The following is a 72,089-nucleotide window of genomic DNA, read 5'->3' on the forward strand; positions in this document are numbered from 1 at the left end:
GATCAAATTTGCTCTGAGTCTCTACAAAACGCTGGAGCTGCAGCACATCCAACACAATGTTGTGCCTCTAATTCTGACACCCACAGCTGCTTTGGGGAGGCCAGAGGGGCCTATTCTTTAATCACATGATCATGGCTTTTTTATATTTCAATTTAGCATGGCAGCAAGGTTTTTAAGCTTACTTTAGACTGTGAAGAATAAGACCTTTTTTAAAATGTGTATTAAAATTGCTTCACCCTTCATTGGGTACTCCCAATTCTAGTGGCTGCCAAAAGTGTTTTCCCAATGGCCGCTTAATTAATGAGATTATTAAAATAATGGTCTCTCACTGCTTCATCTTCCTAGATAGAATGTTCCCAAAGCATGTTCCTTAGAACACTAGTTCTTCAGGATATTGGTGGACAGTCCGTGAAAAAAAGGATTTGGATTTCAGACAGATTTCTGTTTAAATATACAAATGCTCATGTGACTTTCACAAGGGGCTCTATCGTGCATCAGCTCTCATGCTTACTACTTACCTTGGGATCATTTTTTGGAAGACCATTTCAAGGTATTAGTATTGCACAGGACATATTTTGAGACAAACTTTTCTAGGCAGATGAAGCCTCATATTTTTACGTTTTCCATATATAGCAATTTCTGTATTCCATAGGGAAGCAAAATGACTGTTTTAGAGTCAGGCAGAACTGGGTCCAAATCATGCTTCTTCTACATGTTAACTATATGAACGTGGGAGAGTTCTTTAATCTCTGCAAGCTTCAGTTTCCCCTTTTGTGAAATGGTGGAAATTTTAACATATTCACAGGATTGAGTGAAATAATGAACATGATTCATCTTCTTCCAATCATTTTACCTGCTGAGTTGCTAGCTCTGCTAGTTGCAACCTATATAGACCATTGGAAGGTAATGCTTTTTTGTTATTGAAGCTGCCATGTTCCTTTCTTGGGTGGTAACAAGTTCTTCTAAGCCTGTTAACTAAGTAGTTTGGATCATTGTTTTATCCGATGCTGTGGACACATCCACTGGGCCTGAGGAATCATATTCACTGAGGTCAGCTGTCGGGTCTGACACACAACCAGGACAAGAGAAGGCTGTCCAGTATGTCCATCCAGATGCTGCACAGAGTCACAGAAGTTCATTGCTTTGCCTCCTCATCAGTCACTGCTAGTTCGTGTCTGGCATTGACTGATGAAGTATGACTCTTGCACTTGCTCTGAGGAGATCTGATGTTTCTTGCTGTGTAGACCTGGTATCTAATCTTACCCCTGCAGCCTTCCATCCCCAAATGGCTTCACTGACTATGTTCCTGATTTCTCTCTCTTTCTGTACTCACTTGGAATCTTTCTTCAGGTCCACTGGCCCTCCGTTAGTGCTGGCAGCCCATGGAGATCTTGCCTCCCTATGTAGATAACCTAGGACATATCCTGTTACTTGCTCCCTTTTCCTTCTGCATTTATGCCTTTGTAAATCTCTCCTGCCTTCACTCAGCAAATATTTACTGTGTGCTTTATATGATAGATAGCCTCCAACAATTTCTGCTCTCTCTGTACGTCCGTGTTGCTCCTTCCAACCCAGAGACCTCTTTCCTTTCATCTTGACTGACTTGTGACTTGCTCTGACCAATAAAAGGCAATGGAAGGGATACTGTGTAGATTTTGGGCCTGCATCTTAAGAGGCTTGGTAGCTTCTGCTTTTGCTCTCTCTCTTGGAAGTTTCAACCAAGGAACTTGGGATGGACTAATGAATGATGAGAGACCAGAGAGGGAAGCTGCATGGAAGAGAATCAAGATGCCACAGCCAACGGGACTAAGGCTCCAGACATGTGAATAGACCAACCTGGATGTTCTGGCACGAGCCAGTTTCTCAGATGAATGCAGCCTCATCAGTGACAATGTAGAGGGAAAAAACCTGCTCGGCTGAGCCCAGCCAACCACAGAATTGGGAGAAATAATAAGTCATTGTTGTGTTAAGCCAGCTTGACTAAGCTGCACAGCTTGTCGGATCTTAGTTCCCTGACCAGGGATTGAATCTGGGTCCTCAGCAGTGAGAGCGTGGTATCCTAACCATTGGACCACCAGGGAACTCCCAAACTTTCTGTAAAGGATAGGATAGTAAATATTTTAGGTTTTGCAGGAAGGCTGTATAGTCTCTGTTGCAGCTACTCAGCTCTGCTGCTGCAGAGTGAAAGCAGCTGTAGACAATATATAAATGAATGATTGTGGCTGTGTTCCCACTAAACTTTATTTACAGAAAGAGCTGGCAGGCTGGATTTGCCTGTGGATGATAATTTGCCAACCCCTGTGTTAAGCCACTAAGTTTTGGGATAAGTAACTAGAGAGGTAACTGAAATCGCCTACTCATGTGCTCCTGGCACTGTGGCGAGTGTTGAGATATAATTTTCTATATGAAAAACTCATTCCTGCCTTCAGGGAGCTTGCAGCTTGTCCTAGCTCTATGAAAAAAGAGATTAGAGCCAATAACTCCTATCTAAATAACCTCCAAGGCTCAAATGTCACTAGTAAGAATTCAGTAAAATGGATAGCTATTGAAAGAATGTGCTGGAGTTGGAGCTGGTGGCGTAAGACAACCATTTAATTATGCTCATGGACTCTGTGGGTCAGGAATCAGACAGGATCGCTTACCTCTGACCCTTGGTGTCTGGGTCTCAGCTGGAAAGATTCAGTAGCTGGGGGTGATTTGTCATCTGGAGGCTAGAGCCATACGGAGTCATCTTCACCCAAGGGTCTGGGGGTTGATGCTGGCTGTTGGCTGGGCTCTCAGCAGGGGTTGTCCCCTGCAGCATCTCCACACATGGCCTGAGCTTCCTCAGTCAGAGTGGCCCTAGGTGGTTCAGGGCTTAAAGTGAGCATCCCAGCGAGCAAGGTGGACACCTTGGAAGTCATGAAGTGACCTCAATGTGTTCTATTAGTTATGTCACTAAGGCCAGCCTAGATACAAAGGAAGGGATGGAGATACTGCCTCTCAATGGAAAGAGTGTCAAAGAATTTACAGACACGTTTTAAAACCACTGCAGTGCCTGATATTGGTATATGAAAAGGATTAAGTAATTCAGTTTTGAATAGTTTTGTGGGTTCTGAACATTTCTTGTCAAGGCAGATCTGAGTTCCTGTGGCTTTGGAGAATAAATAACACTGGAAATCATGCTCACTGATGGTCATAGTTTTTACCATGTAAGGCCTGTACTTTTCACATTTTTCACAGTAGCGCAGTGCAGTGGCTGAGAGCATGTACTGTAGAGTTACATAGTCCTAAACTATGGTCCCAGCTCTGCCATTTGCTTGCTGTCTGACCTTGGACCAATTTCTCAACATTTTTAAGTTTTAGTTGCCTCATTTAAAAATGCAGACAACAATATTATACTTCTAAGAATTGCTCTGCCATTCTAGTGAGACAGTTCATGTAACTAGCAACTGGTGGGTGCCCAATCAATAGTATTATCTTAAAGCAGACTGTTCTGTGAATTTTGAGCATTTAGTTATAAGGATAAGGATAGTGGTAAAAATAATAGGGGAAAGAGCTAAAAGAAAAGCAAAAAAAATCACTGAAAAATCCACTTATTCTGAAAGCAGTTTTAATTTTGGTAAATATACTTTCAAAATGGAAGAGGTCTCTACGTCCCTTTATACATAGAGACATAAAATTATACACACCCACACATACATAAACAAACACACACACACATATATACCTGTGTGCACACAATTTTATGCAAATGGAATAATATTCAAATAATATTCATGGTGTCATAGAACCTTTTTAAAAAATATAAATCATTCAACTTATTTAAACTGAAAAACAAAACAGTTCACCCATTTCTTCCACCCTCCCACCCTCTACCTCTGGCAACCACCAATCTGTTCTCTGTATCATGAGCTTGTTCTTTGTTTTTCCTTATAATCTTTTAAAATCAACACTATGTCATGAATATCTTCTGAGAAAAGTGTATAGCTCTCCACCACTATTTGAAAAGCCAACAGTAGTCCACTGTACAGACTTACTATAGTTTAACTTGTCCCCATTGATGGACATTTAGGTTGTTGTTTGTTTGTAGCCTGTAAGGTGGCAGTTGTGCCCTGAAGATGGTAATAATGATGTCCTTATAAAGTGAAATCTAAAAACTCGACTCAATAACAGCCTAGGGTGTCCAGTTGTGCCCTGCTCCCTTCAGCTGGACAACTCTGCCTTTAACCAGGGAGCAAGGATGCAGTATAAATAAGCCCTGAGGTACCTTGATTCATCCACAGGCTTTGTCATGAGCCCACTGAATTCATTCCACATTTCTGTCCAGTTCCAGCCTCTGTCTGATGTCCTTGGCTCCTGACTCCTTCCTCATTCTCTGTCTGGTGGTTCCCTTTCTCATGATAATATTCCTTTAGTAAACACATGGCCCTCTTTGGTGTCGACTTGCATAGGCTCCTGGCTTTCAGCAACTCCACATCCATCCAGCATGAGCTCACATGGCCAGTATTTCTATTAGGTTTGCCCAGCCTCAAAGAAAGGGAGCCACCAATAAGAAAACCATAAGCATTGTGGTAATGGTGGAATCATTCCATATCACTGAAGAAAATGTCCCAGACACTTTATGGCTAGCAGATTTTTCAGTGGACTCCTGGTCCAGTCTTTCTGCTATGAACAGCTACCAAAGGGAATGACCCTTAACACGAATATAATGATAAAAGGCAAAAAGGTGATATATATATATTTTTTGATGAATTATTATTTTAATATGTAAAATATTAAGCACAAATGAAAAACTGAAACATTATCCATCAAATACTTGTACCCAAAGTCTAGCAAAATATCATGAGAGATAGGTTCAATTGAAGTAATCTCCACCTCAAGGATGGTGTTCAAAGGTATCACTCCCCTAGGAGAGTTGCTCCACACTCCTGACCCTTGATCCCTGATTGGGATCCCTGGCTCCAGACACCCAACACTGCTTTACCTTATTTTATTGTCTCTCAGAATGCCCTGGAATGGCTCTCTTTGCTTCCTCAAGAATCTCTGTTATCAGCCCCTCCTATTCTCGGGGTCTCTGACTCTTGGATTTTGTTTATTTATTTATTCATTCATTCATTCATTCTGCACTGCGTGCGGCTTGTGGGATCTTAGTTCTCTGGCCAGGGATTGAACCTGGGCCCTCGGCAGTGAGAGCGCCGAGTCCTAACCACTGGACCACCAGGGAATTCCCTGGATTCTATTTAAACTTGCTATTATTATACTGTGTAGGCCCTTACTTAAAACTGTAGACTCTCAAATTGATATACTTCAAAAAAAATTTTTTAGGCATATATATATTTTTTTTTCACACACACACACTGTATTTTATTTTTACAAGAGATAAATAAACTGACACCAAGCATTGTAAATGGATGACCACAACAAAAGCAACAATGATTGCAATTACCGAACACGGAACACACTCATACTATGTCATAATATTGACATTCAGTCCAGTAATCCTCCACAAAAGGTGATATATTTTTAAAACTATAAAAAAGATGTATAGCTGATTCACTTTGATATACAGCACAAACTAACACACCATTGTAAAGCAATTATACTCCAATAAAGATGTTAAAAAAAAAAGTATAAAAAAGAGCTATTGGAATTTAGAACAGGAGAAATGTGCCGGTCTCTGATTCATAACAAGGGGCTGCCGAAGTCTCAACTGTTGTGGGAAAATGTTTCTAAAAGGATATCTTCCCTATAAAAATTAGATGAAAATATATCTTAACAAGAGATAGGACTGGAAGTTCTCCAAATTGTCTTCTACTCACTAGGTTGGTGATGCTGAATTCTCAGAGCTTATGTCTGCTGTAAAATGGGACTGGCAATATCTGGTTCATAGAGTATTCTTATGATAATAATGATTCCCTAAGATAATATCAAAGGGCTTTGTAAGAGATGGTCTTCTCACTACTGCTGTTATAAATATTCTTAAAAACTATTACCTCAGCGTAGCTTCCATTTTGTTTTGCACATTGTAGGTGTTCAATATTTATTGAATTACTATGCTAAACAATGTAAAAGTATCCAGTTATTCGGGAAATTCCTTTATTCAAAATTTCTTTACCCTCAGACTGGATGACAATTCTAATGTTCCCAATACAATTGTTCATAATAGCCAAAAGGTGGAAAAAACCCAAATCAACTGATCAACCGATAAATAAAATGTGGAATATCCATACAATGGAACATTATTCAGCAATAAAAAGGACTAGAGTGTTGCTATATGCTACAACACGAAGACCCTCAAAAACATTGTGCTAAGTGAAAGAGGCCAATCATAAAAGACCATATACTATGTGATTCCATTCATATGAAATATCCAGAACAGGGCCATCAGTAGAGACAGAAAGTAGATCAGTGTCTGCTTAGGATGTGATAGCTAAAAGGTACAGGGTTTCTTTTCAAGCTGGTGAAATGTTCTAAAATCAACTGCAATAATGGTTGTAGATAATCTGTGAACATACTAAGAACCATTGAATTGCACACTTTACATGGGTGAACTGTGTGGTATATGAATTAAACATCAATAAAGCTGTCCAAAAAAAAAAAAAAAAGGTTCTTTAAAGACCTAGCTAAGCCACTTACAAAGTTTAGGCAGAGAGAAGTCTATTTCAGCTCATATCCTAAAAAATAAACTGAAGGGAAACTCCTCCTGGAAAGAGGCAACCCTATGGTGTATGGGGCTGCCATGTCCTCTCCAATCCTGTCTGAACCAGCTGGGTACTAGGCAGCTGACCACCAATAAAACCAAGCCAGGAACACTCAACTCCATTTATCAGTGACCTGGGACACAATCCAATGACTACCTCACTTGCTCTCAATCTCTGGAATGTTCTAGGTCTGGCTTCTAGCTCCAATAGTGCATGGTTCTTATTGCATTCAGAAACTGAAAGTCAGGGGCTTCCCTGGTGGCACAGTGGTTGAGAGTCTGCCTGCCAATGCAGGGGACACGGGTTCGAGCCCTGGTCTGGGAAGATCCCACATGCCGCGGAGCGGCTGGGCCCGTGAGCCACAATTACTGAGCCTGCGCGTCTGGAGCCTGTGCTCCGCAACAAGAGAGGCTGCGATAGTGAGAGGCCCGCGCACTGCGATGAAGAGTGGCCCCCACTTGCCGCAACTAGAGAAAGCCCTCGCACAGAAACGAAGACCCAGCACAGCCATAAATAAATAAAGAAAAAATTAAAAAAAAAAAAAAAAAAAAGAAACTGAAAGTCTCTGACTCAGCCAACCTTGTACATTCCTGGGAGTTGCAACCTCTAGAGGGATGTTGAATGTTGGGGTGGGGCTGAGGCTGGGGCCAGTGGAGGGTGGGGTCTGATCTACCATCACCTCCAATAGTATTCATGTTGTCCACTTTTCTCATTGTTGCTTTTGCTATAGTTTCCTGAGATAGTCTCAGAAGGGTCTGTTGGCTTCCCGCTTTCTTTTAATGGTGCTTGAGTTTCTTTTTTTTTTTTTTTAACATCTTTATTGGAATATAATTGCTTTACAATGGTGTGTTAGTTTCTGCTTTATCACAAAGTGAATCAGCTATACATATACATATGTCCCCATATCTCCTCCCTCTTGCGTCTCCCTCCCTCCCACCCTCCCTATCCCACCCCTCTAGGTGGACACAAAGCACCAAGCTGATCTCCCTGTGCTATGTGGCTGCTTCCCACTAGCTATCTATTTTACATTTGGTAGTGTATATATGTCCATGCCACTCTCTCACTTCGTCCCAGCTTACCCTTCCCCCTCCCTGTGTCCTCAAGTCCATTCTCTGTGTCTGCCTCTTATCCTGTCCTGCCCCTAGGTTCTTCAGAACCTTTTTTTTTTTTTTTAAGATTCCATATATATGTGTTAGCATATGGCATTTGTTTTTCTCTTTCTAACTTACTTCACTCTGTGATGCTTGACTTTTTCTTTTTGTGAAATAGGGTATATGGAACCCACAGATTGCTTTTCTCTGTGCAGGTCTATTGACCCTACAGTTAGTGGAAATTTATCTCAGATTTCTATGACATCACATACATTTTGGAAGAAAACACAAAAAGGAGATATCAGAGGCTGCTGCCTGATGCTTCTTCATTGCATTTCTTAATATCAATATCAGTGTTCTGAAGTGTTCTGTAATTCTAAGGCAATGCTGTTCATTCATTTTTTATTTGCATTTGGACAGGGCTTAGAGAACAAATTTACACGTACGTTTAACTTTGGCTCTTTAAGATTTGGAATTCAAATGATCTGAACTCAATGCAATATTCGTATAATGCAACCACTGTACACTTTATATTTTTCAGAGGGCTTTACAAACATGATCTCATGAGAAAGAGAGCTGGACCAAGAATCAGGAGTCTTGGGTTCTGGGACTGGCTCTCCCGCCAACCAGAGGTGGCACCTTGGGAGATCCACATACTCTTCTTGGACCTTAATTTTCCAGTTTATAAAATGGGTGAGTGGACTTGATGATCTCTGAGATACCTTTTATATCAGATATTTTGTGATTCTGTGTTCATCACTGATGGTCATTTTGATCTAGCACAGAGAATTAGAGAATTAGTGTCAAAGTTTTATCATTGCTCTATATTTTTCGTTTTTCGAGATTAGAATTCCAAATATTCCTCTTAGGTGGTTTGCTTACAACTAAAATGGAGTGCTACAACTTGACATAGGGTACTTTGCTATGGCCCAGGTCAAAGCCAAGTTTAAAGCAGAGCGGTGGTTGTCATACTTGACTGTGTAACAGAATCACCTGAAGGGCTTGTTAAAACACAGGTTACCAGGCCTCATTCCCATAGTTTCTGGTGGTGCTGATGCTACTGGTCCAAGGACCACAGTTTGAGAACTACTGAGCTAGAGGTATGTTAGCCCAGTGAGATTGCTTTGTTTTGCCTCTGTTGCTGGAGAAAAGCTAAGAGTGTTCCCAAGTATTTAAAGAAAAGGGATTAGTTTGTCTTGGACACCTCCTCCTCTCCTTTTCATTTTCTCTGATTAATTTCTAGCATGATGTAAGTCTGCCTGGCCTGGGTATAGAGTTTGCATTATAGGGGCTGAGACTCGGATGAATGGACTATCTTGAGCAAAATAGCCAAGAACTAAGGAGACAGAGAAGTCATAGTATCGATAGTTGAATAAACGAGAGTTGTATCTTCCACAATCAAGAAAAGCAGTGTTGATAAGGAGGGAAGGCAGGGAAAATCTGTATAACCGTATGTACTAGTGATTCTGTTCTGAAAAATGTGGCAGACTTGTTCACCAAAATGTCTCCTTCTCTTTTTCTTGAATACATAGCTAGAACTGCATTTCCAGCTTTCCTCATAGCTAGATGTGGTCATGGATTAGTTGTGTTCAGTGACATGTGAATGGATGTGATTTGTGCAGCTCTAGAAAGTAGTCTGGAGATTTGTATAAGGGACTGTGCCTCTTCCCTGTTCCCTTTCTCTTCCTCCATCTTCTGGATGGAAATTCATGGAGTCTGAGTCCCTGAGTCACCACCTGGAGGAGAGCTGCCTGATGACATTCAGGAACTCTGGAATTTTTACATGAGTTAGAAATATATATCTACTGTATTTGAGCTCTTATAAACTTTTGGGTCTATTTTTTTTACTGCATCCACATTCTAATCAATAAGCATATATTCCATTATTTCTCAATATTAGAGGACCAAGCTGTGGGGATGGGAGAAAACAAAAGTTAGGACCAGATAAATGCATATCAGGTCCTAAATATGAGCTGAGAGGTATACTAACCAATGTTCCCATTAGAGTTAGATGAAGAAGGGGATCTCCTGGCACTTAGGGGGCTTGTGAGTAGAACCCACATAAATTCACACTAAAATCTATTGAGAGATCCCAATTATACTCTTCTATTTTCAAGATGAGAATATTATAAAAATTAACATAGGCTAGTTGGAAAATATGCCACAGAATAAGGAAAGGGGACCATCTCTCAGTGTACTCAGTGGAGAAATATAGTTCTGGAAATATTTACTGCAAGAACAAAAAGAACTTTTTAGAAACTTATTTGTTGACCACAATAGTTGCAAGAAAGCATGACCGTGATTAAAGAAGAAGCAAAACAGTAAGACAAAATGTAAGATGAGATTCAGATTTAACAAACTGAGGCAGAAAGGGAGAAAGAAGTACTAAAAGGAGAAATCAATGAAACTGATATGAGTGCCAAGATGAAAATTCCAAGGCAAACTTGAGAAGCTCTCTCAGAGCTCAGGGGAAAAGAACTAATAGATAAAAGCAAGAAGAATTTGACAGATTTGGAGGGCATGAAACAAAGATTAAACTTAAGAATTATAGAGATTTCTGAGGAAAGAAACAGAACAAATGGAATAAAATGTAAAGATCCAAAGTATGTTGAAGGAATCTATATGAATTTGAAAAAACATCTGAATTTAAAGATTGAAATGGCTTGCTATGTTCCAGGCAACACACACACACAAACACACACACACACACACACACACTCGCTCATATCCTGGCCATTAAAAAAAAATTCTAAGAATTAAAATCAGCCACTTGGGACTTCCCTGGTGGCGCAGTGGTTAAGAATCCACCTGCCAATTCAGAGGACACGGGTTTGAGCCCTGGTCTGGGAAAACCCCACCTGCCGCGGAGCAACTAAGCCCATGCACCACAACTACTGAGCCTGCGCTCTAGAGCCCGCGATCCACAACTACTGAGCCCGCGTGCCACAACTACTGAAGCCCGCACACCTAGAGCCCATGCTTTGCAACCTAGAGCCCGTGTTCTGCAACAAGAGAAGCCACCGCGATGAGAAGCCTGTGTACAGCAGTGAAGAGTAGCACCCGCTCACCGCAACTAGAGAAAGCTGCACACAGCAAGGAAGACCCAACACAGCCAAAAATAAAAAATACAAATAAATAAATAAATTTATATGAAAAAATAAAATCAGCCACTCAAAATTATTTACATATCCAGGCAGAAAAAAAAATCAGTTTTACCACAAGAGAACAAAATTCAGTCTGGCTTCAGACTTCTACTCTTTAACATTAAATGATAAAAGAGGATGGAATAACATCTACTGGTTTTATAGGGAGATTGATTAGATCCATGGATTTTGAACCAGGCTAAATTTTCATTTATGGTTGAAGGTAGAAGCAAATTATTCTAGGAACTGTAAGGATCTAGGAAATTTACCAACTATTTGCCCTTTGTGGGAAAACATTTTTTGGAAGACATTGTCTAATTGCCAGAGCTGAATCAATATTTTTTGTTTGTTTGTTTGTTTTTTGGGGTTGTTTTTTTTTTTTTTTGGTGGTATGCGGGCCTCTCACTGTTGTGGCCTCTCCCGTTGCGGAGCACAGGCTCCGGACGCGCAGGCCCAGCGGCCACGGCCCACGGGCCCAGCCGCTCCGCGGCATGTGGGATCCTCCCAGAACGGGGCACGAACCTGTGTCCCCTGCATCGGCAGGCAGACTCTCAACCACTGCGCCACCAGGGAAGCCCTGAATCAATATTATAAATTCAAAAAAGTCAGTGATCTGATAGCCTTTGTATAAAAAATGATCTTTGAGCTTCTACACTATCCTCTATTCAGCCTACTGGCCTGGAGGGGGTGCTGCGTCCTGGTGTCTATAGCAGACTCACCTTACTCAGCCGCATCCCTGGGCAGCCCGTCTAGCTCTCTACTCTGTATTCCTCCTATCCAGGAACCCAGAGCAGCTCAGGAGAGCCGCACCTCAAGGTGTCCTTCCTCCCTGATTGAAGCTCTGCAGCCAAATAGACATGACTGTGCCCCAAGATGGTGCAAGAGAAGCCTCAGAGGCATGTTTTGAAGTCCTAGATGAAGAATGAGACCTAGGGTCTCTGCTGTAGACTGAATATTTGCATCCCCCAAATTCATATTTTGAAACCTAATCCCTAGTGTGATGGTATTTGGAGGTGGGGCTTTGGGGAGATGATTGGGTCATGAGGGTGAATCCATCATGAATGGGATGAAAGCCCTTATAAAAGAGACCCCAGAGAGCTCCCTTGTCCCTTCTAGCATGGGGGCACCACCTGTCAGGGCCACCTGTGAACCAGGAAACAGGTTCTCATCAGACACGGAATCTGCCAGAGCATTCAACTAGACTTCCCAGTCTCCAGCACTGTGAGAAATAAAGTTTCTGTTGTTTATAAGCCACACAATCTATGGTATTTTTCTTACAGCAGCCTGAATGCACTAAGACAGTCTCCTTTGCTCTCCATAGTACCTTCATCCACCTAAATACCTGCCCCTCTCAGGCTGAAGAGGGGAAAATGGGCACACCTACATGGGAGGGTGGAATTTCCCCCCTCCTCTTTCTAGCTGGACCTCTCTTAAATACATACCTTTAATCTAGATCATAAAAACAGTTGGTTTGGGATGTTTGGGGCCAGGGAGATTAGAGAAATTTAGACAAAACTTTCTTTAGATAATGCCTGGGATTGCAAGGTATTATCTGCTACAAAATCCTAGTTTTGAATTCTAGAATCTGAACTTTACTTTAGTTTCCTTCTATGCGTTCTTTCTCTAATAAACCCCTCCAGGTAGCTGGGCATTAGGGGCTGATGAAGGCTGACTAGGATGAAGGCTATTCATAGAAAAAGACAACATGTTACTATGTTACCTTTATATCAGATGATCCCAATTTATATATTTTTGTATAATATGTAAATACATTATGTGTAAATACATAAAATTCAACAAGTTATGAACCATGATTATTTCTGAGTAGTAGTATAATAGGTAATTTTTTCTTTATATTAGCCTGAAATTTTATTTTTCTAAGCTCACTATAATGCTCATGGATTGCTTCTGTCACAAAAACAATAACTGTTGCTTTAAAATATTGTAAAAATAAGAACTGTAGGGACTTACAATAGCCAAAACAGACTACGTGACAACATTCAAAATCGTGATAATAAATTTTAGGACAGAAATGTAAGATTGAATATGGTAACAAGTCTGTATACTTAAGGGTCAAAATATAATTTAACTTAAAAAAAATCAAATGTGCTTATTTTTAATTAATCATAGTGTTTAGGTAGAAAAATCCACTCACTTGGTCATATGTTGCCGTGGCTGTTTATAGTACTTATCATACCAATATGTGAAATAATAGAAGTGACATATTTGATATAAATGGGCATTGTTTTGTCAATATGCATAGTCTTCCCTGAAATTGATCTGATAGTCAGCTTGCTTCTCCTTCTTACCAAGTGCTAATTCTGGCAGGAAAAAGCCAGAATTCTGTTCCAAAACCTGGCTTTCATCACCTATTTCTCTCTCTTCAAAGGAGAGAAATGGAAAGGGCGTTATAAAACAGGAACCATAGCTTGTTCACCAAGCTATGAATGAATCACCAAGTGATGAATCAAACCAGGGCCACTGATGGTGCCCTAAATCATGAGAGCAGCCTGTCAAGGGGAACCCCATAGGAGATTTAGAACTGGCGCCACTCATCCATCTCCTTCAGGGTGCATTCGTGGGCCCATGTGCTCATGTGACAAGTGATATTTTGGGATAAGGAACTCCTGGGGTTCTTATCATAAGCTTCTCTGACTAATTAGAAAGGAGTCAGTCCCCTGCCTTTCCCTGGAGCTGTGTTACTAGTGTGAGGTGCTAGAAATGGATGTCTACATTTATGTCATTCCAACTCCAGCCCAGCTGTTTAGAATAAGCAGCCAGCTCTCGGCAGACTTCTCTGCTCTTCTCCCAGAACTAACAAAAGGTCAGTTGAGCAGTACATCAAGAGCGCTCTTCCTGAAAACTTCTCGATTACGAAAATAGAAATGACGTTCCATGTAGAGTGCTGACATGTCCCTGAGTGATAATCCCACCTTGCCAAATCCCCATGCAGAGCCATCAGACTGCCTCCCTGGTTCCTTCTTCCTATTTTCTAGGGTTGCATCCTGACTCCTGTGATATGTGTTAGGATGGAATTTTCTAGAATCACCTGGCTTTCTCTCTGGCAGTTCCACTGTCTCAGTTCAGTGTCTCTCTTAAATTGGACTTAGCTGTCAACCAGCGGCCCTAGTTTGATGCTCTCCTCACTGCTGGACTTTCTGTTAACTCTCTTCTTCAACCAATTTTCTTAGCTCAGTTTGAACTTGAAGTTGTCATCCACCCCACCGTTTGAGCTTGGGCAGAGCAGTAAACAGAGCACCCAGCAAACTGGTTCAAGAGTGATGCTCTTAGGTAGAGTGTGGGCTGTGTGCAAAACAGACTGCCTGAATCCAGTCAAGCAACCAGCAACCAGGCAGTTACTAACTGGTGGGCTGTGATCCAGCCATCAGAAGTGTTGATATCTTTCAAAGCCGCCTGTGTGTATAGACGCAGCAGGAGTTCCTATCCACTGACATCCTTATGATCACGCCTCTTAATGGGCACGTCAGTACTGGGTACCCTTAGTTTTCTCATGCTTTGCTAGTATGTTTCCTTAAGGAATTAATTTATTCTAATTAATTTTAAGGCATGATATTCCTCCATTAAACCTGATTCCACTTAGAAAAAGATATGTTCTTTCAGCGTCATAGAATTATATAGGAGCAAGAAATTTCAATGACCTTCTGGGTCTGGGAACTGGAAATATAATTTGCAGTGAAATCCTTCTGTTCCTCCTCTTCTTCCTTCTTTTTCTTGTCATTCTCCTCCTTCTTCCATATCCCTCCAGGACCTCATATGTAACATTGTTAATCTAGATTCCAGAGGTGAAAGCCTTGCCTGGAATGGGGTAAGAAATACTCCTTCCCCCTTTTCTGCTTTAATTATAAACATGTGAATCACAGTCCTAGGAAAACACATGGGGAAAGAAAAGAAATATATAGAGAAGGAGGAAAAATGCCTGGCCAGATGTCCCCCAGCCTCCCAAGGCATCCACCAGACAAGTTAATAAGTTAAGACAATGTCTCACAGGTTGATATTTCCAGCTTGCATTCCTGAAAAATATTTTGGGGCCCAAAATATTGCAGTGCCTCCCTGCCGTGTGAAATTCTAAAAGGAGATTCAGAAAAGCAAAGAGGAATGCTTAGACAAAGGACTATTTCTGATTTTGTCAATACAGTTCAGGGGTCATAGAAGTTGTTGATTTAAAGAATATAAGACTTGCTCTGTGGGCTCAGTTCTCAGGGAGAAATTTGCTAGCTGGACTTAATCAGTACCTTCAACTTTAGTGACTTCCCACAGTGGACACTTGCTCCTTAATTTTAGTTCTCTCAAGACTCACTTGGCCCTTTATGTTCTTGTGGCCCTTTGATGGGTTGAGTTATGTTAACTCCTGTGGATTTGCTTCCTAGACCCCAACCCTGTGGGAGGAGATGTCATACCTCTGACCTCTATCTCACCCAGTGCTGGGACCCCTCGTCTTCTATATCCTCTTTTTCTCCCCTTGGCGCATCCTGGGTGGTTCAAGCACAGCACAACATCTTCTTCTTTTTTTTTTTTTTATTGAGGTAGAGTTGATTTACAATGTGTCAGTCTCTGCCATACAGCAAGGTGACTCAGTTACACACATATAGACACTCTTTTTTAAATATTCTCTTCCATTATGGTTTATCCCTGGAGACTGGATAATAGTTCCCTGTGCTATAGATAGGACCTTGTTGTTTATCCATTCTACATGTAATAGTTTGCATCTACCAACCCCAAACTCCCAGTCCATCCCTCCCCTCCTCCCAAACCTTGGCAACCACAAGTCTGATCTCTATGTCTGGGAGTCTGTTTCTGTTTTGTACATAGGTTCATTTGTGTCATATTTTAGATTACACATATAAGTGATATCATACGGTATTTGTCTTTCTCTTTCTGACTTACTTCACTTAGTATGATAATCTCCAGTTGCATCCATGTTGTTACAAATGGCATTATTTTGTTCTTTTTTAATGGCTGAGTAGTATTCCATTGTATATATATACCACATCTTCTTTATCCAATTATCTGTCAGTGAACATTTAGGTTGTTTCCATGTTTTGGCTATTGTGAATAACGCTGCTATGAACATAGGGGTGCATGTATCTTTTTGAATTATAGTTTTATCTGGGTATATGCCCAGGAGTGGGATTGCTGGATCATATGGTAATTCTATTTTTAGTTTTCTGAGGAACCTCCGTACTGTTTTCCACAGTGGCTGAACCAACTTACATTCCCACCAACAGTGTAGGAGGGTTCTCTTTTCTCCACATCCTCTCCAGCATTTGCTATTTGCAGACTTTTTGATGATGGCTCTTCTGACCGGCGTGAGGTAGTACCTCTTTTGATTTGCATTTAAGCATAGCATCTTCTTGGTAGCTATTAATGGGATCCTGAGTTGCCCACAGCAGCAGCTGCCATGGGTCCTCTATACACTGACCTTGATGTCAGCATTTGTTCCATGAGTGCTACAACTGTTCTGTTAGGGTCTTCACATAGTGGCCTGGGTCCTTTTGCTTTCTCATAGCCCCTACTCTCATGGAATACATTCCACTAGAGCTGTAGGACAGGGCTTACAGGGCCACCATCTGCCTCTTTGGAGCTCCAGGTCCTGCTGCTCCTGCTCTCCATCCAGGGAAGGAGCTCTGGTGTGGGTGAGAACACCTCCTCAGTCTTAGTTAAAGAGGCAGAATAACATCGATTCAGAGGAATGCTGGCTACCACTCAGAACGAGAAAGATGTGGAGACAGGGGACCAGGCAACCCAGAAGGGCCATTCCTTAGAGTGAGTTATGATGTGTATGCAGTTTTCAGTGACTTGCTGTGTTATTCGCCTGGATCTGAGAAACCCTATTCTCCAGAGGCTGATGATGGTGCTCCCAGGGCAGTGGTTTATTTTCCTACACAGCATCTGTTTTACATTCCTACTCTCCGTAAATGTGCGTAGTTGGCTGTTTGCCTGCACTTGTCTCTCTGTCTCCTCCCCCTCTTCCCGATAGCTTTTCTCTTTGGAAGAACCAGATCGTTTCTTTCCCTGAACAGGTCTTTCCAGGGAGGAAAACGCCGAACAATACCAAATGTGGCCTTTGGTTTGTGTATTTCCTGGTCCACCCCACCCTCCTCCCCCGCCACCCCGCACCGGGGAACCTGGGCAGAGCAGGGCCTCTGGAAGCTCTTCCCATTTTGTGGACACAGCCCTGAATTCCAGCCTTTCCAGAAGGGCTTCAAATCACCTTTGTGACAGTGGTTAGTGTTATGGTCAACTTGGGCAGCTTCAGGTGTGACTCCTAGAGCTGTGAGCTCCAGGTTTTTCCCTCCCTGCCTTCCCCAACCTCCCCAAAATCCCTTCTGCCTTCATTTCTAATTGGAAAAATAGGGGAGGGAGGTATGGTTAAAGCAGAGACACTAAAATAGGTCAGGCCATCACGCAGGCTCCAAAATAAACATCATTAATGCCAAGTCACTGAACCATACAGCCCAACCTGACAGTGCCTCGTTTGCCTGCTGCTTCCGACTTGGGATTTTAAAGAAACAGTGAAAGGACTTACAAAAGAGCCTTCCCAAAAGGGAGGCAGTTTTGGGGTGAGTTGGGGAGAAGATGGGATAAGAGAAATGAGGAAAGACCCTGCCATACCAAGATTTAAGTGCAAACCAGATTTTGCCCTTTATAATCCAGGTTGCTATTTTTGGTTATCAATGTGGGGTATGGAGGGGACCAGAATGCGGAGGCATAAACGTATTCTTGCCCCAGTGCAGGTTTGAACTTTATGAGGGTGGAACAGTAAGCACACAACATAGGGTTTTATGCATCAGCACAACTTTGTGTTAAATTGTTCTCAGTGGGTATCTTGTAGGGGCACGTGAATATGAATGGCCCTGTTGTTCTGGAGGTTGAATTGCAATTACCGAGATGTGATAGGAAACATGGTCTTAATGCTGCCCAGTAAAACGGTATTCCTCCACTTATGTATGGCACCTATGGTCCATTTAGTTTCATATACACAAAGTAATCTCTTTGGTAGTCAAACTCCCATGAGCCACCCAGAAAACAGGGAAGCAAGAACTCTGTTGCCTAGCAACCAATGGACCATTACAACAGTAGATAAATCGAATCAATATTGCTCTAAATATTGAACCTTCAGATGATGAAAAAACCCTCAGAGCCATGTCCATAACTCCTTGGCTCTTTCCTCTCCTAGACTCAGCAGCTGAGTGGGACCAGCTTGCGTTTTGACAATCTCCAGGGTCCTACAGGGAGGGAGAGGACAGTGTGCTGAGTTCCACAGCACAACCCATCAGGAGTGATTCCAGAAAGGGGATTCCTAAAGGCTGAATCCATGGAGTTTGGAGCCTCCTGTCCACCTGGCAGCACTGGCTGGCCTGGAGTGAAGTCACGGTCCTGAGTTCCTAACTTACTGGCATCTGGTCAGGGCTCATTAAAGTTAAAGAGACCAAGGTCACTCTGCCAACAGTTTCTTCAAAAGAGCTCCAGCGAGCAGTCAGGGCACTCCATGGTCAGTCCTCTCATTAGCCCCTGACCCCCAGGTCCTCCCCGTCCCTCTCATCACCAAGCCCCAGCCGTGGACTGTGCCTTCTCTGTCTGCCAGCACCCCTCAGATTGCCACTCTGGGGCTTCTTTTCCCTTAAAGTCTCTTTTCATCTATTTTAAGGCAACCCTCACAATACACGTTTGCCCAGGCCCCGACGCCTTGATAGAAACCAGCCCAGTTTTGGGGAACTTTGAACAACATCCAGCTGCCTAGGTTTTCTAACTAGTGATTTTTCTTCCTGGAAATAACACTGTGCCCTATTCCTAGAAACAGTTTCCTGTCAGAATGTTCTTTCTGAAGAGGCTACAATAGGTACTCTTTTAGAAGCTTCCTTTGGGAGCCCCAACTTTAGGCTTCTGTCACAGTGCTGTTGGAAGCACTCATTTTTTCACATGTAAACTTGAGGGTTGACCTTGGTGAGTTACTAAGGTGTAGAAGAAGAAAACTAACATGAACCCTGCCACATGCCAGGTGCTTACACAGGTGCTTTAACTGGGGCTGCTCATTGAAGCCCTGTGATACCCATATGAGGTCGAGCTTTTATTTCCATTTTACAGGTGGGGAAACTGAGGCTTAACAAGGTTATAGGAACTTGCCTTTAAGAGAGAGTTGCAGTGTTCTAACAGGTGGTAATTCCAGCCTTCTCTCTGACCTTTGTGTGGTCACTGAGAGGTATATGGCTGGGCAATGGGCCCTTTCTTTCTTTCTTTTTTTTTTTTAACATCTTTGTTGGAGTATAATTGCTTTAAAATGATGTGTTAGTTTCTGCTTTATAACAAAGTGAATCAGCTATACATATACATATGTCCCCATATCTCTTCCCTCTTGCATCTCCCTCCCTCCCTCCCACCCTCCCTATCCCACCCCTCTAGGTGGTCACAAAGTACTGAGCTGATCTCCCTGTGCTATGCAGCTGCTTCCCACTAGCTATCTATTTTACATTTGGTAGTGTATATATGTCCATGCCACTCTCTCACTTTGTCCCAGCTTACCCTTCCCCCTCCCCGTGTCCTCAAGTCCATTCTCTACGTCTGCATCTTTATTCCTGTCCTGCCCCTAGGTTCTTCAGAAACTTTTTTTTTTTTTTTTAGATTCTATATATATGTGTTAGCATACGGTATTTGTTTTTCTCTTTCTGACTTACTTCACTCTGTATGACAGACTCTAGGTCCATCCACCTCACTACAAATAACTCAATTTCGTTTCTTTTTATGGCTGAGTAACATTCCATTGTATATAGGTGCCACATCTTCTTTATCCATTAATCTGTCGATGGACACTTAGGTTGCTTCCATGTCCTGGCTATTGTAAATAGTGTTGCAATGAGCATTGTGGTACATGACTCTTTGCATTATGGTTTTCTCAGGATATATGCCCAGGAGTGGGATTGCTGGTCATATGGTAGTTCTATTTTTAGTTTTTAAGGAGCCTCCATACTGTTCTCCATAGTGGATGTATCAATTTACATTCCCACCAACAGTGCAAGAGGGTTCCCTTTTCTCCACACCCTCTCCAGCATTTATGGTTTGTAGATTTTTTGAAGATGGCCATTCTGACTGGTGTGAGGTGATACCTCATTGTAGTTTTGATTTGCACTTCTCTAATGATTAGTGATGTTGAGCATTCTTTCATGTGTTTGTTGGCAATCTGTATATCTTCTTTGGAGAAATGTCTATTTAGATCTTCTGCCCATTTTTGGATTGGGTTGTTTGTTTTTTTGAGATTCAGCTCCATGAACTGCTTGTATATTTTGGAGATTAATCCTTTGTCAGTTGCTTCATTTGCAAATATTTTCTCCCATTCTGAGGGTTGTCTTTTTGTCTTGTTTATGGTTTCCTTTGCTGTGCAAAAGCTTTTAAGTTTCATTAGGTCCCATTTGTTTATTTTTGTTTTTATTTCCATTTCTCTGGGCGGTGGATCAAAAAGGATCTTGCTGTGATTTATGTCATAGAGTATTCTGCCTATGTCTTCCTCTAAGAGTTTTATAGTGTCTGGCCTTACATTTAGGTCTTTAATCCATTTGGAGTTTATTTTTGTGTATGGTGTTAGGAAGTGTTCTAATTTCATTCTTTTACATGTAGCTGTCCAGTTTTCCCAGCACCACTTATTGAAGAGGCTTTTTCTCCATTGTATATTCTTGCCTCCTTTATCAAAAATAAGGTGACCATGTGTGTGTGGGTTTATATCTCTGGGCTTTCTAATGGGCCCTTTCTTTTTCCAATGACCATATGGTGCCATTTTTTAAAAATCGAAGTATAGTTGACGTATAATATTATATAAGTTACAGGTATACAATATTGTGAGTCACAATTTTTAAAGGTTATACTCCGTTTATAGCTATTATAAAATATTGGCTATATTCACCATGTTGTACAATATACCCTTGTAGCTTATTTTATACCTAATAGTTTGTGCCTGTTAATCCCCTACCTCTATACTGCCCCTCCCCCCTTCCCTCTCCTCACTGGTAACCACTAGTTTGTTCCCTATATCTGTGAGTCTGCTTCTTCTTTTTTTTTTTTTTTTTTGCAGTACGCGGGCCTCTCACTGTTGTGGCCTCTCCCATTGGCGGAGCACAGGCTCCGGACACGCAGGCCCAGCGGCCATGGCTCACGGGCCTAGCCGCTCCGCGGCATGTGGGATCTTCCCGGACCGGTGCACGAACCCGTGTCCCCTGCATCGGCAGGCGGACTCTCAACCACTGCGCCACCCGGGAAGCCCCTGCTTCTTTTTTGATATGTTCACCATACAGTGCCATTTGGAAAGAGGGGGTGAAGGATAGGAACTAACACTTTCTGTACAATGATGTGCAGGATGGTCTCCAATGTGCAAGAGAACCTCTCAAATTATGAGACGGGGTGGGACAGGAGAATATATTTGTTTTTCTTTTGGATTTCAGCAGTGCTAGCTCTAACAATACATGTAGGCCCTTGGGATGTGTGTATGCCTGTAGAACCCAACATTTACCTCCAAGACAATTCAGGCAGGTCCCCCTTTTCATTATTCTCCTGATGCTTTGTTCTCCATCATATTATCCCTCAAGCTTGGATTAAATTGTCCTCACGAACGTGGGGGTGAATCAGGAGACTTAAAATATTGGAGGAGGAAACTTAACACTGTCCAGTATAATTTTCCCTGTAGCCCAGCAGGTTGTCCACAGGGATCCTTCTCCCCACACTGGTCCCCTTCCTTCAGGACCCTTTTATCAAGCATACCATTCTTCCCGTCTCCGTGGGGCACATCTCCATCTACCTTCTGGGAAATCTATCTCCCTATCCTCAGGGAAATCTCTGAATCTCAAGATCCATTACTCTCTCCATCCCACTCCAACGGTACATTTATCCTCATCTGAGTCATTAAATTAATGGTAACACCCTGGGCAGCGTGGGTGAGGATGTGCAGCAGGGAAATTATTGCTTTTCCCAAGTTCCCAAACAGGGTACTTGGCAGGGCTGGGAGGCCTCCATATCTTCTCTCTCCCAGCAGACTGAGTTCTGCTGTCCCAGGGCAGAAAACTACAGAAACCTACCCAGGTCTCAGGCCAGGTGATGCCATAAGACCCCACCAAGTGTTCTGTGCATGCATCCTCCCCGGACAGGCCTCTGAGTCACATAATTGTCACCATCATAACCACTATTTGTAGTTCTGCTCCTACAGGCCAGGCCCTGTGCAGTGTGTTATTGTATTTGCTCTTCTAATAACACTGCAAGTTAGATATCATTAGCACCCTTTTACAGAGGAGGAAGTGGAAGCAGAGAACGATCATGCAGTTTGCCCAAGGACACCCAGCAAATGGGTGTCCTTTTTAAATGAGTGTGATTTGAAATGAGTTCTGTCTGAAGTCAAGGCTCTCGTGCCTGTTCTGAAGAGTTGACTTTGCAGAAGCTGGTGGGAGGAGAGGGCTTACAGGAAATGCTCTGGGAGCACAAGAGGGACCCAGGAGGTGACTGGCAGAATATTGCCTTCACCTGGGAAATCAGGTGACCTGGATTTGAGTCCCAGTTTTATTCAAATTTATTTGAATAAACTCCCAGCTTCTTTTTCAGCATCCGTAACATGAAGGAAGAAGGTTCAGTGACCTTCCAGCTCTTGGAATCCAGTTCAGTCCAATGGCTAGAGTTCTGAATCCCCTGGAGGCAAAACTTAGGAACTGGATCCAAACCAGCTCAGCCTTTAAATGTCTGTTCTTCCAGACTTCATTTGAAATGAATAAAAGACATAAGTAACCTTTGCTTGCATCGTCACTGCCAGGGGACCACAGAACTGAGTGACTGAGGTCTCCTTCTGCCTAGAATGAAATCCTTCAGTCACTGTTTCCCTGGCTGTGATTTCTTTACATGTGAATAAAAGTCTCTGTAGGAAGGTATTTCTGGTTTTAAAGAAACCTGAATCTATAAAACAAATCGATTGTTTAGATACTATGAATGTTTATGTTATAAAAGCATTCTGAAGAATTCCTCTTTTTGTGCCATTCTACAATTATTAACAAATCAAGTAATGGAAAGATAGTTAAAAATTAGGGATAGAGAAACAGGGCCAACGTATAACCAGTCTACTGGTTCACCTTATTCATAGCTCACCTTAGAAAAGTTAGGATGATGTGGGACTTCCCTGGAGGTCCAGTGGTTAAGACTCTGTGCTTCCAATGCAAGGTGCACCGGTCCGATCTCTGGTTGCGGAACTAAGATCCCGCATGCTACACGGCACGGCCAAAAAAAATTTTTTTTTAAAGTTAGCATGATGTTTTTTTTTTTTTTTTTTTTTTCGGTACGCAGGCCTCCCACCGCTGTGGCCTCTCCTGTTGCAGAGCACAGGCTCAGGACGCGCAGGCTCAGCGGCCATGGCTCACGGGACCAGCCGCTCCGCGGCATGTGGGATCTTCCTGGACCGGGCACGAACCTGTGTCCCCTGCGTCAACAGGCGGACTCTCAACCACTGCGCCACCAGGGAAGCCCGATAGGATGATGTATGTTTGAGATAACACTCATTCCCATATAGATCCTTTGCCTCCCTTAGGTGTGTTTCTTCTTTTGAAAATGCCCTTGCCTAGATCTATCAGAATCCTACCTATCCATTCCCATTCTCACTTTTAATCATGTAATGTTTTGCATTATCAACCAGCTATGCCGAGTGTGTTTGTGCAAATTGATTCCATTACTAAATTTTTCTTTAGAGTGTTAGCCCTATCTTAGCCCCCAGGTGACTAGTGGGATAGTCACAGGCATTCAGTGTCTACTTATTGACAAAGACCATGACTGTGCACCAGGGTGCTGCTGGTCCAAAGAGAGGTAGAGACCCAGAGAGCGGGCCTGAACCCCACTGGAAGGCTCAGCCAGGCTAAGCTGACCCACATCCTGGGCTGTCCCAGAAGCTCTGCACACCTAGGAGCTAGAAAAAGACATGTTTGCTGCTGTAAGGCAGTGTGTTTTGGGGAAGTCAGGTATGCAGCAGCAACAGCTGGTTAATGTATTATTGTTATACGGGCATAGTGAGTACTGTGGGGAGAAAGGCAGGGTGGTGGGGGAAAGAAAGGTTTCTGGGTTACCTGGGGGAGGAGAGGATGCTGTTACTTGTCTGTCACAGGTCCTGAAGGACCTTGTAGTCAAAATTTCTCTGAACTTTCCATACCTATCATTGTGCCAAGCAGGCCATTATGCCAGATTTTTTAAGGCGGGAATTCAGTGGTGACCCGTACAGAGCTAAAAGGGCAAAACTGAAAGGCAGTAAGAGAATAACCTTTTACATCAGGCAAAATTGATGGCCTGATTCCACAGCCCCGAAGGCTTGTATAGCTCAGCAACTTAGAGCAACCTTCATTCTTGTTGGTTTAGGTGACGTCTGTTCAGGCTAAGAGTGAGGGTCCTCCACTCTGCCTAGGCGCAGGAGAGAGCTCTGAACATTTAAAGAAATACAGGCATAATATAATTCAACCTTGATGATGATAGAAATTTCCAGGGGAATGGCAGTAATATTCAAATCAGTATTACGATCATCATTTGGAAATATTCACATGATGCTTTAAGCCACTGTTGTGGTGTTCTTCCTTGCGTAGAAAGATAGAAGTTTTAAAAAATGGAACACTTGAAAAACCACTTGATACCAGTAATGTGATCCCAGAGGCCTTTGAAGAGTATTGGACTAAGCTTAGAAAAATGATAATTATCTGTTACCTAGAAAAAGCAGGTAGGTCATTGCAGAGAGAGCAATTTAATTTTAGTCCACATATTTCCACACAAATTTCAGCCTCCCATGCAATTAGCTAAAATAACTAAAATTGGGGAGTGTACAAAGGCCATGCCCATGTGTACTAATTAATGATTCAAATTAAGGAGAATTTATAAACCTGTTGGCAGTTACTTGTTTGAACTGACTTCTCTTTCTGTGACGATGAGCCCTTCTGTTGAAATGGACCACCCAGTCCAGAGTGATGCCTGCCTCTGCCAGGTCCAGAGGTACTTAGCTTCTGTGCCAACACTCGGGTCTCAGTGTGCTGTTAAAGGAGAATTGCTGGCTATATTTCCATGTGTGTATGTCTTACCTTCCAAGAATCTTTGAGGGCAAGCACTGAGTCTTGAACCACTCTATTTTCATCTCTGTGTCATTGTGCTGAGCATGGTATGGTGTCTTAAAAGCTGGAGTTCCATAGATATTTTCATCGTTATAGCAGGTCCATTTAGCTGGCTAACCCGACCTTCATTCGTGATTCCTTTATGTGTAGCCATCTTTGGCCTAGGCACATGTGGACAATTCCAGCAAGCAAGCTGTAAACAGAAGCCTCCGAGTGGGGCTTTGGGCAAGTATTTTTTTTTAAAAACTGGCATGCTGCTTTTGCTATTTTACCCCTTTTTCTTTTTTTTTTAAAGGTTTTTTTCATGTGGACCACTTTTAAAGTCTTTATTGAATCTGTTACAACACTGCTTCTGCTTTATGTCTTGGTTCTTTGGCCGCAAGGCATGTGGGATCTTAGATCTCTGACCAGAGATTGAACCCACACTCCCTGCACTGGGAGGTGAAGTCTTAACAACTGGACCTCCAGGGAAGTCCCCCCTTTTTCTTCTCCTTGCCTGGCGTGCACATGTGAGGTTTGGAAGGGCAGCAGCCTTCTTGCGACCATAAGGCAACAAGCACGCAGATGAAAAGTGTACACCTAGAAGATGGAAGAGCAAAATGACGTAAAGAACCTGCATTCAGTGGTGTGTTGGACACGGCTGTACCAGCTTGCGAGAGTTGACTGTTAAATTTCCAGAAATTCTGCAAGCCTGTTGTTCAGCACAGCTATTATTTTCTTTTAAGTTATTTATTTATTTATTTGGCTGGGCCTGGTCTTAGTTGTGGCATGCGGGTTCTTAGCTGCGGCATACGGGACCCAGTTCCCTGACCAGGGATTGAACCGGGCCCTCTGCGTTGGGAGCGCAGAGTCTTAACCACTGGGCCACCAGGGAAGTCCCCTCAGCACAGCCATTACTAAAAATTACTTTATATAAACTTACAATTAAATAAATTCTATTAAAACAAAGATAATGCCCTAAGCTCCTAATTTCCTAATTCTTCTATTACATTTTACTATTATCTAATGCTCTTAAGGTTAGTTAACATCTATTACATTCATGGTGGAAATACTCTGTAATGGTGTGCTACTGAGTATTTCTTCCCAACTCCAAAGTCAGTTATATCACATTGGAGGTTTAAAATTAAGCCATGGTGGAAGTATGTACACTCTGGAAATTGGCAAATATGACATATCAGGACTTTCCCTTCAGGATGGTTGTTAAACATTTACCAACTGGGTTTCTGATGGCATCACTGAGTTACCATATCAGTTTTAGGACTGTTCTCTCCCAGAATTCTTTCTGGATGATTCAAATAAACCCCAATTTTTTAAGCCAAAATTAGTCAAGTTGTTTGGTATTTGCAGCAAAAAATTTAACTTACATAACTGTTAAGTTATTTATCCCACTCTACCAATCACAGGTGGAAAATATTCAGTGTAATACCATGGATGTGCAGAAGAAGCAAGAAATCCTACTTGGAACTTAAGTCAGGCAGTTGGAATTTGCAGAAGAAAATCTTGGCTGCCTGTAGTGTTTGAGACATTACATAAACATCTGATACTTGACTCTATATCAGCACTTGGTGTCAGCATATAAATATTGGGTTGGAAAAGTAGATAAATTGATTTTCCATTCCTCTCATTCTAGCATCTTCCTTTTCATTAATGCAGTAGTGACAGATCCTATTACTAGTGTAACAGTCCATAATGTAAACATGTTATTTCTCTGGTCAAAGAACAGTTATTTTCGAGTTTATATAATGTGATAAACTGTCTCTGAATTATGACCATAAAAATAATAACTCACTCTTCTCTCCAAAGCTATCAAAAAAATCACAAGCTCTATAACCTATAAAATCTCTAACCTTAAGCCATTGTTAGATATTTTTCACACTTTATGAGTTAAAATAGACCTGAGAGTTAGAAAAAAGAGGCAGGTATTGATACACCTACTTTACAGCTGGGGATGTTAAGGCTCAGAGAATTTAAGTCGTTTCTTCAAGGTAAAAAAATAGAAAGTAGGACTAGACTGCAATGAGTTGTATCTTCTTGTTACTCTTTTTCTCTTAGAATCACATTTCTGTATTCCAGTATAAATATTGAGTTTGAATGCATGAAAATCATCTTTCTGGTATTTCAACAGCATGGATGGATTTTTTTTTTGTTTTTTTTGTTTTTGGCATTCCTCCTGAGGCCATTAAGAAGAGCCAGAGAGATCAAGTATTTGGGTCTTTGAATGCAAAATAAAATATTGCAAATGGAACTAAATTCTTTAATGGGGATTCTTGGTGGAGAAAAATATATTCTGGTAAAAAGTGAACAGGCTGTTGGCTTCCTCCTCCTCTTATAGAATTTCCTTTAGCTTCTTAATCTTCTATTGATTCATCTTTTATTGAATACATATTTACTGAGCACCTAATATGTGCCAGGCAGTCTTTTAGATCCTGGAGAACACAGTGGTGGGGAAAAATGTCCCTGCTCTCATGGGATGCGTGTGGTGGAGAGATGGAGTGAAGAGGACAGTTAGCATGTTACCAAATAAGGGAGTGCCATGGAGAAAACAGAACAAGGTGATGTGTTTCAACGTGGCTGTAGTTGGGACTGGGTAATTTGATAGGGTTCTTAGAGATGGTTAGGAGAAGAAATCTGAATAACACCTGGCAGTCCTGCAAAGATTGGGATGGAACCTAGGGGCAGAAGAAGTAGCAAGTGCCATGTCTTGGAGGAAGGCAAGAGAAAGAAAGCCCTGTGGCTGGGTCATAGTCAACAGCAGATTTGTGGTAGGAGATGGAGTTGGAGGATTATTCAGGATTAGTTATGTGGAACTTTTAGACCACATGGGGAGGATTTTGTGTTTTATCCTAATTGCAGTGGAAAACCATGAAATAATTTTAGGCAGGGGAGCGACATGAACCCATGTGTATTTTTAAAAGACTAAAGGTGCCAATGACATAATCAGGACGATCATTAGAATGCAAGAAATATTGGTGGCTTGATGAAGAGCGGTGAAGACAAGGGAAGTTTTGAATTTGAGACATATTTTTTAGATGGAGCCACAGAAGGTAGTGATGGATTTGATGTGGGGTAGGAGGAGAGGTGAGTGAAGAAAATGAAAAAATTAAGGGTGATGCCTTGGTTTTGGCTTGAACAACTGGAGAACCATTTACTGAGCTGGGAAGACTGAAGGAGGAAAAGGTTTTGAGGGGAGGCATCAAGAGTTCTGTTTCATGTGTTATATTAGGGAACCCAGCAGACATCTCATTATAGATGGCACATTGTCACATGGATATAGGAGTTTGGATTATTATAAAAGATTATTCATAAATAATCTTTAAAGCTAGTGATGTAGATAATTTATGGAGAAAGTAATGATAGAGAAGGACAAACTGGAACTTCCTCAGCACTACTCAGTCTTCCTCTCTGCCTGACCTTCAGATGCCCCATTAACTGTTCTTCCCGCTTCCAGCTCCTTCTTATGGAAATTTGCTAAGTTACTACCATCAGATCCCCTACCTCCCTCTACAGGTTCCATTACTCCTGGGTGATCTCATTCATTCACATAGCTTCAGCTGACTATACTGGTGAATTCCCAAGTCTATGAGGCTGTCCTTATCTCTGTCTTTCTCTCTCTCTCTCACACCCAACCTTAATTAAATCAAACCCATTCAATTCAAATCCATTTAAGTCAAGCAGCATTTGTTGGACAACTTCTATATAACAGATACTGTGCTGAGCAGGTTGGTTCGTCATCGGTGGCTGTATAGGATGGTATTACTTTGGTGATTCTAACCTCAGCCTTGAAGGCTTAGAAGGTTGATTCTCTCGGCATATTAAGTGGGCCAGTTTCTCAGTGTGCAAATTAACCCAGCTCACGAGAAACTCATGTCTATAAATCAAAATGTCAATTCATGGGGCTTCCCTGGTGGCACAGAGGTTAAGAATCCGCCTGCCAATGCACGGGACACGGGTTCGAGCCCTGGTCTGGGAAGAGCCCACATGCCACAGAGCAACTAAGTCCATGCGACACAACTACTGAGCCTGCACTCTAGAGCCAGCGAGCCACAACTACTGAGCCCACGTGCCACAACTACTGAAGCCCACACGCCTAGAGCCCGTGCTCTGCAACAAGAGAAGCCGCTGCAATGAGAAGCCCGCGCACTGCAACAAAGAGTAGCCCCCCGCCTGCCGCAATTAGAGAAAGCCTGCGTGCAGCAATGAAGACTGAATGCAGCCAAAAATAGATAAGTAAAATAAATAAATTTAATTTAAAAATGTCAATTCACTGATTTACAATGGGAAATACAATGTACAGGAGGAGCAGGCATTCACATTAGCCTGATCTGCACATTTTCTCCATCTTGGAAAACTACATATAAAGTCAAATTGTCAGAAGTTTGCATGGATTATAAGAGATCAGAGCAAGGGACCTTGGTGGTGGATTTGAATGTTTAATATCATCAGGCTCTGATGGTCTGATGTATCTATGTCCACAGAGAAATCAAACAAATCATGTGTTCCTGTGGGCTTCCTAGACTACTGGAAGAGAGCTTTGATGGGCACTGCCAAAATGGATCTCTCTCATTTTCCCTCTTCTGTGTTCTCTGATAACCTCTCTCTTCTGTCTGATACATTCTATCTCTGGATAAGTTAATAAAATCAGTTAACTCACCACCAGGTCTTACTCTCACCTAGGAACCATTCTATTTCAGTAAGAGTAATGCACATATTTCAGATTTATTTCTTTAATGTGTGGAAGGTTTTGCTTAGCTCTTAGAGAGATATATTTTCTTCATTTCAAATTCTGTAGCCTCAAATACCTAGAATAATGTTTTGCAAATAAACATCTTGTGAAATGTTTGTTGAATGAATGAACGAATGAGTGACTAGATTCACTTTTGTCTCTATGTAGCTTGAATGGTTAAATAAGAAAAGTAGGTTTTATTTAACATATTTAGTTGACTTTAACAAAAACTGAATGGCTGAAAAAATAATTTTCCTAGCCCACCTCCCAAGACCCAGGGGTCTATCAATATTATACTGTTCAGGGTGACCTTTATGTCAAAATGGATTCCAGAAGGACACTTTCATGGCTCCATTCCATACATACGCCAAGGAAGATAACCTTTTGCTCCACTTTTTAATTTTGATTCAACTTTACCTTTCCTAAGGCTCTCCTAAGAAATCACTTTCAGGCTGCCATCTGCTTTATCATTTCTCCTCAATCCCAATATTCTTTTTATCATGTTAACAGCATGGTCAGGGTCAGAACAGACCCAGGTCACATCCAGTGGGTGGTCTTATAACTGAATACTTTTCTGGAAGTCCAACGTAAAAAGCCTGTGATCCAGAAATTCCATTTCTAGAAATTTATCCCGAGGAAATAATTAAAGAAGCAGTTGAAGATTTATATGCGAGGATATTCCTTATAGCATTACATTAGAACGGTGCAAAACAGACACAAAATTAGAAAGCATCCAACAATGATTGGTTAATACAGTACATTCGTACAATAGAGTTTTATGCAACCATTAAAATCATATTTTCAAAGGATGTTTATGGACTTGGGAAAGTGCTTGTTGTACACATGGTTGTTTTTGTTCCCTAACATCCTTTACTTTTCCTCTGATGGTTGTGATGGGAGCCCTCCCATGTTCTATATGGCAGTAGCACTCACATGCCTTAAACCTATAAATTTAAAAATCTAATGTGCTTAGCCTTCCAAACCCCAGAGACTCAAGCATCTTATTCTACAGACTTCTCTGGGCTCCCACTAAAAGGTACATGAAGGAAAACAATAAAGGAAGAATTATGCAGTGACCAACCAAGGACTATCCTGGGCCAAGACTCCTTATAGGAGCCCATAGCTATGTCAGTAGGTGGGTTCAGGGTATGGACCTCATAAATTATCACAGAGCAGGTAGAATAAGCAGAATATTTAGCCTGTCTTTTGGGATTTGGGGCTAAAAGTAAGAGGAGCAGCTACTACTTTGTAGGTCTTCTACCACAAATAGCCACTGAAGCATATGAAAAAATAAAAAAATAAAATTTACCTAAAAATGGAAGGTCGCATGATGTGTTTTCCCCCTCTTACTCATTTCAGCATTGGTACCAATGGAGATACTAGCCAGAGGGCAGCAGGAATCCTTAAAATACATGGGAGCTGCAACAACAGCAGTGGACAGTGTCACTGACACTAGTTCCACCAGAATATTGTGACATTGGGGATAATGCCCAAATTCTTTGCAGGAAACCATTTCTGCCTTCTCAGTGCATTAAGATGGGAGGCAGAGACTGTTCTTATTGGCTCCAAGAGTGGCCATGTGAAACAGTCCTGGCCAATCAGAGAAGTGTATCATCCTGGACACAGGGACTGGCTCAGAGATGAGCAGGGGACAAATTCAGAGGTAATGATATGAGACTTCTGTTAGAACTTGCTATGAAGCTGTGAGGAGAATCCCAGAACCGTGAACTGCCATTCTGCCAGCCTGAGAAGGAAGCCAATCTGAGGTGGAGACCGCACAGGAAAGCAGAGCAGCAGTGACAAGAGGTCAGGCCTTAGGGACATGGCTTGAAACTCCAGATTCTACCATGTCTGATACATGCTTATCCCTGAACTCTCATCTATGTCAGCCAGTAAATCCCCTTTTCTGCTTCAGGCACTTCGAGTTATATTTTTCTGTCACAACCAAAAGATTACTAACTGATTGGCTGCCTATGAGAACTAGTTGATAAAGTAGCAGGAAAAGTCATAAATTGCAAATTATGTGTGTGTGTGTGTGTGCGCGCGTGTGTGTGTGTGTGTAAAGAAATGTACCATAATGTTAACAATGATTATCTCTGAATTGTGGGATTATGAGGGTTTAAAAAAAATTTATTTTCAATACTTTCTGGAATATTTCAAGTTTTCCCAAAAACCCCCACATATTCATTTTAATAAGAATACAAAGGAAACAAAACCCTCTAGGCTCCCCTTCTTCTTCAGTGGCGCAGGCAGAAGGTCATATGGCCTTTCTCACAGTATCAACAAACATTTCACAGACTCTCCTGACTCTGTTGCAGATGAAGACCAAGTTGTAGGTTAACCTGTGTTTAGTTAGATAATTGGAAAGGAACTATAGTGATTGAGTAGCTTAAAGACGAGTATTTACATTCTTGACTCAGTGTGTAGTACAAAGGCCCAAAGGCAGTCAAAAGTCTGCTCAAAAGGCCCAATGATGGGATTTACTGCTAATCCTAAGAAGGGAACTAAGATGGCTGCTGATGGCAGTCTTTCCAAGGAGGCTGAGGGGAGGCTGGTGGTACAAATGCTGTGAAGTCTGACAGGAGAAAATCGGAAGGACTTCCATTAAACCATCCTATGCATCCCAAAGTGCTCATGTGTCTTCTACCACGGGCTTTGCCAGCTGGACTTCCAGGAGAGGAGAGGGGAGGGGAAGAGAGGGAGGGCCGGGAAGGGAGCACCAAGAAAGCCCCTCGGGAAACATGGCTGCAAGCGCCACCTCCTTCCTCACCCTGCATCGTCCATCTGTGGAGGATTTCACGCTTCCTGGGAGGCCATGAAGTGAATTAAGAGCCTGAGTTTTTAAAAGGGACTGCAAAACTTGACAGCAGGGGCTATGATAACATTTATAGGTCTCCACCAAAAAGAAGTTAAATAAATCTCCTGCCTGGCGACACAAAATAATCACTTGCTACCTTTCTGTGGTTAGGAGGGAACTGCCAGCTCTGGAGGCCCATCCACTTCCAGTTGCTCTCACACAGGCTGAGGCCACAGGGATGAAATTTTGTCCTCACCCTTCAAGTGTCAGCTTTCCGTCTACCTCTTTTGTCCACTAGAACTAATTGCCCCTTGTGGACTCACCCCATATTTTAAGCACATTTCTAGTGATGAGAATGCAGCAAGACTCTTAGGCGTACTGTAATTACATGTTTGTGAGTCTGCTGTCTCCCCATTTCCTCGAAGACAAACTGTCTTACTATTCTTTGGAATTTTCTCCCTGTTTCCCCTGCTCCTGTCCCCTTAATAAATGTGTGGGTCTAATTTTGAACTTTCATAGCTGGCTCTTTTCAACCCTCCTCCCAACCAGAGAAATATGGGTGGGCCAATTGCCTCCCTACCCCGTAGAGGACCAGGGAGAGTGAGCTTCCCCAGCTCAGCAGCTCACAGGGGTCTTTGGCCCTCGACCCCCTCTACTGCCCACTTTTCTAGGACCCCTGAGGTATTATGCTGCCCGAACATTGGTAATGTGTGCTCCAAGCACCGCCTCTTTCTTTACAGGTTTTTCCCAAATTAAAATGCACAGTATGTAGACAAGACTCAAGACTTTTACTTCAAGCTCTGCTGGAAGGTCCCACTTGGAGAAAGGATTGGATAATGAAATAATTAAAGGCTTTAGAGTCAGATAGCCATGATCTTGACTCCCGTACAAAATTAGACAAGTAACCCAATCCACATAAGCTGCAGTTTCCTCATCTGTAAATGAGCAGAATAATACTTGTGTTATAAGGGGGTTGTGGGCATTAAATGGAATATTTAATCCCAGGCACATAGTAAAAGTTCAATAAATGTTCATTTCTTTCCCTATTTTCTCATTTTCTGGGTTTTTCTAGATTTTTCTAGGTTTTCTTAGTTTTTTCTCAGCTGGAGTACAATGGCTAGTGATGACTTACCTGAGAGTCCAGTCCCTAAAAGCCCTGCATGTTGGTTACTCCTGGGAAGATATATGTCCATGTCAGGAGGCCCCTAGGTGGAATCTGGGGTGAGCATTTCAGGACATGGAAGGCGGCCAAGAGGGGGCTTCAGGCAGGCATCTAATTCTGTGTACCTCAGATCAACAGTGCACAGAGATTGCTCCAGCCCTGCATGGTAGGGAGGGCCAGTCCTTTGTGCAAAAGAACTGGCAGGTTCTGGGCTTCCCTGGTGGTGCAGTGGTTGAGAGTCCGCCTGCAGATGCAGGGGGACGCGGGTTCGTGCCCCGGTCTGGGAAGATCCCACATGCCGCGGAGCGGCTGGGCCCGTGAGCCATGGCCGCTGAGCCTGCGCGTCCGGAGCCTGTGCTCCGCAGCGGGAGAGGCCACAACAGTGAGAGGCCCGCGTACAGCAAAAAAAAAAAAAAAAAAAAAAAGAACTGGCAGGTTCAGATGTGAACTTAGCCACAACGAGAGACATTCCCCCTCCATTCCCTGGTCCTCACAGGGAAAGGTTTGTAGCCAGTGAAGATTTTGATGGACTGATGATGAAGGCCTGATCAGCTAAATAGGATCTATATTCTCAATATGATCTATATTATGTACCAATGCTTGAGAATGAACCTGCGTTCTCCAAGTAAAACCAGGAGGGGAAGTCAATTTGGGAGCCACAGACGATCCCCCCTGAGATGTTGGCCCTCCAGAAAGGAGGAAGAAGAGATCCAAGGGCTTGGCTTCAGCAACAATAGGACAGGAGGTGACTTTACGACTCTGGTTCACAGCCTGTGGGGGCCAGTGGATCCTTAAGGCTCTCCCAGTGCCTGGCCAAAGGGAGAGAGGGCTGGATTTTCAGAGCATCCTTAGCATCTGTAGCAACTCCTACCACTATGTCAGCTGAGGACCAGGTCTGCACAGGTATTGCCCGCCCATCCTTCTTTTCATCGGCACCCAGATCTGATGGGAAAGGGTAGATGCTAGGCAGCAGGTATACACTGTGCTTGGAGCCTAGGAGTCAGGCTGCAAGCCTGAGACCCAAATTTATGTGAGACCCAAATTGATGTTTCATTCATTTCTTTTCTAACAGGCTCACAGAGCTAGGATCCCTTTTAGTTCAGTGTTGGCCTATAATGGTGAGGAAAGAGCAGTTGCTGCCCTGTTGCCTTTATCAACACAACCCTACTCTGTGATCCTGTCTACCCAATAGCCATGCATTCCTCCACTTGTTACAAAATAATCATTAAGCCCCTGCTCTGAGGCAGGCCACATGCCGGGGTGGTAGGTCCCCAACTCAGGGTCTATGGACCTGGCCGGGTTGGCAGCAAAAGAAACAACTCTGGAAACTGTTAAAAATACCAATGCTATATTACTCAGCTATAAAAAAGAATGAAATAATGCCATTTGCAGCAACATGGATGAACCGAGAAATTATCATACTAAGTGAAGTAAGTCAGACAAAGACAAATACCATATGATATCACTTATATGTGGAATCTAAAATATACAGATGAACTTGTTTGTAATACAGGAACAGACTCACAGACATAGAAAACAAACTTATGATTACCAAAGGGGGAAAGAGGTGGGGAGGGATAAATTAGGAGAGGGATTAGCAGATGCAAATTACTATGTATAAAATAGATAAACAACAAGGTCCTACTGTATAGCACAGGGAACTATATTCAGTATCCTGTAATAAACCATAATGGAAAAGAATATGAAAAAGAAAAATATATATATAACTGAATCACTTTGCTGTACACCAGAAACTAACACAACATTGTAAATCAACTATACTTCAGTAGAAAAAAACATACCAATTCTGGGGCTTCTCAATAGGTCTAGGTAAATTCCAAATAATCTGTCTTTTTAAAAAAGTTTTCATTTGAGTGTCCCCATATTAGGGATACAAGAAAGAATGACCAGGACACTGATCTGACTCACTCACAGAAAAACAGAGAATTAAAATACGAGGTATGGGCTGTGAGTAAAGCATTTACAGTGCGCTATGGAGACCCCAGAAAGATTGCTAGTGCCTTGTGAGAGCCGTAAAAACTTCCCAAGAGAGGGGACTTTTGAGCCGGGTGTTGAATAGTTGGTGCAAATTTGCCAGGTGGATAAGGGAGTAAAAAGCACTTCAGGCAGAAGAAGTAGCCTGGGTGCCGGGGAGAGCTTGTTTGGCTGAGGAATTGTGAGTAGCTTGGAGGTATTTATGTGGCTGGAGCATGGGTCTCCTCTTGGGCCGCAGGAGCAGGTAGAGAGAGCTGAGGCTGGCCAGGTCATGCAAAGGGTGTTGCACGCAAAGCAAGATGGGAGCTTGTACCTTCTTCCTTGGGCCACTGGGCACCACTGATGTGAGGGGCAAAAAGATCAGATTTACACTTTAGGAAGATCACTATGGCAACCTTTATGGGGGGTGGATTGGAAGGGGTCAAAGAGACAGGGAGAGCGACCAAGGGGTCTTGTTTCACCTGGGCTGTTGAGGATGAGGGCCCTAAGCCTGTGCTAAGGCTACCACAGTGGGGATGGCTGTGGGGACAACAAGTAGAGATATTAATATCTCTGTGCTTATCCTAGACACGTGTCAGGCGCTCACGTGTTCCTGATCAGGAAGCTGCCCCTCTACCATCTCCAGTCTGCATATGGCTGGGCATGACCTCCAAATGGGCCATGATTGCTAAATTAAGTAGCACAAACCACCGTCATCATTAATGCAAACACACAGGGCAGTTTTAGAAATCCTGGCAACGCTTCCTGGCAAGTGTAATGAAAAAATTAATTGAATAATCATTCCATGTAAATAGATTTCATGTGAGCTCTCCTTTTGGTGGGAGGGAAAGGAGGGTAGGGGGAGAATCCTGTGATTTATGGCTTTGAGTGGTATAATGAATTAGGCTGGGTGCCCCATGGCGAGGCTGAGTCTGCCTCGGCTGGCATTATGAGGTGGTTAGATCATTTTGAGCAGTATGGCTCAGGTGACCCAATGCAGGCATGAGAGATGGGGGTCATTAAAATCTGCCACACTGTAGGAACTCTCTTTAAAAAGAGACTCAAAGGCTTGCTTTGCAGAGTAGCAGCATTTCTCTTTGGGATACAAGGTGTTCTATCACTTAGAGAAAACTGGTGCAGATCCAAACCAAAAGGATAATCATGGAAAATAAATTGATAGCCTCAAAGAGAGGGGTGGGGAAGGAGGAGGGAGAAGAGCGATGGGGAGCTACCTACAACCCGTGGCAAAGGCTCCTGTAAAGGAAATGATGAATGAGTTAATATCAGGTGGGAAATATTGACTCGTGTGCACGAGACTCAAAATTAGAATTTCTGAATCTGCACAGCCAGTGTGGTCCAAAGGAAAGAACAACTGGGAGTTGGAGGTTGACTTATTAATCCTAGTTTAAGACACTTGATCATGCCCTTCTGGTAAGTCTTAGTTTCCTTGAATGCAAAATGGGAATATTAATATCTATACCAACAGGTAATTCTGAGTATCAAATGTGATTATGTATTTGCAAGCTGTGTGTGCATGTATTTTCATGCATTTGCTCACAGGAAATAGGGAGCTAAACGCAGAAGTTACAGGAAGGCACAATCTCACCTTGCTGCAGCAGAACACAAAGAGCCCTGAATAGAATGGCCAAAACCCAGCCTGGACTGTTCACTGGAGGCCCCACCCCTGGTGAATTCAGCACTAAATGCGTGGTGTTCTGGGAAATAAGCTAACATTGAGCTGAGGGCAAGGTCATACGTTTGAAGGGATGTATGCTTGCATTATCAATCGGCCTAGAGAGAGGAGGGCAGATTTTAGAGGATGACCGCAGACTTTATTTGAGCCTTGGAGAACTGTGTTCTGGACCTTGGGTGGAGGAGACACATACCTGGGCACTGATCCTGTAGGGAGGGAAGCTGACTCTTACAACCTGGCATCATTCCAGGAGCTTGGGACCAAGAGGCCTGCTGTGCAGGGGCCAGGTCTTTGCATCTGACAATAGCTACGTCTAGTCTACAGAATTAAGTTCTTTTTACTGTCATTCCCCTTTGTTAATTCCAAGCCTTTCTAAAAGTCCAATAAGCATTACAGTATGGTCAGGCCTCCATTGATTCTCTCTGGCCACATGCGCAGTGACTCTGTGAGCAGCAGCAGCCTGTGAGAAAGAGTGGACAGGCATCTGCCACTTTATTGGGTATGTCTCCTGTGGCTGATTATAGTTTCCAAAGATAGTCACAATAATATCTCCCATCCCACATTCTCTTACCATATGACCTTGACAACCCTCTTGTGGAGTGATGGGCTCCATGTCCTCTGACCCTTGAACCTGGGCAGACCTTTGTGATTGCCTCAACAATAGAGCAAAGGTGGAAATGATGCCATGTGATTTCTCATGTTACATGCTTCTGTCTTGTTCTCTTGGGATGCTTGGTCTTGGAACCCAGCTACCACAGTATGAGGAAGCCAAGGCCACATGGGGAGGCCACAGGTAGATGTAGATTTAGATGTCCCAGCCAACAGATTCATCTGAGGTTCTGGTCAGCATCAGTCACCAGACATGTGAGTGAAGGCACCTTCAGATGGTTCCCGTCTCCAGCTACCCTGCCTGCCAGTTGTCCCTGCAGGGTCCTTCTCAAATCTCAGGTCTAAAGAAGCTTTGAGCATAACAAAAATGGTTATTTTGTGTCACTAAGTTGTAGGTTGGTTTGTTATACAAAGATAGATCACTGGAACACCCCTCATGCTTATTTTCCAGTTGAGGTTCACTGGAAACTTGAACTCAGAAACATCATTTTAGTTACCTGAGCAGTCAATATAATAAACCATAGAAAGCGAAATAGAAATAGAAATGAAATGAATTGGTGGACAGGGGGTGGGTGGAGGGGGGCACATGACAGGAAAGTAGAAGGGATATTCATCTTATCCAAGATTTATTGCCTCAAAGAAGGAGTAAATAACTCTATAAGAAAAGGCTTTAAAAAAACACGTAACAAGCTATTTTACTTGAAATAAGGCTCTGTTTTTACTAGGAACCAGAATTCAACTTAACTATAAACCAGAACTTACCACATTAATTTACTGAACCCAGGCAGAACTGGTTCTAAGTATCACTTTTATTTTTAGTGAACCACAAACCAAATCAAAGTTGTTTTAAAAAATTGTGAATATAAGCCTTCCATTGAAATTACAGTCAAACTTATATATCTTATAAAAATTTTTTGCCATGTTAAAAACTATTATGCTATGAAAATATTATGTTATTCTCTAAAATGAACTTGAAAAAAGACCCTTCATAAATAAATAAATATATCATTGCTCAAAGTCCCCTGGGGTACCCACTAATTCATTCAACATTGATTGAATAAAATTGTGAGAAATACGTTATTGATATGAACTGAGAAAGGGCATGCCACTTCACACACCAGTTCCCAATAAGCCCCAAGTGCTTTGTATATTGAAAGAGCTGTACAAATACTTGTTATATGTCACATGATATATGGGAAAGACCCAGGGTTTTAGAGCCTTATAGACCTGGGTTATTATTACACCTCAGGAAATTTGCAAAACCTCTCTTAGCCGACTTCATCATTAGTCAAATGGAAAACCTATGCCTACTTCATAGGGTTTGTGTGTGCACAGCTGTGTGTGTGTGTGTGTGTGTGTGTGTGGTGGGGAGAGGAAAGAGAAAAGGAGGGAGGTGAGGAGGGATAAAGGGAGAGAGAGAGGGGAGAAGGAGGGAGATGGTTAGTTAACCCCCCAAAAGTGTGCTCCCTTTTGTGCAGTGTAGATTCTCTCTGATAATGGGTTGTCCAGCCAGTGACTACATTTAATGACTGCCCCCTCAAGCTGCTCCCATCTAGGTGAGGACTCTCCTCTGGTCTCACCACGTGACCACAAGTGATTAGGAAATGGGTGTGCCTTTGTCACTTCTTCGATCCTTGCCTGCCAGTGGATGACACTGCAGAGAGTGTGATAATCCACTGAGATTTGGGGTCTTATTTGTTACAGCAGCTAATGTTGTTCTAACTATCACATTATCAAAGGAGATAATGTATGCAAAATGGTGAGCCCAGTGCCTGACAGCAGTGCTAAATAAACGTGTTAGTTTGTCCCTTTGAATGAATGAAGGATCTATATCTACCTGCTTATTCAGAATCTAATAAGAGGCAGCACATTCATTGAGTTGTAATCTTTCAGGTTATCTTTGTGAGTCCTGACATGCCAAACGAAATCTGTTTGCAAAGTCTTGAATTGTGGCTGAGACAGGTGTGTCACTGGGATAAATAGCCAATGAGTGAATACATTTGCTTCTGTAAAGCATGTGGTTCTTTTGAAATTTCACTTTAGTACTGATATTTGTGCTGTATAGTTAGCATCCCTGAAAGAAGATAGCAGGTTTTTGAAAAGGCTGGAATGCTCTGATAGAAAAATTCACATCTCAAGATGTGGTTTATCAAAGAACCACCAGGCATTTCAAGGTTTTCTGGCTCCCAGTCATGAAGGGGTAGAATTTGATATAGCAGAGAGTAGCCACTGGGCCACGTGAAATCCTCCTGTCATTCCTTCCACTAATTAAAATCCTAAGAATTAAAAAAAATGAAAATGAATAGTTCATGTAAAAATGTTTCATTTTTAACACACAATAGCAAAGCAAATTGTAACAGTAATATCGTTTACTTTTTTTTGAAATCTAGTGATTCAGAAACATGAAATGTAACATAATACCTAATGGACTAGCAAAATGAAAATTTTCTGTTACGTCTCCTCATTCCATCACTCGTGCATGATTAGATACATTACTTTTAAACATTCTGATTTTTTAAATTAATTTTTTTTCTTGTCAATAAAATTTAAGGAAGCCACCCAACTGCCTAAAAATAAGCTATTATATTTGAATGTTAAAATGCTTTAATTTGTGATGACAATCGGTCTTGAAGAATAATGCTCTTCCCTCTTTTTTGCCTCATATTTTATTGAACCAATGTTTGCTTGAAAGAAGGATTCTTCAGTGTTCGCTTTCTGGCTGCATAAAAAAATATAGCTGTAAAAAATATATATATATATGGCTATGGAACACTTCCAACAGAAAGTTTCTTTTCGAAAGTTGAATCTGAACCTTTGTTTTGTACATGATCTCCTGCTAGTTCTGTGATGGATTTAATGTGGGGTGGGAACTGGGCAAGGGGCAGGCTGGAGTGTGTGTGAGTGATCCGCTTTGGCTTGAGCTCATGGCCCATAAGTAGGAGTCCAGTTCCTACTAAGGAGGCAGCACAGAGAGAAAAGGATGAAACCCATTTTTAAAGAATGGTGTCTCATTCCAGGTTCCCTGCAAAACAGAACCTGAGGCTTAAGGGCTTAAGACCGAACACTTTATTGGGGGAGTGGGGTCCCAGGGTGGCAGGAGTGAGGCTGAAAGCTGGGGAGCAAATATGAGGGAGTGTTTCCAGCTGATTACAGCTTCATCACAAGGTGACGTTTCCATCACTCAAGTAATCTTCAGAGAGGCTGTGTTTCAGAGAGGGAAAGGGGATGTGGATTTATATATTGACATCCATCTCCCATTGTTCAAAGTTTGCCCTGCATTTCCAGGTTAAGCGTGAGTGCCTGGTGGGTCCTGAGGCATTGTGTACCTTAGGAACTCTGTGAAAGCCCCAGAGTGGTGGCTGGGACGCAGAGGTGCATGGCACAGGTGTGAGGCAAGACGCCATCTGGGCAGGCTCACTGGTGACATCAGGGACCAGTAGTAGCTGTCACTGTGGGCACTGGGTCTGTAGTGGCAGTGACAGCAGTAGCAGAGACCTTGCTCTGGGGCCACCTCAGCCAGAAAGCAGGGCAGTTAGATGGATCTGGGATAGGGCGTAACCGAATCCAGGACAAATAGCAAGTCCAAAGGGAATGGGGTTTTTAATTAAAGCTCTGGTAACAGTATGTCAAAATTAAATTTTGCTGAAGCACGTCCTAATTTGTGAGGTGTGAAACCACCACGACGAGGGATATAAACTCAGGTTCATCTCCCTTCCAAGCCACGCTTTTTCTGCAGTTCCCTTCTGGTTGTTAGTGCAATGCTGGCTTACACAGGCACGGTAATGGCCGAGGAAGGCAGGTAATTTGTAAGCAACATTTCAGGTTCCCAGTGGATCAGACATGGAGGTGTGTTTAATTTCATTCACTGGAGAAGCAAATGATGGTAACAAGCTTGTGCTAAATGTGGATGGGATGGAATCAGGTGGGAAAAATCCATGGCTGTGTTGCTTCCCTTCCTTCTCTCTGTGTCTTGCCCACCTTGATTGCGAGATCTAACAGGATGAAGCAGCACCTAGAGATGCCTTTGGATAAGTGGGGGAGTGTTCTTTCCTGCTCTGTGCGACAGAAGAGCTATCGTGTGTGTGCTTCCTGCTCCCTTTCCACTGCAAGGCTACAAGTGAGTTTCAGTTCTGACAGTCCAAAGCCACCTGTTCTTGACTCTTCCAGGTTTCCTAGGAAAAAAGCAAACAGCTGAGGGAAGGGACAGTGAGGCGGGAACTGCAGTTCACCATGAGAGCCCTGGGAAGCAGTCCAGGGGAAATTTAACCTGAGGAAGGCTGAAGTCTGCAGTTCAGAGAACTGTAAACACAGCAGCCTTGGACATATTACTACACATCTGCTCTGGAAAACTTACAGGCACTTTTTAGATCCACTTCAGGATTTCAAGGGAAAACTCAGTGGATGGAATGTCTTAATTCCTAACCTGGGTGACTTGACAGATCACCTTTGGATACCTGTCTTTTTTAAAAAAATTGAGTTGTCATTAACATACAATATTATATTAGTTTCTCGTGCACAACGTAGTGATCCAATATTTTTATACATTATGAAATGATCACTGCAATAAGACCAGCTACCATCCATCACCATACAAAGTAGTTACAATATTATTAACTATATTCCCTATGTGTACATTACATCTCTGTGACTTATTCGTCTTAGAGCTAAAAGTTTGTACCTCTTAATCCCCTTCACCCATTCTTTAATGTGAAACTAAACTTTCATAATTTGTTTGAAGCTCCTTATACATCAATGCCTTGCTCTGTGGTTTTGGAGAACTTACATGTTAAGTTTAGTTCTATGACCTATTTTCTGAATGTTTGAAGTATTTGGTTATATAGTTTTCCCTGAATCTCCAAGCAGTTATAACAGTTAGTAGCCAAAGACCATGGCTTTATATGATATGAATAACCTTAGTGTAAGTAACTCTAAAGTAGAAAAAAAACACCATAAAACTGAAAGCCTACTTATTCAGGGGGTATTTCTATGAGTTTGTTCTTTGTTATCAGATAAGATACTGATTCAACGTCTTTAGATGTTTGAGGAGCACTCAGGTCTTCTATTTCTTCCTGAGTGACTTCCATACACTTTATGCCTCAAGACAATGTCAATTTATTCTGTTTTCAAATTTGTCAGTATCAGGGTGTTTATAGTGTTCTCTTATGTATAGCATGTCTCTTATTGTCTTTGTTTTAATCAGTTTTCTTTGAGTTATGCCTTTTCAATCATGGTATTGTGACTGCTTTCTCTTTTTCTTAAGTACTTTCAGTGAAAGATTTACTTTTTAAGTCTTTTCAAAGAACCTACTTTCATCTTTAATGATCCTTTGTATTTTATCTTTATTTTAGACTTCATTAATTTTAGCCTGTATTTTTATTATTTTCTTCCTACTTTCCTTGAGTTTATTCTGTGTTCTGTTACTAACTTCTTAAATTAGATGCTTTGATCACTAATTTTTAGTCTTTGTTTTTTCTAATATAAACAGTTAAGATTATAAATTAAACTTATGAGGATTGCTTTAGTGCATGACAACAATTTTGATGTAGAAGACTTTATTATGGTTCAGTCTCAAGTATTTAAATATTCCCATGATGATTTCTTCTTTGACCCATGAGTTATTTTAAAATGTGTGTGTGTGTGTATGTGTGTGTGTGTGTGTGTGTGTTTGAGTGTTGATACAAGCATAGGATTGATTATATGTATGTTTGGAACCATCCACAATAAAAAAAATATATTTTTAAAGTGTGCTTCTGAAGTGTCCAAATGCATTGGATTTAAAGTTATCTTATTGCTGATTTCTAATTTAATCAATGTGGTTGAATGTGATTTATCAGATGTCGATTCTATGAAAAGCTTTAAGAACTCTCTGACCTGCAATGATGTCAATTTTTATAAATGCTTTATGAGAGCTTGGGAAGAATATGATTTCCATAATTGTTTGATGCAGGAACACAAACACATGTTCATTAGGTCAAGCTCGTTAATTGTGTAGTTCAAACCTTCGATAGCTTACTGATTGTCTACTTTATTTATTCCTAGGAAAGATGGATTTTACTCTCTCACTCTGTTGATGGATTCGACAATTTGTCTTATAGCTCTGTAATTTTTATCTTGTAAATGAGACTATGCTATTAATCATGAACAAATATAGAACTGCTGTATCTTCCTGGTGAGGCAAACCTTTGACCATGATACAACCCTTTTTATTCATAAAGGCGCTCTTTTGCCATAAAGTATAGTTTATTTGATATCAGTAAGCTACACAAAAATTTTTCTTCTGTGTTTTTAATACTCATTTTGTATACTAGCATATCCTTGTTTTTTAAAAACCTCAGTTTGGCATTCTCTATTTACTGGTGAATATTAGTCTATACATTTAAAAAAATTAAAAAAAAATTTTTATTGGAGTATAGTTGATTTGCAATGTTGTGTTAGTTTCAGGTGTACAGCAAAGTGAATCAGTTATACATATACATATATCCACTCTTTTTTTTTTTTTAGCTTCTTTTCCCATAAGTCTATACATTTATGACTGATACTGTTAAACTTCTTTCTGGCATTGTAGCTCCTAGTTTCTATTTGATTTGCCTTTTCTCTGCTTTGTCATTTTCTTTTTCTGTCTGTTTTGGACTGATGGTATTTTAAAATTTCATGTTCCCCCTCTACTGTTTTGGAAGTTTTCACTCCAAAACAGTCACTATTCTTAGAACTTTAATATGCTTAAAAAACATAAATTCCAAAGTTAACCAATATCTTTTCTCTCCAAATAATAATAGACCTTAGAACACTTTAAATTCAATCACTTACCCTGTTTTACATATTATTGTAGATCAATATTTTTTGCTGATTTTTCCTTTTAACCTATAAATTATTATTTTTTTGTTTTATTTTGCAAATGCTTTAAATCAGGGGTCAGCAACCTTTTTCTATAAAGGGCCAGGTTTGCTGGCTGTAAGGTCTTTGTTACGATTTTTCAACTCTGCTGTTGTATCGTAGAAACTGTCATAGACAGTATGTAAACAAACGAGAGGCTGTGTTACAATAAAGTTTTATTTTCAAAAACAGGCAGTGGGCTGAATTTAACCCATGATCCATAGTTTGCCAACATCTGCTTTGGATGTTCTGTCATGACTATTGCTTTATTTAGTTAATATTTTTTCTTGAATCTTAGACTTCCCTTGTAGATCATCTCCTTTTCCCTGATGTGTATGCTTTGGATAGCCCTTTAGTGAGGTCTCTGGGTCATAGATTCAGTATTTCTTTGACTTTGTATTTAGCTTAATACTCCTTCTTGGATGGAATCATAGTTTATCTGGATGTATTTTCTTTCAACACTTTATTTTTTTGTTATGAAATAGCATATCCTATTATTTCAATATTTATTTTTCCAATCTAAGTCTCGATCTCGATGAGCTAGTAAAAAAATTCCAACTTAGCTATTATTGTCGGGCCATCTTCCCTTCTCTGTCTTTATGACTATATTTAAAAGTTCTTAGATTCACTTAGTGGTGAAGCATTAATAAAAATGACAGTCTCTTAGCACTTTCAAGTTATTAATCTATGCTTTTCTGGATTTTATAGTTGCTGTAAAGGAAGTCTGGAGGCAGTTTAATTGGCATTGTTTTGTAGGTGATCTGACATTTCTACCTGGCTATTCTTTAAGATTTTCTTTGCCTTTGGTGTTCTGTGGTTCTACTATGATGTACTGTGGGTACATCATAGTATCCATTCTAGGTATCTTGATTTAGATTTGTAGTGTTTCCTGAATTTGAAGATTCACATCTTTTAATATTTTTGGAAAATTCTTAGCCCTTAGCACCTTTAATATTTTCTATTCTGTATATTTTTCTTCTTTTGGAACTTTGGTTTGGGTGTATGTTAGACCATATCATTCTTTCCTTCCTACTGTTTCAAATTTTCCATCTCTTTGCGCTTCATTCTGGATCAGCTCTTCCTGTCTACTTCCAGTTCATTAATTCTCTTTTCAGTTGTGTTTCTTAGCTCTTCCAGCCATGATGAGTTCTGAATTTTAATAATTACATATTTTTTCATATTTAGGGGTTCTGTTCAGTTCTTTTGCAAATCCGCATGATTATTTTGGAAGTTTTGGAAGTCTCCTAAGTTTTGCTCATTTTAAAATTATAGCTTTCATTTCTTTACATATTTTAAATGCAGTTATTTTGTAATCTGTATATGATAACTCTGTGTTTTATAGGAGTTATGTAGCATAAGTGCTAAGACTTTTTCCCTCCTTCCACCCATGTGTTCATGTTTAGCATGATCAATGCTATTTGTTCCAACAGAATCTGAGGAAAGAGAGAGAGAGAGGGAGAGGGAGAGAGGGAGGGAGGGAGGGGGAGAGAGAGAGAGAGAGGGAGAGAGGGAGGGAGGGAGGGAGAGAATGAGAACAAGATGGGATGTGGGCCATTATGGTTAGCGGACCAATTTCTGCTTTTTCTTCTGCAACTTAGTTTAAAAAAAAGTCTTCTCCTAGGGTTATCACTGAGGTCACTCTTGGGCTTTGGGTCATTTCCCTAATTCCAGGCAGAGTCCTAGAATTTCACTTTAAACAGACTTTTAGGCCCAATGTTTCTCTTGCCTGACTTCACCCACCTCTCCCCAGTGGCTGTGTTGACTCTGCTCCCAGCCTGTGGAAGACACAGAAAGTGAAACTCAAGGGATTTTAGCCACAGCGTTTTGATCTGTGGGAAGAGGGAGGCAAAACTGGGTCTCTCTGTGTTTCTTTCCCTTCCAAGTCTCTCCCTCCCTCAGGATATGGTGTCTTATTTATTTTCTTTACTGCATTGCTAAATCCTTGTTATTGATGGAGGTATTTAGCTTTGAGCAATTATCATCATTCTCTATTCCCTCTCTAGCTTTCCTTCCAGCCAGGGAAAAGCAAAGGTGAGGCTCTGAGATTCTGGGGGAGGGCTTTCATTTTTGAAGCGTTTCTACATCTTTTCCCCTGACTGCCTCACATCCCTCAGCCTGCTTCTCTAGAAATTATGAGGTATTTAAGAGATATTTTAGGATTGTGTCCGTTGACCATCTTTATTCTGTTCTGCTTTTTGGCGGGACATGGGTATAAGAAGCACTAATTCCTAGTCCTTTTTTTCTAGGCTTTCCAAAAGGATGATGCCATAAGCTTATGGCCCTTTGTTTTATGATTATTGCCTGTTTTTACATTTATTTTTCTTTTAAATTTATTTTGTTAGTTTTGAGAGCTGGAGAAACTGTCTCTTCATATTACTTGTGCTAGTGGTATGTTTAAGAACCTTGTAGATCACTGTGTATGCGAGTGAGGGCTTTAGAACCAGGAAGATGCAGATTAAAATTCTAGCCATGCCATTTATGGTGATATTAAGTTACTTATTCTTGGTGTGTCACAGTTTTATCTTTTAATATAAGGATAACTTGTATTGTTGTGAGGTTCTGGGATATATATTATACATATGAATGTATATATTATATCTATGGGCATTCATATAGATATAAATATATAAATAAAGCAAGGTTGGTTCTCTCCAGGAGGTCATTTTCAAGAACAAACTGAAAAATAAATTGTTCCTTAAATTGTCCAATGGAAGGCTGCTCTGGATGATGTACAGAGGGTATCCTAACCCTGATGGTGTTAGAGGAGCAATGGTGAGGATGATCACTCATCCTTTCCAGGTGAGGATGCACCTGATCAGATAAGTGAAATGACCTGTCAGAGATAGCAGCAAGAACAAAGGTGTTACCAGCATGCACTTGGGGGACCAGGTGAGCAGTGAAACTAGGAAGGACTCAGGGACCAGGCCATGGAAGCCTCTTATGCCCTCCATGCTCTCTGTGCTTCCACTAAGAGTAGGGAATTTATCCTTGTAGTAAAGGGGAACACTGGATGTTTTTAAGCTGAGAGTACCACAGTCAGCTTTGTGTTTCAGAAAATCTGGAAGCCTTGAGAAAGATGGTTAAAGAGGCTGTGGTAGATTGTATAAATGGCTGCAGCAATGTCAGACATTCCACATGCTTTTCTTACAATATGAGATTGACACTCCTGTCGTGGAGGAGTATCTGGGCAGACTCACTGTGCTGCCCGACGTCCAAGCCAGATCACAGGAGGGAAGACAGCTTCTGCCTAGCTCTCTTGGTACGCTTGCTCTTGGAACTCAGCCACCACACCATGAGGATGCCCAAGCATTTACAGAGAGGCCCACAAGGAGAGGAATTCAGGACCCCGGCTGACACGGCTGAGCTCCCAGCAGACAATCTGCACCAACTTTCCAGCCATGTGAGTGTGCCATCTTGGAAGCGTACTTCCCAGTCCCCAGCTGAGCCATCCCATCTACTGCCACGTGGAACAGAGAAGGGCTGATCCTGCCGAGACTTGCCAGATTCCACACTCAAGGGCAAGATAAAGGATTGCTATTGTTTTAAGACCCTACGTTTTGTGATGGTTTGCTACAGGGCAATAGATAACTGATACCAGGGAAGAGAATAAAAGCAGGGGCAAATATTAGGGAGCATAACTGTTCAGGCAAGAGATGATGAGGGCCTTAGCTAAAGCGCTAATTAATTAATTAATTAATTAAACAGATAATTACGACATGCCAGCCACTGTGCTATGTTATGAGAATACAATATGAACTGGGTGGACAAGGCCCCTTCACTGGAGAAGTTGGCTGGTTAGTGGGCGGTGAGGATGTGGTGTAGAAAGGATCCACTGAGCTATTTTATCATATTTACCTATGGATGTATACTCTCCACATCCAACATTGAGGAAATTCTTTTTTTTTTTTTTTTTTTTTTTTTGCAGTATGCGGGCCTCTCACTGTTGTGGCCTCTCCCGTTGCGGAGCACAGGCTCCGGATGCACAGGCTCAGCGGCCATGGCTCACGGGCCCAGCCGCTCCGTGGCATATGGGATCCTCCCGGACTGGGGCACGAACCCGTATCCCCTGCATCGGCAGGCGGACTCTCAACCACTGCGCCACCAGGGAGGCCCAAGAGGAAATTCTTAAACCTAGAAAAATGCGTTATTACGGGGATAAAGGTTTTGGCATCCAATGGCATGAAAATGACTTTGGCTTTTCTTTCTAAGCCTCGTTGACCATGTTAGGAAGTGGGTTTTTTTTTTTTTTTTTTTTGTCTTTGTCTCCATCAGAGAAACTTGCCACGGGGGCACTTTTCTTGCTCCTCTGTCATTAGGTGATTTTTAGTTCAAAGCACAAAGAAGCACTCGCTATTTGCATCAGTGCTTGTTACATTTTTTTTCAGAGGTGGAGAGTGGGAGGATTACCACAGTATTCTTTTCAAGTGCTCTCAGTCCCTGATCAAAGGAAGGGTTTTAGTCTTAGTCTGTCTCAGATTCAATATAAGACTATTCTTGGTTTGGGGTTTTGAGTAAATCAGTTTTGTTTGAACAGGAGAGAGAAAGGGCACAAACCCATGCATTGTAGACCACAAAGTCCTACACAAATACCAATTATTTTTATTATTTTAAAATGGAATTTGGGGTATTATGGTAGTCAGAGAATTAAGCATTAACTAGGACATTTCATTTAAAAATAATTATTCATTTAATAATTTGTACCTTTACAAAGAACAGCCACAGACTCTCTCCATCTTATTTTTGCCACAGTGTACGGCCCATTCTTTCTTTTCCTCTTTTATGACAATAATGAAGAGTCATGCCCTGACTTGGCTCCCCAGCCAGTACAGCCTGGCTTTGGTTGTCATCACTCTGCTGGGAATGACTTTTTGAGTCATCAGTGATTTTTTTTGTTGCCAAATTGTTTGAACTCTTCTTGGTGTTCAACTGGCCTAAACTCTTTGCAGCATTTGGCACTGTTGACTATTTTATCCAATTCTCAAAACTCTGGTCTCCTCTGGCTTCTGTGTTAACATGCTTGGTTCTTACGTCTCTGACTGCTTCTTCTGCCTCTATTACTGGCTTTTCTTTCTACCTCTTTCTTCTTCTTAAATGTTGATGTTCCCTAGGGTTTAGTTCTTAAATCCTCTCCAATCTCCAGAGACATTGTCATCTATTTCCAAGACTCCCATCCATCCAATAGCCATCTGCATTCTAATGAGACTCAAAAACCATGTCTACTGCCCTTGGAGCACATATGCTTAGGAATTTTTGAGGATACAAAAATGAACACGCCATAGTCTCTCACAGCAAGGAGCTTACAGTGAGTAAGGTGGATGGAATGTGTCCATACAGCTTTGAGAGCTGTGCCTTTTCAGTTTGGACTTCCCCATTAGGTCTGGCATATAGCAGCTTCTCAAGGTAATATGACCAAAAGTGACCACTTGCACTGCATCTAAAGGACACTAAAACTGGAAGGGTTTAAGACTGACACAAAGCAGGGCTCTCTGTTTTACTTGAAGCTGGAGAGAAGCCTGCTGGTCTGTAAGTAGGGATGTATCAGGTGGCGTTCCTTTGTTGTAAGCAATAAAAATGGACTCCAGCTAGTTTAAACAAAGAAAAAGGAGCTTATGGAGAGGATGGGCGATACTTCTTGGAACTGAAGAAAGAATTGAATAACCAGGCATCCTGAAGGAAAGGTGCCAATGTCACTCTGGAAATCTGAGTGATAGAAAAACACAGACCCTCATGGCCCAAACCTGGGCTCAGAGGTAGCTCCACCCAGAACTCCCAAGTAAATGAAACTCTTCAGGCTTAGACCACAGTCTCCCACCACAATGGAAACAGTTGGATTAGGAAAGCACAGTACCTGGCTCATAGGAGGCATTAAAGGAAATTTTTTTGAATGAAGAAATAAATGAATCAGGTCATTAGCTAGATTAGATGACATCTACCATCTCTACCAATAGTACTAGAATTCTTCCCCAGGCCAAGGTGAAATTTTCTGGGCATTTTAATCTGGCTGGTGTAATGAATAAAATATATTTCTTTTGGGAAGGCAGGAATACTGTGTGTAACTGTTTAGCTGGAATTCAAACATCACCCTGGTCATCCCCAAACCAGATGAAAATAAACCCAGAAGAAGCATCTGCACATCACGCTGTTGATTTTTTTTTTCACTGATAGGAGTATTATGGGATGTTGAGGGATGCCAGAGAGGATGCAATAATGTTCCTCTGGATATAGAACACTTGAGATTTGACAGTTTCACATTTTTCTTGATTTCTGTTAAGGCAGGATCCTGACAGAGCTATATTTTGCCACACACTTTTGCTGTTTTCTTGTAAATGGCAGTGAACGAAAGAGGGGAAATAGGGACACCGTATTAACTCGGTTACAATTTTATAGCACTCTGACCAGAAGGCCACACTGAACTATCAGTGTCTGTCAGAAAAGCACATGACTCAAATTAAAGACTGTAGAAATTCAACAGGTAGACAGAGGCTGGCTTCTGTCGAGCAGGCACTGTGCCCTTAAGCCTGTCTGGGCAGCATTTGCTACTCAGGACATGAAATGGACAACTCTCTGGATCCACTGGAACATTTTCATGTCTTGAGCCTTGTTTTGGGGGTTCTTGTTTTTGTTTTTTGTTTTTTTGGCAGCACCCAACATCTAGGCACCAATTTTTCTACTCTTTCTGCAGAACAAACCAGCCCAAAACTTAGTGGCTTAAAACCATAATTTATTTCACTCTTACAGTTCTGTGGATGGACTGGGCTCAGCGGTTCTGCTGAACTGGGTGGTTCTTACTTATGGTCTCTCAAGCAGTTGCAGTCAGCTATTGGGCGGGGCTGGAGTCTTCTGAAGGTTCAACTGGGACGCATGCCTAAGACGATTTCTTCACTCGTGTGTTTGGTGCCTCAGTTGGATTCCTGGGCAAGGTGCTGGCTTGGGCACCTCTCTCTTTTCACATGGCCTCTCCAAATGGTTAGCTTGGGCTTCCTCGTGGCGTGGCAGTGTTACAGCAATGCCAGCTTTCTAAGATCTCTGGATGGAAGACATAAAGCTTCTTCTTCTTCTTTTTTTTTTAATTTACCAGGCATATCAGAATATTTATGGAATTCTTTTTATTTATTTATTTATTTTTGGCTGTGTTGGGTCTTCGTTGCTGCGTGTGGGCTTTCTCTAGTTGCAGTGAGCGGGGGCTACTTTTTGTTGCGGTGCGTGGGCTTCTCATTGCGGTGGCTTCTCTTGTTGCGGAGCACGGGCTCTAGGCGAGTGGGCTTCAGTAGTTGTGGCTCGCAGGCTCTAGAGTGCAGGCTCAGTAGTTGTGACGCACAGGCTTAGCTGCTCCATGGCATGTGGGATCTTCCTGGACCAGGGCTCAAACCTGTGTTCCCTTGCATTGGCAGGTGGATTCTGAACCACTGTGCCACCAAGGAAGTCCCCATAAAGCTTCTTATGTCTCTGCCTCAGAAGTCACACAAAGTCATTTTTACCACATTCTGTTGGTCAAAATTAAGATGCAGGGCCCACTGAGATTCAAGGGGAGTGGATTCCATAAGGTTGTGAATACTGGGAGGTTTGCATTATTCTGAAGCTATTTTTGGAGCCAGGTTAGGACGAGCCTCTTGCCATATATGCTGCCTCTGTAGAAGCTGTGCATGGTCTTGCTTCACATGCTCCATGCTTTACCCACTCTGGAGTCCTTTAACCTCCTCCAAGTTGCACTGTTCCCTTGATCCACAGGCACCTACCTGCCTCCCCAGCCACACTGCTTTCCCATCCCTGCCCCTTGGCCTAGTTAACTGTTGGTTGCTTATTCCCAGATCTCAAATACACGACACTCTTTCAGGGAAGAAGTTCTTGCCTGCCCGGGCTCAGCCTCCAGCTCTTCTCCAAAAACTCTCAAAGAAATGAGTTCCTTCCTTTCATGGCACCACTTGTGGTTTGTTCTCACATCAGCCACAAGATAATTTGATGAATGGATGCCTCCCCTGCAAGACTGAGCTTCAGAGGACAGCCACCATATTCTGTGTATCTTAAAAAAAAATCCATATCATGTTCCCTACACTTAGCACATAGCTCAAAAACCTTTGTTAAACGAGTAAATGAGCCTGGCTTTTTGGACTGCTATGCTCTTTTTTTTTTTTTATATTAGTTTCTGCTTTATAACAAAGTGAATCAGTCATACATATACCTCTGTTCCCACATCCCTTCCCTCTTGCGTCTCCCTCCCTCCTGCTATGCTCTTTTTGGGGAGCTTCTCTTTCAAGATCATTTCCTTATCTTATTGGGAACAAACTTTCTGATGGAGAAGACAGCTGGTTGAACGCAGAGGATCAGGAGCTTTTTAAGGGGATGAGAAAAGAGAGCAGCCTGGTAGGATTTCCAGAGATGTCGCCTTTTTACCAGGATATGGGGGGTGGGGTGGAGTGAATCTGACTCCATAAGGATGACGTATATTTTGGTGATGAGACCGATTAGTGAGTTCTTGCCTGAGCCAAGAACTGAGAACTGTCGTCCCATTTGGTGCCTGCAGCAGGGGATTGGGCTGACTGTGCCGAGCACGCAGGAAAGAGGCAGTGGGTGTTGGCAGCTGGCAGGTGGGATATTTAAGCAGCAGCAAAGCTGGTACAAGTCTGGTAAGACCTGCACGTAGATTCACAGAATGCGCATGGAGGCTCAAACAGTTGAAAAGCGGCTCTAGCCACTGGCAATGATCTGAAAGCTAGGAAGCTTTCTGGAGGGAGCACAGGAGGTCACCTGAGCATCTGGTCCACCAGCCTCCTTTATTGACCAAGTGGTATATAACTGGAGCCTCTATTCTGTTTCACCCCTTTGCTATGCGTGCTGCATGGTTCTGACAGCCAGAGTCTCTGGTTGTTTATGCCCTTGTGCCTTCCTCACTACTTCCCACCAAATGTGAATAGAGGCGCCCCACCTTCAACCCCCAGCTCCACCCACCCACGCTGACTTCCCTAGAGAATTTGAGTTGGGGAATGGTGGGAAACGACAGCTTGGGACAGGAAACAACTTAATAATGGATATCAGATATTGCTGTTCCTAAAATTTATTGAGCAGCCCTCGCCACAGGAAGTCCCTTAAAAGCTATATTTTTCCTTGGTTTGGGCTGAATGTTATTTTGTGAAGGCCCAATCCTCCTTAGAGCAAAGACCCAGTAATACCTTTTGCAGCTGCCTCAGCCCCCAGTAAAACTCTGTGAGCCTGCCAAGTGAAAACTTCAAGTCTCTCAACAGTAAAAAATATTATAATTAAAAAAAATCTTAGCCCAAATGCCTTCATCAAAGAAGATACCTTTCACTAAGGAAGAGGGACGTCAACTCTGTGCTTCTGCCCCTTCCATGTAGAGCTTCCCTTGCACAACCAAAGCCGCCTGTAAAGGGCACCGGGGCTAAGTCTATATGCTTTGATGGGCTGCCAACCCTCTATAGGAACTGTGTTGCCTGCTGGGTATAGAGCAGTGAAAAAACACTCATGGTTGTTATTCTCCCCAGGTTTATTCCTTATAATCCTGTCCTTCCTCCCATGGTTTTCTCTCTTTGAGCACAGACAAGGCTTTGGGTAGGGCTGAGAGCTTGCTGATGCGTGAGGTGATAATTAGCCAAGACCAACATTTACCTCTGATCGAAGGAACTGAAGTGTCTCCCTTGACCGAGAAGAAAGTAGGCTTTCGGGCATTACGGTGACTGCCTGCCTTGGAGTGACCATCCCCAGCCCTTCCCACAAGGCCTTGTGTGCTCCACTGGCACGTGGAGCAGGCTGCCGAGAACCACCCTCACTTTCCTCCTCCCTCTGTGCCCTGCTTCTGCTGCTCCAGCTGATGGGCACCTCCGCCCCTGTAGTTGGCCTGGAGTCATCTCATCTTCCCCGTAACTTTCCCTTACATCCCTTGACAGTATGATCGCCTCCTTGTCGTGCTCCTGCTCAGCCTTGCAGACTGTCATGCGTGCACATGTCCACCTGGCCTCGGTGAGCTCCATGGAGGGTAGAGTTTCTTGCGTCTCTGTGTCCTGCGCTTGCAGCATCATGCCTGGTGTAGTAAGTAGGTGCTCAACAAACACCTGGGGACTAAACTAGGCTTTTAATGCTCGGTCTTTGTGTTGTCAGTGGGACAGAGGCTGTCCCTCCGCCAAAAGCCAGTCTTGTTTATTGCCCCGCCCCACTGTGAAGCATGGGGTATCAGGGATTTTAAAGACAGCGTCCTGATCTGATCTGCAGCTCTGTAGCAGTGAGTAGGCTGGGTTTGAATAGGGTGATAGCTTTATCTCAAGTCATTGTGTGCATATTTTTAAAAATTAATTCATAATAAATCAACAAGTATTGATTGAATTATTAGCTGCCTAGGACAGCTAAGTGCCATTTAGGCTACAAAAGAAGGCTACTGAAATGTAGCCTGGCCTCCAAGAGGGGTGGCCTGGCTGCAACGGCAAGGCCCTGACTTATTAGGTATAGGGACACTTCGAAGCATCACAAGGAGAGTCAGGGGCTTTAACTGTCAGAGGCAGTTATGAGCCCCTTCTCTCTTCTGTTTACAGCCCTGATAGATTTCACAAGAGTTTCTCTCTTTTCTAAATGTAAACAGTTAAAAATTTTTTTTCCTCTTACAGAAAATGTCAAAGCTATGAATTTTTGTTTAAGAAAGGTCCAACTTGGGCTTCCCTGGTGGCTCAGTGGTTGAGAGTCCACCTGCCGAGGCAGGGGACACGGGTTCGTGCCCCGGTCCGGGAGGATCCCACATGCCGCAGAGCGGCTGGGCCCGTGAGCCATGGCCGCTGAGCCTGCACATCCGGAGCCTGTGCTCCGCAACAGGAGAGGCCACAACAGTGAGAAGCCCGCGTAACCCCCCCCGCCAAAAAAAAAAAAAAAAAAGAAAGGTCCAACTCTCACACAAAATTTAATTCTGGAACTTCATCAGTATGCTGCTTGTTTTATAGGAATGCACACATTTTTTCATGCAAAAGTAAAATAGATGGAATTTTTTTTACTTCATTGTTATTTTGTTTTGTTTATTTACCAGCCTTGTTTAATGATAAATAGCATATTGTTTTATCATTGCCCATACAGACATTCCTAGCTGCTTCACATGATGGTGGGAACCATAAAGTGACCCTGTAAACTTAAACCATGCAGAGTGATCTTAATAACCAAAGGGAAAATTTCGATTGTTCAATGGCCTTTAAATTTTTTGTCAAAACATTAAAAGCATTCTTGCTGTCAGTTACAAATGTGTAGGAAAATTTTAAAAATAGGAAAGACTATATTTCTTCAGTAAAGTAATTGAAAACATTGAGAATGAAAACGTCTTATTTCTCCGTAAAAAAAATTATCAAGAGTAGTTTGAATAGTGCTCAACTTCTCTTTGTTTAATTTATGATACAGAGTGAGCATTTTGGTGAACTGTCATACTCCCTTCTGAATCTGAATCAGCTTTTCAACATTTCATTCTGTGTGCTTTCAGAGTCGTCAGATATCTCTGAGCGTTCCTTTCACATGAAGTCTCTTGTAAGCATCACTTCCTCTGGGACATGATCTTGTTTTTCTAAAATCCTTCCTCATTTATGTCGATACATTTGCCTTTACTAACTTCTTTTGGCTGCAAGTCTGGGGTCTCTGAGGCAGCGTCAACATTCCCATGGTTTTCTATAATGCCATTAACATTAGACTCAAATTTCACCTCCAGTGGTATCTCTTTTTGTTTCTTTGCTGCACTCTGATCTTTGTTAGCTAGTTCCCTCTTCCACTTATCCATTTTTATAATATGTCACACAGGTTTATCACTGGTAGATAAAGAAGCAACACGAGTACACACTTTGCTGTCTGTGTGGGAACTGAATGACAGATTGTTATTCATTGTTATTCAGATTGTACAGTGACCAATCACCAACAGACTTTGAAAGAAAGGATGTGGTTGTTCATTGATCGTGAGATTTGTGGACTAAAGAGCTAGCAGTAAAGTTTGAACTTTATGCATTTACTCAGTTAATATACTGCAGTCACAAGCTTGATTCTATATAATGTTGGCTTTTGTGGACTGGGAGCTAAGCACGGTTCAAAACCTGAGAAAAATCTGTCTTGATTTTTTTTTAATAGAGTAGTTTTTTTTTATTTGTTAATTTTATTTACTTATTTTTTGGCTGCACTGAATCTTCGTTGCCGCATGCGGGCTTTCTCTAGTTGCGGTGAGTGGGGGCTACTCTTTGTTGCGGGTGCGTGGGCTTCTCGTTGTGGTGGCTTCTCTTGTTGCGGAGCACAGGCTCTAGGTGTGCGGGCTTCAGTAGTTGTGGTACATGGGCTTAGTTGCTCTGCAGTATGTGGGATCTTCTCGGACCAGGGCTCGAACTCGTGTCCCCTGCATTGGCAGGTGGATTCTTAACCACTGTGCCACCAGGGAAGTCCCTGTCTTGAATTTTAGAGTGAGTTCCTGTTTTGATAAGTATATACAACCTATTTTGTAATTTAGGAACTGCCTGGCAACTGTTCAATGTGCATTCTTGCCTACCCTTCCTCATAAGTCTGGAGGCAATGTCCCTAGCTTTAACTTTTTCCCAAAGTGCTTGCTTGCTCATCTTTGCTTTGGATGGTTGAAGCCAAGAAAGATTTAGAGATTCTTTTTCTGGTCTTGTTTGTCTTAACCCTGAATTATCTTATCTATAAAGCACCACCTATTGGGTTTAGGGTATTAGCTTTACATTCATTCATTCAGTTATTTATCAAAGATATATCAGGCAGGACTTCCCTGGTGGCTCAGTGGTTAAGAATCTGCCTGCCAGTGCAGGGGACACAGGTTCGAGCCCTGGTCCGGGAAGATCCCACGTGCCATGGAGCAACTAAGCCTGTGCGCCACAACTACTGAGCCCACGCGCCACAACTACTGAAGCCCGTGCACGTAGAGCCCATGCTCCACAACAAGAGAAGCCAGCGCAATGAGAAGCCCACACACCGCAATGAAGAGTAGCCCCCGCTCGCCGCAACTAGAGAAAGCCTGTGCGCAGCAACGATGACCCAAGGCAGACAAAAATAAATAAATAAATAAATTTATTTTTTTAAAAAAGTTATATCAGGCACCTTCTCTGGCATAAGCACTGTTGAACAAACAGAAATGAATTTAACATGGGTACTGCCTATTACAATGTAGTAGAAAGTTTCACAATTGTAAATTACATTTATCTGCATCATTTGCAGATTCACTAAAATTTATTTGTAACCCCCAAATGGATACTCACTGTACTTTCTGGTCATTCACAGACATGTGCAGAACAGTGAGAAATTCAAGTCTTCCAACACGCACATTTCCAGTTGAGGTCAACAAGGCCACTGTCTGCCTTCTTGTTCCAGCTTCATAGAGAGATGACCAGATGATAGATATGGTAGGGAGCGGCACACTGTGGTGTAAAAAGCTCCAGCTCTGAGGCCAGTTGGGTAGGGCTTTGAATCCCAGCTAAAATTGTACGCATGGTTGATGTAAGGAAGGAAAATTCATAGTCCTGGGATTCCTTATGGCCAGTGGGGATAGATAGTTCTACAGCCATTCCTTGTTCATGCATAGATTATTTTTCTTCCCTTTTAGAGTCTGATATTATCGTTTCATTCACCTGCCATCTTCTTTATTATTAAAACTTCCAAACATACAGAAACATTGAATGAATCATATGGTGAATACCTGTACACCCACCACTTAGATTCAATGACTGTTAGCATTTTGTCATATTTTCTTATTTATATATGTGTGTGAATATATACATATAATTTTTCCAGAATCATTTATAAGTTGTAGAGATGACATTTTGTCCCAAATTATTTCATCACATATGTCCTAGGAATAAGAATATTCCCCTATAAATGATAATATCATGAGTAAATCTGTGAATTTTATAATACTTCTCTGATATGATCTAATATCCAATCCATATTCAGATTTCCCCACTTTTCTCCCTACATATGTTTTATAGTTTTTTTGAACTGAAATTCACTCAAGAGTTATGATTTGCATTTTTTAATTTTGTCTCTTTGTTCTCCTTAATTTAGAATAGACCCTAAATTTTCCCTCCATGACATCAATTTTTTCAAAAGTTAGAGTCTATAATTATTTATACATTGTAAATTACAGTTAAATAATTATGTGAGTTTGGGTCCTAGCTCTAGCTGATGAAATTTGAGGTCAAATAACCATTAAGAGCTTTAGTGTATGTTCCTATATTAAAGAAATTAGAAAAGATTAAAAAAGATAATGCATATGAAATTGCTTTATAAATTATAAAGGCTATATAATCTGTTATTTTTAATACCATTATTTAAAAGTTATTTTGAAAGCCATAACATTACCATTCTATTATATGATGGTTATAATAAATTAAGTTTAAATTATAATTTTAAACAATTGGGTCAATGAGCTGTTTTCAATTTTTAAAAAATGAACAAACTCTATATTCAATGAAACTCAACTTTGAACCCTTCTATTTTAGCCAGATGAGCACAAAGAGAAGATATTGATGTGCATTTTCTACTACCACTGAGATTAAAAATGACTGATAAGTTTGCTGACCATGGGCTCCCAGAGAGCCTTCCAGAGACAACATTCCTGCTGGATGCTGTATGATAAATTCCCAGCTCTGGACTCTTTGCCAAGATCCCTGTGGCTGGGCTCAGGCCCCAGTTTAAACTCCTATAGGACTTTTGCTTTCACCCAAGGTGGAGTGACAGTCATGGAATTTACCATCCTGCCAGAAACAACCAAAAAACCCAGACAAAATATATAAAACAGTGTTTTTTCTTGTTTGTTTTTTTGTTTTGTTTTTTAAAGAATAGTGATTCCTGAGAGACAAGTAACAAATGAAGGGAGCCCAACACTGCCTCAGCTTACTGTCTTGAGTTTCCAGACTGTGACACAAGGAGTGAGACCCCAGGAGGAACCCAGCAGTCTCCCTGGATTGAAAAGATGGGGCTGGGAGTCCAGGGAGACCAAGGTGACTAGAGTTCATAGGGCAGAGTACCGAAAGGGAGAGAGCTGCATGAAGAGATAACCCTGGAGATCTGCAGGAATGCCCTCAAGTGTTAGCAGAGTGCTGATGAGCACATGCATAAAAGGATAATTGAAAGGATCACAAAACAGTACCCAGAGCTCACCTGGGGTCAGGAATAGTTCTGTTTCCACCAACCAGACTGGAAAATTTTGATATTCATGGGAAATAGGGTAGAATACTCAGGAAGGTCTTGCTGTAATAGTGGGGGATAATCACCCTGTCCTGGACCTGCCTAACAAATCATAAAAGCAAGACCTCAAAAGATCGAACTATTCCCAAGTAACTTAACTGTATCCCAGAGTAAAGCTCAAAAATAGTTATAGGAATACAGAAACATCCAGCATCCAACAAGGTGAAATTTACTTAGTCTGCTGCCATGCAATAAAAGATTAGCAAGCATACAAAGAAGCAGGAGAACATGGTCTGTAAGGAGGAGACTAAAACAATCCAGAACTGACACAGGTGTTAGAATTAACAGACAAGGACATTCAAATAGATTTTATAACTATATTCCATATGTTCAAGAAATTAAGTAGAGTCATGGAATATATGTATGTGTGACATTTATATACCTCTCCCAGTCAGAGTTGTAGAGATGAAAACTGTAATGTCTGAGATGAAAAAAAGCATACATGGAATGGGTTTAGCAGAAATTTAGACATAGCAGAAGAAATGTTTTGTGAAGTTGAAGACATAGCAATAGAAACTATCTAAAATGAATTACATAGTAAAAAGAAAATTAAGGAAAAATAGTGAAAAGAGTATGAGTGAGCTGTGGAATGACTTCAAACAGCATGATATACATGTAATTGGAGTCCCTGGAGGAGAGGAGGGGGAAGGTATAAAAATTCAGAGGAAAAAAATGACCAAACAAATTTCCAATTTGATGAAAACTGTAAGCATACAGGTCTAAGAAGCTCAATGAACTCCAAGCACAAGAAACATAAAAAACACTACACTGTGACACAGTGTAAGCAAATTGCTCAAACCACTGACGAAGAGAAAATGTTCAAAGCAGTCAAAGAAAAAGGACATGCTCTGTATAGAGAAATAAAGATAAGGGTGACATTTGATTTCTCATCAGACACAATGCAAGTGAGAGGATGATGGGGAACACTTTCAAAGTACTGAAAGAAAAGTTTGTCCACTTACAATTCTATACCCAGTGAAAATCTTTCAAAACCAAAGTGAAATAAATGTACTTTCAGAGAAATACACAAGCTGAAAGCATTCATTACCAGCACATTCCCACTACAAGAAATATTAAGGGAAGTCTTCAGGCAGAAGGAAAATCAGACTAGACTGAAATATGAATTGACACAAGGAATGGAGAGCAACAGAAGTGGTTACTACAAGAATTTTTTCTTATTATTTAAATCTCCTTAAAAGAGAATTGACTGTTTAAACCAAAATACTAATAATATATTTGGGAGCTTATAATATATATATATATATATATATATGTAAAATGTGTGACAACAATAGCACAAAGATCAGAGGGGAGAAATGGAAGTATATTTTTGTAAGGTTCTTATATTGTTTGTAAAATAATACAATGTCCTTTAAGGTAAACTGATACATTTAGAAACAAAGCATTAAAATAATAAAACAGAGTTATACCTTATGAGCAAATATAGGAGATACAATGGAAAAATAAAAATACTAAGCTAATCCAAAAGAAGGCAGAAAAAGAGAGTGTCACAAAGAACAGAAGTTACAAATACAAAACAAATGGCAAGGTGATAGACTTAAGTGTACCATACCAGCAGTCACATTAAACATGAATCTTGGTGAATGTACATGGGCCTTTGATAAAAAATGTGTATTCTGCTGATGTTGGGTGGAGTGTTCTATATATGTCAATGACATCCTGCTGGATGATTGTGTTACTTAATTCTTCTGTATTCTTGCTGATTTTCCATCTAGTAATGTTATCAATGGCTGAGAGTGGGGTAGTGAAGTCTCCAACAATAATTGTGAATTAATCTATTTCTCTGTTCAGCTCTATCCATTTTGATTCATATATTTTGAGGCTCTGTTGTTTGGTGTGTCCACATATAGGATTGTTGTGACTTCCTGGTGGATTGGTCCTTTTATCATTATGTGATTATGTATGTATCTCTCAATGGTTAATGGGGCGTTAGTGTCTTATTGCCAGCCTTCTGAGAGACTTGTTAATGATCCTCACTCCTGGACCTTGACCCTGTCTTTCTATGATCTGGTCCTCAAGTGCTCTAAAGTTTGCCATCATTTACTTGTGAAACCGTACACCGTTACTTAATCTCCTTAAGCCTCAGATTTCTCATGTGTCCACCAAGGTAGTCCAGTGGGTGACTTTTAAGGTTTTTTCCCTCTAAAAATCTTTGTATCCCAATGATTATGGGTGGAGAAAAAGAAAGATAATAGGAAAAAACCTGTGTCCTGAAGCGCTGTACCTCACTCCCAAATATGCTGTAGTCTGCTCTGCCAAACCCAAAACAGATTTTACCAGCTTCCTACACCCCCTTGACTTTCAGAGCTGTGTGTATTTTTAGAGAAATACAATCCATGTGTTTTTTTTAAATTAATTTACACTTGACAAAATATTGTTTTCTCAAAGATTTCTGAGGTCTTGTAAACATTTTCTGCCTTCTCTTATTTATTTGTTTGTTTGTTTGTTTATTGTTCCCACATCCCTTCCCTCTTGTGTCTCCCTTCTGCCTTCTTTATAAGCTCTTTCTTCTTTAGCGCACATTTGTATTTGCCCCAGTAAAAGCCTGAGATCCCATACCTGGGGGAAAAAAAGTCCTTGAGTTCATTTAAACTCCTAAACCTGCAAGGTTGGATTGGATCCATCAGATCTTGTCTTCCCAGTGTTTCCTAACAGGAGTGTGTGACACTTTTTCTATCAAAGTGAGGCTCACCAGCTCCTGATCCAGCCCTAACTGGGGCAGGATGCACAAGCCGGGTGCTGGTGCTACCACAGAGTTGTTTTCTCGGTAGATGAGTTCCATATTCCTCCACGTCCTGTCCCGAGGCTGGGCTGCTGCCTCCGTTACCCTGCCTGGCGTTTCTGACGCTTGGAGCCCTGCCCCAGGCACCTGGCAGGGGTGCTGCACAATCTCTTCTGTAAGTGCCTGGGTGCATCCTCCTCCAGTGGACAGCTAGACTCCTGATGATCCAGCTAAGAATGTTGCATGCCGAATCAGACCCGGGCTCTTAACTGCACAGATCTTAGATTCCCTCGCATGGCTGCTTCCCCAGGAGGCTCACCTGTTTCCAGGGATGCCAGGTAAGAGGTGATTCTAGTTTCTCCCATATTACAACATCCAGCTACTATTCTTTTGGAAGCTCTGACACACTCTGGGAAGGAGTCAATCCATTAAATCCTTCTCTTCTGATTCTTCCATTCCACATATCTGGGAACTTTAAATTGTTGATTCTGTTTTCCAAAATCCACAAGCTCCTCCCAGCTAGATATGCCCCTCAGGGGGTGACAGTGGTGAGATGAATCTCCTCTTCCCTCCCTCCTCTGGTTAAATGTCCCTGGGTTGGATGCAGATAAGGCTAGAGAGACAGGCAAAAGCTGCTATTAGAGAAATGGTTCTCACACTTTGTACCAGAATCCTCTGGAAAACTTGTCAAAACTCAGATTGCTGGGTCCCATCCCAGAGTGTCTGATTTAGTAGGTCTGGGATGAGGCCTGGGAATTTATATTTTTAGCAAGTTGCCATGTGATGCTGATGCTTGTGTTCTGGGGACCACATTTTGAGAACACCACCAATTTTTTTTTTTTTTTTGTGGTACGCGGACCTCCCACTGTTGTGGCCTCTCCTGTTGCGGAGCACAGGCTCCGGATGCGCAGGCTCAGCAGCCATGGCTCACGGGCCTAGCTCCTCCGTGGAATGTGGGATCTTCCCAGACCGGGGCACGAACCCGTGTCCCCTGCATCGGCAGGCGGACTGTCAACCACTGCGCCACCAGGGAAGCCCCAACACCACCATATTTAAGCAAGGTACGTGAGAGCAGGAATAAGGGAAAGGCTTTGGAAAGACTGAAGCCATGATTGCTGAGCCTGCCCATAAGAGGCCCTTGGAGCACTTCCATGGGCAGGTACTGGGCCTTAAACATGTCCTACTAAGCTGGCTTCCCTCACCCTTCTGACCTTGCTCTTAGCTGAAGTGAAGGCAGAGAAAGATGATGTGATCTACGCTGTTGCCACCTCCCACCACCAGTCATCCCTCCCAGCCCTTCTCTGGGGCTCCCCTGCCTCCTGAGGCAGCCAAGGAATGCATGGAGCTGAGCGATGGGGATGATGATCTACTTGGGGGAAATTATAAAAAGAAAACGAAGAGCTGACCAAATGGCAAGATTTAGTCTGTTCTTTCTTTCCTCCCTCCCTCTCTCCCTCCCATCTTCCCTCCCTTCCTTCCTTCTTTCCTCCCTTCCTCTCTCCCTACCTTTTTTTTTTTTTTTTTTTAAGAGGTGACATTCGAACTGGGTCTTTTTAAAAATTAATTAATTATTTTATTTATTTTTGGCTGTGCTGAATTTTTGTTGCTGTCCATGGGCTTTCTCTAGTTGCGGCGAGCGGGGTCTACACTTCATTGTGGTGCATGGGCTTCTCATTGCGGTGGCTTCTCTTGTTGTGGCTCACAGGCTCTAGAGCACAAGCTCAGTAGTTGTGGCGCAGGGGCTTAGTTGCTCCATGGCATGTGGGATCTTCCCGGACCAGGGATCAAACCCGTGTCCCCAGCATTGGCAGGCAGATTCTTAACCACTGCGCCACCAGGGAAGCCCCCTCCCTTCTTTTTTTAGTTTGTTGTATTTTTCAAGCACTCTTAGAGGTATCTTTTATGCAGGTGCATTTACAATGTATTCCATACACCCCACTGTGGTGAACACATTCTTTCACTTAACACCGTCCTTATTCACATGTACACCTAGTATTCTTAGCATCATCTTTTATACATGTGTCTGTTTATCTTAATGGCTTTATTGAGATATAATTGATATACAAAAAGTGCTACGCAATTTGCTAAGTTAGAACACGTGCATATAATCGTGAAACCTTCACCACAGTCAAGGTAATAAACATACCCGTCATTTATCTCCTCCAAGAATTTCCTCATGCCTCTGTATGTGTGTGTGTGTGTGTGTGTGTGTGTGTGTGTGTGTGTGTGTGTGTATTGTAAGAACACAAAGTTAAACTTATAGAAAAGAGACAGGGGGAGGGGATCATGGGGAGTTGCCATTCGATGGGTGTAGAGTTTCAGCTACGCAAGATGAATACGGCCTAGAGATGTTCTGTTCATGGTGCCTGTCGTTAACAGTATGGTATTGTATGTACACTTAGAAATTTGTTAAGAGGGTAGATCCTTTTTTCTCTTTGAACTTCACATTCCCCCTTTTGTGCTTTCAAGTGGGCCCATGGTGGGCTCAGCACCTCTCCCTGTCCTGGGGAGTGATCTGCGCTGGTGTCCTTGCTACCCGTGTCACCTTCTGTGCAGACAGATGTGGTCCCGCTGCCATTTAGCCCGTGCCTCGTGCACCTGGGCGGAAGACTGGCCATGCTAATAAAGAATTACAATTTACATGAAAATGACACGGAGAAACCTGAAGAGACTGATAGGGTTTGCCCACAGCCAAATCCTTTCTGCCTGAGTACATTCGATTTGAATTCCTCTAGAAACACAGGCTCCACAGTGCTTGGCAATATTGAAAAGGTCAGCGGAGGCAATGTCAGACATGGTCTGTGGTTGCTGTACAAGTGCTCGCTGGCGATGCATCACAATATATTACAGTCGCGACCGCCATCCTGCACGCCGAGGGGCTCTCTCCATTTATCTGGTAGCTACAGATTTTTTTCTTTCTTTTTCTTTCCCACCTTTTTTCCTTCTCCTCCTGAATATGCTATACAGCCAGCTAATAAGTTTTTCTAAGACACAGTGAGGATAAATGTTTTGATCTGGCTTCCACGCGCGGCCCTCCTTGGAGCATTTGCACATTAAATATAAATCGCAGTAACTCCAAGGGCTTAGATGTCTGCACACAGTGCTCACCTTGGAGAGATTTTGGCTTAACACAAACCTAGTGATCTGCTGCCCTGTTTGCCTCAGGCGTTGCTGTGTGGAGGGGCTGTTCTTCAGGCTTTAAAGAAGCTTATCTGTGATTCTTATGGAAGTAAACAGCAGATTTGTAGTCAAGAGACTGAGGTGTCGCAGGTTGCGTTCTCTGGGAGGAGATGCTGGGACAAAGTTTGGGGTGTAAGACATTTATTAGGGATCCCTTATGAAAGGAAGGGACTGGGAAAGAAGTGGAACTATGGAGCAGCCCCCATAAATCTTTGGCCAAAGCGGCCGCTACTCTGAAATCTGCTGTCCGCCAGCATCCTAGGTCAGATGGAAATGTCTGAGCCTTTATACTCTCACTGCATTCAGGATCAGAATGTGGGCTGCCTCTGTGGTGTGACCAGGGGCACATGGCTTTCTGCAGCTCACCTGAAGTGCTGACAGTTGGAAGCTGTGTGCTGACCATTCTCCCTGCTGCAGGATAGCAAGCGGAATCCAGGTAGTAACAGTGTCCACTACAGGGGTTCAGATTCTATGTTTCTGGACCAGCTACTGTGTGAACTTGAAGGGCTTTGCCCTCATGATCTAATCACTTCCCAAAGGCCCCACCTCCAGATACCATCACAGCATTTGGGATTAGGTTTCAACATTCGGGGGGCACAAACATTCACTCTATAGCACTCCCCTTAATCAGGCCTGGATTTTTTAGGTGGCCAGTCTTCAAAAAGAACAAAAAAAGACTGATCTTTGTCCATCTCAGTTCCCCTAAACTATTTCAATCCATCTGTGCAATGAGATCTATAGAAATGCACCAAGAATGGAATTAGCTTAATTTGACAGAGTGTAATTCAGACCTCAGAGCAGGAGGAAAAGAGGTTCTTCAAACAAAACTGGCTGGTGGCACTAATTCAGTGTTACCCATAGGCACAGGCTGCCAAAACTAACCACTTACGTTAGTCCTGAGCACTTCCAGCTTCTTCTGGACACTGAGGTCAGCAGATTAAATCCTCTGCCCTTCAGCTGTCAGGCATCGGGAGTTGCCTGCAGGTTTGGCCTTTAGTGGCTTTGTGTATCTCCCTTAAATTTTGTTGCCTTCTCAGCTATGGATTTGAGTGATGAGTTTCTCTTATGAAGTCAGGGCATATACCTTATTACAAGGACTTCAGACCTGGTATTCAATTTGTCAACCCAAATGATACAGCCCCTGAACCTGTTTAGAAAATATTTTACAGAAATTAAATTACACTCTTGCCATCTTCTTCCCAGTCTCTAGGGGAAATAAAACCAACCTGGTTTAGCAGTCTTTGTGTGTTCATTTTTGGTTGCACTACCCAATGCTGAAATAGGCTCCAGCTGGGAAGCTGCACTCATTCAGTGAGAACTTATTGTTTATTTCATTTTATTTATTTTTTTTGCTGTCTCTATTATTGTATGGTAAACATTCTTCTCCCAGCATTGCTCTAAGCCTGGAGAATGCACCATTTAAGTTTCAGAGTCACACCTGTTTTCTATTAGTTGTTGTCCATTATTTTAATTCTCTGCCTATTGTGTGTGTTCTGAAAATGTAAGTAAATCAATGTCTTCATTCAAAAATGAGACCCTGAGTAGCATTTCATGAGTAAAATTTGTATTATCTGTATCAAATGCAATGAAGACTTCCAGTGAATAACTCTTGATTATCAGGTGCACACATCCTAGGAATCCAAGAAGTGAAATAATTAGGAGCAAGAAGAAGGTTTCCAAACCACAGATTTCACAGAGCAACCATGCTAAGTGATTGGGTAAAAGAATAAGGATGCTTCAAAAGTGCTCTCTGGAGAGTGAATGTGAATGATGCATTTAATGGAAAATAATCAGAAAACATGCTTTTGACAGAAAAAGAGCAAAGGAAAGGAGAGAAGAAGGGAAGGGATCAAGAGACCCTGGTTCTATCCCATCTCTGTGAGTAACCAGCATGATGGAGTGAGCCACTGCCCCTGCTGGAACCCTTCCAGTCCCTGTTTCTTTTTCTGTAAAAATGAAGGATAAAAGAAAACAACTGCAAGAAACGTCAAACCATTGAAGAGAGTAATAGCATTCATGTGATCCCCCATACATCTATATTGGTGCGATGTTTATTTTGTTAAATTAGATATTTGAACTAAGTGGTGTCTATTTGACAAACAGCTAGTTTTTTGGGGGGTTTTTTCTAAAAAAATGTTAGAATCCATTGACGTAAACAGCAAACAGTCATGTAGTTCTTCTCAACTGGGCTCCTCATTGGAACCACAGAACACAGAAGCTGATTTGTGTAACTATTTTTTCTCAATTCTTCCAAGAGCAGAATATGACTAGAACCTTTCTAGATGACCAGAGAGTTTAATTTGTTACATGCAGTTGATGCCTTAGGGCATTAGGGATTAATTCTCTCTTGGAGCACCGGCTGAGAATTCTACTAGTTCTTCAGACAATGTTAGAATATACTTTCGAAGTTCTTAACCTTTTTTGAGTATATAGACAAGGGCTTCTCAAACATTTTTATAGTCAGGGCACACATAGAAAGGGATGATTTTGCATGGCACACTGTGGGAAATAGAGTACATTGCCTGTGGCCAGAGGCTGTGGATCTAGGAGCAACATGGATCCCAGGCTGTGCCTGGCTGCCCAGGGGACCTAAGGGATCAATATTTTGGTGCATCAACCCTTATGCAGGATGCCAGGTGCTCAGGCACATAGGCAAGGAAGCTCTGTTGTAGACTGAAAGTGGGTGCAGCACACACTGAAAGAGAAAGTCTAGGTTTTCCTGGAAAACATGGGTGGAATGGTCAGGAAATTTACATTTGAGCCATGGATATGCTGTGATCTCTTTACAGGGCTCTGTTTTGGAGTACTTTAAAAATTATTTATTTATTTATTTGGCTGAACTCTTAGTTGCAGCATGCGGGATCTTAGTTCCCGACCAGGGATCAAACCTGGGCCTCCTGCATTGGGAGGGCAGAGCCTTAACCACTGGACCACCAGGGAAGTCTGCTTTGGGGCACTTTGATTTGCTCCTACTACAGGTAAAATGTCCCCCAAAGACCCTGCTGAATATTGTCTACTTGGACCTTGTTCTGCTCTAACAGAATAGGTTAGAAGATGTGTCTGCCACCTGGGGCCTCACAGGATTAGTTGCTGCTTTCCCCAGAGAGTGCGGTCCTGGGTGTAAAATCTACTGCCAATATTTTCTCTATGCACATGCATTGGGAGCAATGTCACACACAAGTTGCTGGCAGAACCAGGACTAGAACCAGCTTTTCTGACTTTTCATACAGGGCTCTTTCCACTATATCACACCACCTGTTTAAAAGATGCTTCCAGGATGATACATTCATACCAAGAAGTAGGATGGTGGACATGAACAATCTTAAAGGTGTGTGTGCCTCTGTGTGTGTGTGTGTGTGTATGAGTGTGTAATCATAGTGGTGGATTCCATTGAATGCTGAATGTTGAAAAAGGAAAAAGGTACTCTTTAACATGCACGCAAGTCCTGACTATTCTTTCCTCCCCAATCCTCATCCACACTGTGGTAGACTGAATCATTGTTCACCATTATTCACCTCTCCTTGTAGTAGAATTATACATTCATGATCTTTGCCATTTGCCTTTGCAGCAGCTCCACTAGAGAGAGGGTGGAATACTTCTCCCTGCACTGTTAATGTTAGGCTTGGCCAAGTGACTTGCCTAGGCTAATGGAATGGACAATGGGCCAGTTCCAGGCCAAGGCCTTAAGAACCTTGCTTGTTTCTACCCATTCTCTGTGCTCTGGTGACATGCATTGGAAGCATTTCCCATAAGTAGCTGCTGCCCTTTCAGCTTGGATCCCAGAAAGAACACACATTGAGTAGATGTCAGCCCAACCTGTAGCTTGCGACAGAGCTGTCTGGTTGAGCCTAGCTTAAGTCAGAAAATTCATTGTCAACCCACAGAACCCTTAGTGTGAGAATAAATGTTTATTGTTGTAATGTACTGAGTTTGGGGTTGACTTATTATGCAGCTTTATCGCAGCAATAGCTGACTCATGCAAAAATGGTACCACATTTGGTGTTTACCAAATGCTTTATTTGGGGATATAAAGAAGAAAAATTTTGGATTTTCAATGTAGACTAACATTTTGTCTGTATATCTTAAAGACAAAGGAAATGTGCCTCTCTCATGGTCATAAAACAACACTGTATTTTTGATATTCTATAACATGTTTCTTGGTGTAAGAGGAGAGGGGATGTTAGGGAATTGCAGACAGCCTTCCCAGGTGGGCCTTTACATAGCAAGGGATTTGGGGGCACAAAGGAAAAAAAAGTTGATTTGTGGGAGGTCTGTTCTGTTGTTCTCTCTTTAACTGCATGGGGATAATGTTGAGAAATGTGGCTATGGAATGCTTGCCACCAAATGCTGGACCCAGAAACCTATACTTTTTAGGCTGAGGAAGGTTTGGTCAGAGTTCTGGGCCTACAAAAAGCCTCTGATTGATTCTTCCATTATCTACTTCACTGATTCATTCCCTTTAAGCCATAAACATGATAGACTCGCCCACATTCTAAAAATGACCCTCTAGACTCCAGTGTTCACTGCTAGTTACTGTCCCAGTCTCCCTCCTCTTTTTTAGGGTCAGACTTCTAGAAACAGTAGTTTGGACCTGCTGCCTCTACTTCCTCCCCTGCTATACACTTTTCAGCCCATTATGGTAAAACCTCAATCTTCCCTTTCCCCCCACCAGTGACCCCTGTATTTCCCAGTGTTCTTGCCTTTCACATGACTAGTCCTCTGGGGGATTTAAAACTGTTTGTCATGACTTCCTTTTTTATTTTTTATTTTTATTTTTTGCCAGCGATTCTTTGTCAATTTGGGGTCACAGGTATCTTTGAATTTCTGGTGAAATCTATCGATCCTTTCTCCATAAAAAGGTTCCTATTGACACACAAAAATTTGAACCTTTTTTTCCAGTGGAAATGTTCATGATTAAGAGTCTTTTTGATCTTCTGTGACAAGTAACAACTGCCTATATTTATTCTGTATCTCCTTCACGGGCCCTCTTCCATGCATAGGTCCTCAGTATGGCTTTTTTCAGGGATCAGCCCATTTCCATCTTTTCTCATTCTACCTGTGTGACTCCCTCCTCCACTCTCAGGTCCTATATGCTGAAACTCCCCCAATATACATTTGTTTTAATTCCTTAAAGGGTGGCCCTTCATCTCCTTGGTGTCTCTCTGTGATACTGTGATTTATACTGAGAAATATATAATTGGTCTTCATCCATAGTTTCTGGCACAGAGCTCCTAAAATTCTTGGAATTTCCTGTGATGAGAGAGATAAAGGTATCTTTTGTTATGTTAAGGAGGTGACTTTTAGACCACACCTAATGATGGGGGCCGGTTGCCAGGGGAACCAAGCAGGTGTTTAGGAGGTTGGAACACCTTCTAAACAGGGAGAGGAAGGGGAGAGGGGCGGGAGGTTGAATTGATCATCAATGGCCAATGATTTAATCAATGTTGCCTATGTAATGAAGCCTCCATAAAAACCCAAAAAGATGGGGTTCAGAGAACTTCCTGGTTGGTGAACACGTGAAGTTTCCAGGAGAGTAGTAGTGTGGTCAAAAAGGATGGAAGCCCTGTCTCCCTTCCCGCAGACCTTGCCCTGTGCATCTCTTCCAACTGTCTGTTGCTGAGTTACATCCTTTCATAATAAACCTGTAATCTAATAATTTAAATATTTCTCTGAATTCTGTGAGCTGCTCTAGCAAATTAATCAAACTTAAGGAGGAGGTCGTGGGAACCTTTATAGCCGGTTGGTCAGAAGCACAGGTGATGCCCTGAGCTTGCGACTGGCATCTGAGGTGGGAGGGGGTTGGGGGACAGTCTTACAGGACTGAGACCTTAAGCTGTGGAATCTGATGCTCTCTCTGGGTAGATAGTGTCAAATTGAGTTGAACTGTAAGACACCCAGCTGGTGTCAGAGACTTGCTTGGATGTATGGGGAAAACACCCACACATTGGAATTGGTGACCAGAGTCTTACTCTCCATCCTGTGTGAGTCTCCTTCTGTTATCTGAGGCTACCTACTTCTTGGTCTTTCCCTTGCCTGTCTGGATTGTTCTCTGTCAGCACTGAACAGTCAGTAATTCTCTACCATGATC

The sequence above is a fragment of the Hyperoodon ampullatus genome (assembly GCF_949752795.1).
Source record: "Hyperoodon ampullatus genome assembly, chromosome: 14".
Classification (NCBI taxonomy): domain Eukaryota; kingdom Metazoa; phylum Chordata; class Mammalia; order Artiodactyla; family Ziphiidae; genus Hyperoodon; species Hyperoodon ampullatus.